This window comes from Macrobrachium rosenbergii, chromosome 55, assembly GCF_040412425.1.
Source record: "Macrobrachium rosenbergii isolate ZJJX-2024 chromosome 55, ASM4041242v1, whole genome shotgun sequence".
Taxonomy (NCBI): Eukaryota; Metazoa; Arthropoda; class Malacostraca; order Decapoda; family Palaemonidae; genus Macrobrachium; species Macrobrachium rosenbergii.
The window spans coordinates 14,500,051-14,572,139 of record NC_089795.1 but is presented as its reverse complement, the minus strand read 5'-3'; the positions used below and the strand labels follow the sequence as shown (position 1 = coordinate 14,572,139).

General features: G+C 35.8%; 1 protein-coding gene across 1 annotated transcript; it reads right to left on the bottom strand.

Annotated features, from left to right (window-relative positions):
* Positions 1 to 13,186: 13,186 nt before the first annotated feature.
* LOC136835136 (uncharacterized) lies at positions 13,187 to 52,216 on the bottom strand. The gene is made up of 2 exons (XM_067098336.1): positions 52,119 to 52,216; positions 13,187 to 14,451 (listed from the first exon to the last, which is right to left on the bottom strand). Exon 2 carries the CDS (start codon positions 14,429 to 14,431, stop codon positions 13,805 to 13,807), a length of 627 nt encoding a protein of 208 aa, XP_066954437.1. The 5' UTR covers positions 14,432 to 14,451; positions 52,119 to 52,216; the 3' UTR covers positions 13,187 to 13,804.
* Positions 52,217 to 72,089: the final 19,873 nt, after the last annotated feature.

Genomic DNA, 72,089 nt, shown 5'->3' with positions numbered 1-72,089 from the left:
TTAAAATTGCATGCAGTTCTGCTGTAAAAATAAATGCAACTTCTTTCTATATCAGGGAAGGCCACTCCAAAGCCAACGCGAGCACCTGACTTTCAGCCATCCATGAAAACTGCAATGGAGTTATCATGTTGGGAGGAATGATCTAAAAATATTGACCACATCACTTCATTGACATTTCTGCCTTGGTAAAATCAAAATATCTACAAAATTTTACCTCTGGATGGTTCTGGGGGGCAAGAGGGCCACTAAACTGAATACCTTGCAAGTAAAATCTCCATCCTTGGCATGTTTAACTGTCTGGTTATACATTTTACTACTCTAAAAACAAATGGTTGAGGTTTCTTGGGGTGAGTTTCATAAAACTGCCAATGCCTTTCAAACCTGATACTGTACAAATGCTGGTTAAAGACTTAGGGAGCCTCTGAAATCTGTATCAGCTCCAAACCAGCAGATGCTGTAGTCATCTACAAGCACGCTCTCTGTGGGAGATGATGAACTGAATTGAGCATTTTAAGGATATTAGGCTTTGCTGAAGTGTATACTTCACTCCATAAGTTAATTCTGAAAAGACCAAGGCTTTGTATAGTCTCAACATCTGTTGGTCTGCACCCCAAGAAGTGTAAGACAACTTTCAGCACTTCAATGCTTTCAAGCATTTTGTCTCAATATATTTCAGATGTGGGATCTAAGTCAGCTTGCTATCAAATATCAACCCAAAAAACATTGTTTCAGCAACACATGGAATTCTCTGCCCATGTATGAACAGATCTGGTTCAGGCTGGAATCCTTTTATGCAGCAAAAGCATATGGTTACCATTTTACTTGCTGAAAATCTTTCATCTTAGCCCACTTTACTATGTTATCCATGCAGAGCTGAAGGTGACGTTCAGCCACTGCCATCTTTGTTGCTGCAAAAGATATCGAAAGGTCGTCAACAAAAAAGAGGCAAACTGCCTCTCAGGTTACATTCATAAAGAACCCTCAGAATGCCAAATCTCCATGTTATATCACAAGCCCTCTCAAGATCAAAGAAAACAGTGATGTAATGCTACTTGTTGGCAAAAGCTTAATACACTGAAGACTCCACCATGCTCCAAGTAGTACCACATCAAATAGGTGTTAACCAACTTTTCCATAATCTTACACAGGCATAACGTCAGTGCAACAAGATGATAATTATCTGTCTTGAAAGGGCCTTTCCCTGGTTTCACAAATGGCAGTAATTTTAACATCTCCATAAGCTAATGGAAGATATATTCTCGGAAAATTCTGTTAATAAGGCTTAATATGAAAAGTCCAGTATTTTTGGGATTATGCTTAACCTTGGAATGTGTTATATCATCCAATCCAGAAGCTGATTCATTACATTTATTTAAGGGTAATTCAAATTCTCTCATAGTAAAAGGTACATTGTATTGTTCATTCCTTGATATATTAAAATCAATTTTGACTTATTACTCTTCTTTGAGCTGAATAGGGTCTGTCAACATTTTTCACTGCAACATTTGCAAAATGACTTGCAAACTCATTTGCCACTAACTGGGGATCTGTTACTTCACAACCACTGATCTTGATAACTGGAGGTTGACAAGGAGTAAATTTACCTACTATTTTTCTAACTCTACTCCAAACTAAAGTCAAAGGTGTTTTTGAATTTAGAAAAGAAATGAAAATTGTCCAAGATTCCTTTTGTGCCTTTTTAATTTCCATGCAGAAATGAGCCCTTGCTTTTCGAAATTCAGCACAGTAATACTCATATTTTTATCTACGGCATCTGGTGGAAGCTGAACTCACAGTTCTACGAGTTGCATGGCATTTACGAGTCCACCAGGTAACCGGTCGGCAGATAAATAAGCCCGAACTCCTAGGTATAGATTGAAAGCCAGCCAAAAATATAATTGTTTTCAAAAAGGCAAGAGCATCATCTACACAGGTAGTCATCAGCCGAGCCATCTATTGTGCTATGTTCCTGGAAAGTTGCCTAGTCAGCTTTACCAATACAATATTACATTTAGGTAGGCTTGAAGATGGAGGATTTGAAGCTACATTCATTACTGCTGAAAAATGGTTGCTGATAAATCTATCATTTATCACTCTCCAATTAAAATCAATAAGGCAGTCATCACTGCATATAGATAAGTCAATTGCTGATAATTTGCCTGTTTGAACAAGGAAATGGGTAGATTCTCCTGTGTTTAGGATTCCCACAGTTTCACTTTCTATGATGGAACACAGGCAATTTCCTCTTTGATTGGTAATGATGTAACCCCAAAGAGGGTTTCTATCATTCATATCTCTCAGAATAACACAGGGACGTGCATGAGGGATTTAAATTCATCAATGGGAAAGACTTCACTAGGTGGTAGATAGAGAGAGCATACTGTATATTTTCTATTTTGCAAATGGATCTGCACACACCTATCACTTACAATGTAGACTGGATACTAATAAATTTGTGGAAGCTGTAAGGCTTTCTTGGGCGATGGAAATCACTAATTTGGAAGAAGTGTCAGGTTATTCTTTCCCAGACCTGGCGTAAGAGTCGGGGAAGGGGCTGTCGGCTGAAAATGTTGAGAATACGACTGCAGCAGAAAGCTGAGCAGAGAAGCGTAATGAGAAGGAAGGCACTGGAGTCAACGGGACCTTCCTCTTACAAGAAAGAATGGTTCCAGGCAAGATCAGTCCAGAAGTTGAGGAGGAACAACTGTTGGTCCCCAGGAATACAAAGGACTTCCGGACTATCTTTCTAGCTTCTCTTCCAGCAGACTAAATTCCTGGGAAGAGGTGAGATTAAGCCAAGGAGCAGACCACTCGTCCTGTGTGGAGGGAGGAGAGGAAGAGGCACGAGGCATGAGCAGACCTTTCTGGGAGAGGGCTGGGCATCTTGACAGCTTGAAGTGACCTGGGAGGGAGGCGTCACAAATGTATCTTCTTGATCAGACCCCACTGGGTAACCAGGTGTAGGGCTACTGTTCACCACCAGGACTAAGGCCTCTTTAGGGTCGGTGCCCACTTAGAGGGGAGGAGCCTGCTCGTGGGCAAAATTTCTGACCTTTCGCCAGCGCCGGACTGTCTTCTAGCCTCAGAAGGCGAGCGGGACAGCTGCCTTTGCTCAAAAGAGTCAGAAAACGAGCAGACTCGCCTGAAAACACTGATCCACGAACAACCACATTGTTATCACCAACACTGACGCCATCACCAACGCTAACGCCGGACTATGGCGCGAACGCATGAGCTAAACTTAAGACAGACTCCATGAAAACGTTCATTTGCGCTTCCATTTGAGTTCTGAAAAGATCAAATTCTGATTTATCAGTCTCGAGGCTGGGCTTGGCCTTAGGGAAAACATACTGGGAAGCTGGTGAAGAAGAGGGGGGAATATGAGGCGGGGAAAGAGCAGCGGTAAAGGAGGGGGTAGGAGAGGAGGAAGGAACAGCCGGTAAAGGAGATGACGCTGATGCCACCCACGAAAAAGTTAGCCTAGCTTCCTTACGCTTAAAAGCTTTCCTATCCCTATCCTTAACCAGCTTTACCTGATGGGAACTGTACGTTTGCCAAAACTCCTGACTCCATTCCATACACTCACTGCATGTGTTCTCCTGGGAACACTCCTGACCCCTACATGCCGTACACAAAGAATGGCAGTCGTACTTAAGTTTAACCAGTTTGGAAGAGCACAAATTCCCTGCGCAAACTCTAGATCCAGAGAAACTGGAATCCGACATAGCTACTAATTTCACAGAGCTACGCTAGCTAGATTAACAAACAGGATACTGAGTACTTCACCAAAAAGAGACGCCAGAAAGAAGTGCAACGAGATGAAGTAAACCAAACAGTTTGAGTCAAACAGACGCGCGAGATGCGTTCACAACACGCCTGAGATTGAAAACTGGTGATGTTTACTGGGCAAGTCTCCTTCCACTCCCCCCCCACCGGCATCCGGTGGGGTTGGGTCTCCCGCCAATTATATCAGCGTTCCAAACAAAGTTTGAAAAAATATATCTCGGACGTGTCGAATTTAAGAGATAAAAGCTTTTACAGTGTTTTGGTAAGGCATTATAATGAAAATGTTGATAGTTTGGCATTTGGCAAATCCTTGCTGGATCTGGGTAGTAAGTCTAAGCTAAGGATCAAACATGAGGCATCCTTTTTTCTGAAATAAGATTAGTAGGGGGATATCAATTCTTTGTTTTTAAGTTGCAAATTCATCTTCATCATTTTCCATAATAACTTACAGATTCAAAAGGCGAGAGCCTGGGAAGCATCTCATTAGTTTTTTTACCAGAACAACAATTTTTCAGATCTTGGGTAAAGACCTATTTCACCCATCTTGTTTATAACCTTAAGCAAATATTTTTCTGCATCATGGGGGTGTTTAAGCATTTCATATAGGATGATGTCCTCAACTGGGGCTGCAGGTTTCAGCTGAGGAGAGTGCTTCCTAAAATCTCTCAAATTTGGAGTTATATGACTAAAATTTCTCCAATTCTAAGTTTAGAGTAATTTGAACATCTCTAATAGTCCAAAACTTTGAAGAATTTCAGAAGAATATTTTCACAAGTTTTGGCTGCTTTGATGGGGACTGTAATCACCAAATCACTAATTTTCAAAGTGGGCAATGGAGAATGAACAAACTTCTCACTAACTTTTTTATTTTATACTAAATTACTCTTGATTAGGAGTTGATTCCATTAATATACCAGAGCTACAAGTTTTTCTCAGCTGTTGTATAAAATTGAAATTGCTTAACAAAAGCATGTTTATAAATTATTTTTGATAGACGAAAGGCAGTACTCATGTCTGTACTATGCTTTGGTCACCTTCCTCAGAATACCTGGTCTTGCTTCACCAGGAACTGCAGGCCTACTCAGTTTGCCCTTGTCCTTGGAAGAGAAGCCCTCAATCCTCTTTACAGTTGAGTCAACAAATTATTCATATGAATCCAGGCATGAGTTGAAGGATTCAAACTCTCTAATCTGATACCCTTACTAAATCTCTCCCAGTCTGCTTCCTCTACCTTCCATTTGGGTGGATACTTGAATTTAAGACATACTCACTCCAGAGCATATGTATTTTGGCATATATATATATATATATATATATATATATATATATATATATATATATATATATATATATTTATATATATATATATATATATATATATATATATGTATATGTACTACGAGTGGCTAGGTTAAGATCAGTTGTTTAAATAATTAAGAGATCATTTAAAATCAAGATGGCTGTAAACATTTAAGACATACTCACTCCAATGCAGAAATATATATATATATATATATATATATATATATATATATATATATATATATATATATATATATATATATATATATATATATATATATATATATATATATATATATATATATATATATATATATATATATAAATTTTTTTATTTCAGTCAGTCATTGATCTGTCAAAAAAGGCTATATCATTCATGTCAAGAAGGTCTTCAATGACTTTCCTTCTGAGTCTAAAATCTCACTAACCAAAAAGGTGGAGGGCACTGAAATATCCTGGGGCAAAAAAATTAGCAAATCTTAAATGTTAAAATTAAGGCTTAGTAGAAGTAACAAAGACCAAATAGTTAACATTTGTCTAAAATGACAGATAAAGTAACCACTTGCAAAAGATTGCGTATTTTTCAGTATTGAAGAGTGCTCTAATGTTTACTAACAATTTACAGTACCTCCATAGGTGTGAGCACTGATGTGGAAATTGTTTACAATACTCACTCTCTGTGCTTTATATCCATTTTTTGAGCTTTTGACTGAAGGACTCCTTCCTTTCCTGAAATAAGAACTTGTAAGTAACTAAAGTTCAAAAAATATTTCCTGACATACAACTGTTTTACATAAACCTTTAGCCAGCAAATGTGACTGGATACACCATTCAACTCTATAACTGCAAATTACCAGTGTGATCATCAAATGATGTCGCTGAGTAGTCCATTTAGTGAAACAAATCCATCACTCACGCCCTTTCTGCTGCAGATGAATTCTATATATTTGTCCCTAAAAGTGTACACATTTATTTTCATACAAATCAGAACAGTAAAAAGTCAAATGCAGATTGAACCTCTCTTCACACTAAATTAATACAACAGATCTAATATGGACTATCACTGGACCAACAAACTTACCAAAGTAACACAACCAGAGTAAACTATTTAATTCTGAGGACATTGCAGACAAAAATAAATCACTTTCAGGCCAATTCAGATAATAAAGACATACTATGAATGCTGGCCACTTGCAGAGAGCTAAGCATTTTTCAACTGCAGAGCTACCAAAACAATCTGGTTGTGCTTAACCATCACATTACTAACTGTGAGCAGAGACCTTGGTTAAAGTATGATCAGACTCTAACAGTGATTAAATACAACCCGAAGAGAATTTCCCTCTAACTTGAATTACAGACATTTCTTTGAATATAACCCCAATTTAAAATAAAAGCAAGCCTCATCATTTTTAAAATAATCTTCAAAGTGGATACAGGACAAATGTAGTTTCTGAGTACACCAACGAAGACAATCAATTTAAGAACCACAAATAAAAGTCTTGGCAATGAAGCTGGTCACAAACATTACTACCAGCTTTATGAATTCACTTAAATCTACATCTCACTTGCTATTCAGTGACATGCAACTCATACAAGCCATAAAAACAGCATATTCACTGTATTCATTGCTTCAAAGCTCTGCAGCTCTTAGTAAGAGTCCAAAAGCAAACAGGGAAGAATGGGATGAGGAGAACTGTTGTGTGGGAGGACAGGACTTCAGAGAGTTAGCATACTGTATTTCTATTTCTGTTACCTTGGGGAGCCACTGAATTTTGAAGCAGATATATAGAAGACATTTAAAAAAGTAGCAATCTCTGGCGTGTGTGAATACACGCAGGGCAAAATACTTAATATACATATATTACGCCTGCAGTGCTTGACACTTCAAAAAATGGAAGAGATTCTGAACTGGTGTGACAATAAAGTTCTGGGTTCATGACTGCAGTGTGTTGGGAAAATCATTCTGCAAAGGAGGTTTGATTGTTTTAAAAGTAAACTGGTGTTACAACAACAAAGATGATCAACTCCAAAAAGCATGTTAGCAAAACAGCAATTTTCAAATCAAAATACTTGAAAAAATTCATATAGTTTAATGAGCTGCAACTCATTTGGCACTTGATAAACAGAAAATGAAGTAGATGGGTTGCACCTTGTTAACTGGATGGTCTTGAATTTCACTTACCCTACCTCCTCTAGGTAATGAAAGTGACTTGGTTTCCCTACCTCAGTTTTTGCACCCTGGAATGGGCACTATGAATTTTGGTAATTATATATAAATGACCAATTTTAACTTAAAAATTGGCATCATTTCTTTGAATTTTACTTAATATTCATATATATGACTATCATATTCATAAGAATGGTGGGATGATGCAGCACTAGGCAAGGGCAGTAAACCCAACCCACAGAACATGTGATTGGTTTTAGTTAAACCAAACAAGTGACTTATCTGATGTAGAAATCTGCTGGCAGCACCTTACCTCAAGTCAAGGACTGACATCAGGGATAATAGACCTTTTAGGGAATGCCGTGCTCAGAGTTACCATTACAGAGTGATTTGCTTTACTCAAGAGCAAGGAAGTGACACAGTGCCAAAGACTGGATCATACAATATCGGGACAGACCAGAACAAACTAAAAAATACCTACTAAACAGTAGGTACACTTATACCCATGTACCTTCATACTCCTGAAAACTCAACACCGAATATTTAAAAGGAGGCAGGAATGGTTTCCTCCTTGCAGTTCAAGCTAAGATGGTCCGAACAGCAACTATGGGACTGAACATAAAGAAAATTTTCATAGGTGACTTCCACATCCATTAAACGGTAGGATTAATAAAGCTGCATCTCCATTGTGCAACATAAACATCTTCTAAAGATAAAGTCTTTATAGAATCCAAAGAAACAGCCACAGCTGGTACTTCACGTGCTTTACTGACAGCTCTGAAGATGAAATTAAAAAGACATGGCACATTTAGACAAGAATACTAAGGGTCTCAACATAGCACAATAAATTATCACACCTGCCCTTAGAGGCTTTACTCTGAGTATATAAACCTCAAGGGTTCTAACTGGACATAAAGTACCTCGTCCTCATTCCCCAATAGTGAAGTCAGATTTGCAACAGTGATGGAACAAGAGAGGAATCTGGCTTTCACTTCATTTTTTTCCCCCGAAAGTGGCAAAAACAACAGGACTGCATCACAATTTATAACACCAACCCTTGCAAGAAAAGCTTACAACTCATTGACTCTTCACTAAGAGTTTTAAAAGTTAAATCCTTTAAAGAGACTTCTTCAAAAGGTTCAAAAGGTGATTACATCACAAAGAATCCTAATACCACACCTAAGTTCCAACCAAACTTTCTTGGGTAGAGATCAGGTGCTCTAACTCAAATGATCTAAGGATTTTAACCAGTAATGATAACAACAGAAAGTGTTTTGGTAATATCTGAGGAACCAAAAGAATCATATGATGTTGTCTACAGAGGTATGGGAGTAGGAAAACCCTCTGACTGACACCAATTCCAGTAAGTGTTCATTAGCTGATCCTCTTTTTGAACTTGTGCCTATCTCCTGTGCAGTCTGTTTCTTCAAAGGTTTCTCCTCCTGACCACAAGAGCATTAGTCCCTGCTCTCATTTGCCCATGTAACTACTGCCAGCGTTTTGACATGTTACCTGTAATCGTTCTCCTGTACACAACACTCCCTTTGAACGGCATGTGACTTCATAATCTGTTTTTCACAGAAATGTTTCCCATGCTTTGGGTTCTCAAGTTTTTTTGTAGGTGGTCAGCCATCTAAGTTTTTGCCTTTAGACACGTCTTCTCCAATTAAGAGGTTCTCCGCTAAGCGCTCTTCATTTCGACACCTTTTCCAATTCCCGAATTGACTGACTGATTGACTGATTTCATGTTCTCCGCATCGACAACTAAGGTCATTGACACCAATATCATTTGTTAAGAATGACAAAATCTATATAAAACCTGTGGACAATGACTGGTTTATATTATGTTAAATAATAAATTAAATCTATGTATAGTTATTGCAGGAGATCTATTTCAATACAAATTTAAAAATGCCACTGGCATCATAAAAATACTTCTTCCCTGAGGACTGGCTAGAATGTACGGGCAATTCTTGTCTCAAGCCTCAAGAGAAGGCTTCTCCTCAGGAATAGAGTGGAATATAGAATTTAGGCGAAGACCAAGAGCTGAGACCTATAGGTCATTCAGCTCTGAAAGGGAAATTTAGAGTAGAAAGGTTTGAAAGGTGTAACAGGAGGAAAACCTCGCACTTGCACTATGAAACAATTGTTAGGAAGGGTGGAAAGTAATTTGGAAGAAAGAGAATAAGAACAGAGGTACAGTAAAAGGAGCTTCTCAGGTCCCTGAGGATGTCATGCAATTGGAACTTGAAAAGTTCAAGTGAAGATGCAATGCATTCCTACCCTACTGCTATTCTCCTTGCATTTTAATACATTTTTATCCATTTAGTAATTTATTTTTTCTTTTCAATAGGCGAGATCTCTTCTCTCTGTGTTTCCCTTTACCTTCTCTTACATCCTAATAAGCACCATATTTTTTGGAAGCTTAAATTTCAAGTCAATGGCCCTTATGGGCTTGTTCCTTATGATTAAGGTTCATCTGAATAATAATAATAATAATAATAATAATAATAATAATAATAATAATAATAATGATAATAATAATAATAATATAATAATAATAACAACGCACCGCCCAGTGATGTCACGCCCCTACTCCGCTGATCAGAGAGACTGCAGCAGCGTGACCTTCAAGCCTGAAAAGTTGGCTTGAAGAAAACTTCCACCAGCCAATAGAGGACCAGCTCCCCACCCCGGCCAATTAAAATTCAACAAGAGGCCTACCCACTGCTGACCCCCGACTATACCGTATATTGAGTAGATCCATCCTTCAACATCAATCTACTCCTACCTCAGTTGTGATCATACCCAGTTGAAGTGGAAGAAACGTTGGCAAAATAATTGTACACTCTAATTAACAAATACATACATTGTAGAAAACTCTACGGATCATGTCCTCCATATTTAAATACACGGATATATGGAGTTCCTGAATTTCGACTATTTTCCTCCTGAAGATGAATAACATAGGACGTTGCTTGCCCGATGCAGTAGCATAGAAAAAGCAATAACTAGAAAAATGGAGTAGACTCTATACAAATTAAAAGCAGCTGATGCAGCAATTTCATTTAACATTACCTGTCTAAAAGAGGGTTTTCTCCTGAAATATTATTAACAATAATAATAATAACAACAACGATATCTGAAGCACCAGGGCATAATCCAAGTCTCTCTTTCAACTGACAAGGCAAACCCTTTTATGGACAGAGAGCAGAACATCACCTTACTGCGATGGAGTGTGCCTTTCATCTGGGAGTGTGCAGCAGGCTGTGAAAACCCACTCAGCCCTCCCATAACCACCAGTTAATGACCATGGTACCAATTTTATTGACTGCTCCAGCTTGCACTGAAGATGCTCCTATATAAAAGGCTATGATTTGTATTTCCACAGAAACAAATTACGATAGCCACAAAAGGGCAATAATTAGTCCTGTATTAACTTAAAACTTTTATTCTTAAAGTAAGTTAATACATTTACAACTTGCAAAATTGGTACAAACCTTAAAAACTTTAAATAAATTGTATCAATAAACTGAAGAAATATGTGAAATAGAATAACAAAATATATGAAATACAATAACAAAAGCTAACAGACCAAAATTTTATTTTACTTAGGGACTGTAATACAGTAATCATATCACAAATTATATTTTTATATCATATCATAGATCATATTCGTAAATCTTGTATTCAGTTCTATTTCAACATAAATGGGGGTAGGTAATATAACATTATTATGCAGCTTTCATGTGGCACTTGAATTATATAATTTTACTTCAACATTAGTAATTGAAATGCAGAGTAACCGGCAATTTAAAGACACATACTCTACTTAGGAAAGCATGCATGAATGATAACTGTACACTGCATCTGCTATGAGGCGGTTCTGTCAATACAATCAAAATAGCACTCTGTACTTTTACAATGGAAGAGTAAGAGTAAGTGCACCGTCTTGTTTATAAGGTTGTTTTCGCCTTGGCTTTCAAAATCCACTTCATAAGAATGATCAGACAAGTCATCCTCTCTCCCTCTCTTAGAAAGTATCTGGTCATTTCTTTCAGTTTTTGTTCATTTTCTCTCCTTTAAATTAACCCATGGAGTGCAAACTTTATAAAAAAAAAAAAATCAAAACAACTTTCCTTCCTACCATTTACTTGCTGGTTTTCTATACAGTAACCGCAACTTTATTCCACTCAAAACAGTAGAAACTGAAATTTCCTAAGTACCAATAACGCCTGTAATTTCTGCTGATAAAACACTGTGCAAATGATATGCTCATGCTCCTAACCTCCAGGTACCATCAACATCATAATAAAAAAAGTTTTACCTCAACTTTGCCCTGTGAGGTTACAGCTTATGTGAAATGAATTTTCTCAACTATCTTTGGTCCTATGCACTTCCTGCCTGAACATCTATATCTTCATCTTTTCCCTTTTTCCATGACTTCCTGGACCTTCATACTGCTACTTCCATATCTAGTGCCTTTCTGACCAACTGTTCCTCACATCTTTCACATATCAAAACCACCTCAATCTTTTACGACCACAGCCTTTGTCACAGCCTATGAACACCACATCTCCATCAATTCCTTTTTTATTATATCTCACCATCTGCCCACAAATCTTGACCTTCTAGTGTTACACCTTCTCAAAATGTCCATGTTTCTACTGTACTGATCAGTAAAGGCCCTATGTATCAATCTTAGTATTGTACTGCTTTATCTATCAACAGAACACTTTTCATTAATCAGAAGTCTCACACTCTCTCCTCATGTCATCCATGCTGTAGCTACTCTCTCAACTCCTGTTTATTCCACTGTGTTCACAAGGTAACCAAAATGTTCTACATCTTCTATATCTACCACAACTACCACCATCTACAGGAGTTTTTTTTCTGTGCATAAGTGTAATAGAGTAATTAAACTTGTAATAACATTAATAAAACTTGTAATAACATTAATATGAAATAAAAATTTATTATACTGTAATTGTTGAACTATATCCTAACTGAACAAACACACTGTGGTGAGCTTTGAAGGCCAAGGTAACACCAATTAGTGAAAATTTACACTTAAAAACCTGAATCTAAAGCCAATAAAAATATGGTAGACTGAATAAAGCAAATGTAATATTATGAATTTACAGCGTGCAAATTTAAACTGACAAATAAAAATTGAGACAAAATAAAATCTTCATACTTTTCCTTTCCAAATCTATTCAAGAAGAATGACTGATGGACAGCAAGCCATTCTTTCTCCATCTGCAAGAATGTAATAATTTTCCTTAGTTTCCAATAATTTTCTATCCTTTCACTTCAGTTTCTTGCCATTTCTACTTCACTTATGTCTTTTCTTACTTCAAGGTGATTTTATGTTTCAGTTTACTAAACTGTAAAGTAGGTTCATTTTTTCTCTCTTTCAGATAATTTTTTATTCTTTGAAGCAACTCTCTCTCTCTTTCTAACTAAATTCTTTTCATTACTTTTGACAGAAAATCCACAATATTACTTACACAGTACAATACATATTATACAATTCATAATTACTAACTTCACTGGGAGATAGGCATGCTAGAACATGTAAACAATGTATTCTCTATGTTTGTATTAAGAGGTTCTCTCTTGTCTCGCAGCTTGGGTACTAGCACTTCTAGCTCACAACTGGATGACCCATGTTTGACCATCAAATTAAATGGGACCAAGAGGGAGAGATGGGTGCATTCCCTAAAAATTCCAGTGTGCCTTTATTCACCTAAGCAGGAAATTATGTATCCCACCAGGAGTCCAGTAATTAATATGGTACCTTGAAGATATTTATACAGCATATATAACAAAGAAGAATACATGCTGACGACAAATCATTGGAAGGAATGTTTCCTAATACAGTACTGTACATTAAAAATATAAACTTGAGTAAAAGTACAATATAAATACAGAAAAATACTAATGTATGGATATATGATAAACTCACTATGAATAGTTAAAGCAATACTATTTAATGAAACAGGAACTGCTTCATTAATCTAAAAACAGTACACATGGCTCAGCAGAATTTCAGAATAGAAAACTGGATATAGAAAGTGAGCAGAGAACTTAGATTTAAGAGAGCTTTTGCACATGTTCCAGCTAGATGAATGATTTTAACTGTGACAGAAGTGTATCTTAGTAAGCCTTTGTGCTGTGTAAAAATTTGGTAAAAATCCATTAGTATGAATTCTTAAGCACATTTATTAGTCTCATACTGAGCACAAAATACCCCAACTAAAAAGGGACAATACAATTAATATACCTGAATAATATAAAAAAATTCAGCTCTGCTAACTTGTAGTTACTTACAATGAGGGTAACAAGTTAAAGGCTTTTTTACTTTTCTGTACTTAGCACCACAGCTCAAAACAACTAAGACGCCAAAACAATAAGTTAACCAACAAGAGACCATGTAGATTCTAGTTTGGTTGTAGCTTTATTTCCAACTCATATCAGTAATTACATCTCAGGTTAACTTAAGGGCCATAATTGCCTAAACATATAGATAAATGTAAAATGCAGTGCTTAGATGGTTATATTATCAACCTTGCCAAACACTGCAGCATCAAGAGAAGCACCAATTTTAAGGTCTAACTCTTTGGTTAAATGCTGAAGTAAATACTCTAATGGCTCCTTTAAACATATCCTGCTCTTAACACTAATTTCAAAAAAGCCTATGTTGAACTTCATTGGATAAGTAATACTTTTGCTTTTTACTTTTCTTTCCTTGACATCAATTTTATTAGCACAGAGCACAACCGGAATGCCTTCACAAACTCTCATAATATCTTTGTGCCAAAGTGGGACATTCTTATAGGTCACACGAGAAGTCACATCACAAAATATGATGGCAGCATCTGCACTCTCATAGTATGCATCTCGTAAAGGTCCCAGTTTTTCTTGCCCTGCTGTATCCCACAGACTAATAATGCTTTCTCCATGAGATGTATTCACAATAATTTCTGTCTTTTCGACACCCATGGTGGCTATGTATTCATGCCTGAAACCTTCACACTGCAATCGTGAGACATAGCTGGATTTTCCTGTCCCTCCATCACCTACAATAGCAATTTTATATCTTCCTGGCTTCATACAGCTGCTGGAATCTGGCAATTCACCCACATCATCTAAAAACTGTTTCTCTGTTGCCATGACAAGTCTATTTGGGTTCACTGCAACAGAAAAAAGGGGGGAGGAGGTTGGAGAATCAAAGCTGACAAATGTAATATTCTGACATTCTTATCTATAAATGTTAAGGATGACAAAGTTGAACAATCATGTACAGTATTTACGTAATACAGTATCATTCAATTTTGTGTATCCCATAAAGCACCAGTGATCTGACTTCTCTGATAAATGAACAGTTGCGTGAAGCTGCAATTCACAGAGGTATATAACCAAGTAACCTGAATATTTGGGATGTGGCAGCTTTTATTTTCCAAGAATTAGGTTTTCTTATCCAGGATTGTATCACATGAGTTGACAGTGATTGCTGGCCCAGTGTCTTCCCTCAAATTTTTCCCCAAAGAATACAGTGGCAGCTAAACTCAAATTTATATTCTCTCTCCCTGTACTGAGTACTGCTGAAGATTTAGAATTAGAATATAAAATTTGGGCCAAAGGCTAAGTGCTGGGGCCTATGAGGTCTATCAGCTCTGAAAATATTGAAAAAACTATCAAAAGGTGGAAAGTAAGATGGAAGCAGATATGAACCGAGTTATAGTAAAAAAGACTGACAGGGTTGCGATTCTTATGTTTTGTTTTTGGCGTAAGTGACTAGCTCCCCCCCACTTTCAGGAAAGGCCCACCCCACTTTCGGGAAAGGAGAGGAATAACACTGCAGAGAGGCTCCCACTCTGTCATTACTTGGTAAGTATGTATAAAACTTTATTTTATTATAAAAATGTCATTTTTATATAAGTAACTTACCAAGTAATTACTGTACATAGCTCATTCCCACATTGACAGGAGGTGGGATTCACGGACTATTCTCCTCCCAAGCATTAATAAAAATAATGAGTTGAGAATAAAAAGATATTGCTAGCATCAATATGATACTTGTTGTTTTCTTACCTGGTAAGAGAGCTGCTGCAGAAAGTTACTGCCTCTGGTGGTGCTCATCTTACCCTGTAGAGGTGTGGCAGTATAGCCAAGTGTCACCTGCTACATAAATGGGGACCTCGCAGCAAAGACTTCTCTGAACGCTAGCAAAGTAAAAGGCTGCCCCTGCCAGCAGCGCAGTACCAACACACAATGACCAGATAACAACGCTGTTACCTATAACAAAAAATTAAAAACACCACTACCCAACCATTGCAAGACCTGGTGGGCATCCCAGTACAGAGTACCCCCAGGCTCCCCAATGACTCAACACCAGTTTCCAAGGCTAAGAGTAAGAATGGAAGAAATGCTTCCTATACTTCCTTCCCCAACACCATGCCAGCCACCGATAAAGACCCAAGATATTGCAATTAGTAAAAACCGTTTCAACATCACATAAATAGTGTGACGTAAATACTGACTAACAATTCCAATAAGTGGATTGGAGAATGGAAGAAAGAGAGAGATTATACTTGAATGCTAAAGACGTCATCACGGCCCTAATCTCGTAAGCTTTCACTTTCAAAATGGGTGGAAGCTCTTCTTCTACTTGGGAATGTGCCTCATGATTGAGATCTCTTAGGAAGAGAGGGCATTCTTTGAGAGAGGTTTGCGAGGGGTTCTTCACTGACTGCTGTAAGTTATTGAAAGGACCTCTTATATTGCAAGAAGCCCTACAAAAGGACCTTCCCTTGCAAGAAGCACAGAGTGAGGAAATGTGGTTTCAGGCAACATGAACTACCCATGAGGATGGCCACAACCCTTACAATATTGTTGGGTGTTTATTATATCTATAAGGGTAAAAAACAAGAAAAAAGGCAACCAAAAACACACAAGTGAAAGACAATGAGCAAAATATTCACCCTCACTCAAAACTTTCCAATGGCAGTCGAGACAGAAGAGCACAGCACATCTTTAACTCCAACAAGGCTGAAATGAAAGTGAGTTTGATGGTTGGCGAGTGACGGATACTCCCCCACTCACACTCCATCCCCACCTGTTAACCACCTGGTTAACTACATTGTTACAAAGTTTCAAATAGCTTCCAGTTTGAGCTGAAGATGCTCCTGTATATAAGGTGATGGTTGGTATTCCCATACAACCATTCTACATTTCATAATTATTAACCACTGCCTTATTAAAGGCTTACTACTTATTATGAAAGGATGACTAAGGATATGCAAGATGATCCCGGCATACCTACCAAAACCTCCTCATTTAGTGAAAAAAAAATACCCAATAGAGGAGGGAGGCCCCTCGGTCAAAGGCTAAGGTCTGTATCAATTAAAGTTAATTTTAAAAACTAATTTGTACCTTTACTAGGTATACAAACCAGAGCCTTTTAAATAGGAGTGTCATCAGTGCAGGCTGGAGTGACTGTTGAACTTGGTATCAATGTCATTAACTAGAGGTTACGGGGGGTGAGTGGGGAATAACTCTCACTCATCTTACATCATTATTCTTTTTCTTTCAGCTACAAGGTAAAAGTAGGGTAGTTGAGGTGTGATTATGATAAAAGGCTCTGGTTTATATACCTATGAAAAATACAAAAACTTCCTTAAAAAATCAATTTGTTCCTACAGAAATGCAAACCAATGCCTTTTATATAGGAGACTTACTCCATAGGTGTGAGGTAGTATCTGACAACTAACTAGAGTTGAATCCTACCTGGAAATGCCATGCTAATGGTTGCACATACAAGCGGGGGAAGCAATGACTCCTGTAACCTCCTACTAAAGTCTGGCAAATGGGTTAACAGACCAGTATAGCCTTGGGCACGAGTGAGCTTCTGACCCACGAAGAAGACTCCAAGAAGGGAAACTGCTTGGATGAAACCTGACAGCTCTACAGTACTTACAACAGGCTTTAGGTTTCCCTAAGATGGAATAGAAGGGAGTTGGAAGAGCTTTGATGACAAGGAGGTGGTGGAAGGACAGTGCTTCCCCTCCTCACTTGAGTCTAACTTTCCTCTTCTGGAGAGGAAGTTATCTTGGGAATGAAGACCGCTACTGGAAACTCAACAGCGCTGTGCTCCTTGGGGTTGCAGCAACAGCAGGCAATTTCATAATAGTTACAGCAACAGCAGACACAGAGGGCAACATCATAAAAGTTATAGCAACAGCAGACTAAGGTGAAGGCAGACTTTGGCAGCAAAGAGGAGAGGTAGGTTAAAACTTGAAGGATACATCTTTTACCGAGCACCTCACAACATAAGTAAAATCTCCCTACATCAGTAATACTACTGAAACTAAAAGGAAGATTAGTAGTAAAATAGCAGGGCTCCACCTAATAAACAAAAGGGATAAGTTATACTTCTTCACACCTCTGAAAGACACATTTCTCAAAAACAAACACACAAGTTCAACTTACCAGAGAGGAGTTCAATAACATGTCCTCACACAATGACAGCTGAAGAAAAAACTTAGTGACAGATAGTGAATGAGGGGTATTCCCCAACTCACCATTATTACCCCAGTTAATAACCTTGTTTCCAAGTGCAAAGTTCAATAAACATCCCAGCTCACACTAAGAATACTCCTATGTAAAAGGAAATGGTTTGTGTTTCCACAGGAACAAATCAAAATCTTAAAGTAATTTCTAATTTCCTAAGTATACAAACCAGAGCCTTATAAATAGGGGTATCCTTCAGATCAAGCCAGACACAGCCATTAAACTTAGTACCAAAACGGTTAACTGGTGGTTATGGAAGGAGGGGGGGGGGTTAAGTGGGAGAATATCCTTCATTAACCTGTCTTCTCCAACCTGTTTTTTCTTCAGCCCCTAAGACAAAGCAGGGTGGTTGAGTTGGGAACTGGATAACTAGGAAAAATACATATTACACTAAAATTAAATTTGTTATTAAATACAAACCATTGACTTTTATGTAGGAAACTCACTCCTTAGGTAGGAAAGCCTGTCTGTCAACTAACTGGAAGTTGAAAGTCTACTGGGAAATACCTAATAGGTCACTTGTCAATGATGGAAAATGAAAATGAAATTAAAAGCTGTAAAAAGGCATACGCTTTCATACTGGAACACACTCACACAATAAATACATTTAAACTCATGCTTCCATACATACTCACTAAAAAGGTATATTAAAATTTAAAATAAATTAAGTAAAATCATAAAATTTACTTGTTTTAAAATTTATTATACTGATTGATTGTTTTTTTTATATTTTTCCAATTAATTTGCAGCTTCTCATGAACATTAAAATGGGTGCTATTGAGAACGTTGAAGATTCTGACAAAATTTCTTCTATCGGTCTATTTCCAAAATTTGATAATCGCTGCACGTTATATTTTGGACATTCACACAGTATATGCTTAACTGTTATCAGCACATTGCAATCTGGGCATTTGGGAACAGGGCCACATGGACTGTTCATTAAGTGTCCATGTGTCAAACGAGTATGGCCTATTCAAGACGTGTCAGAATTACTTGTGCTTGTCTCTCTCTTTGATATGACGAATTCCATTTTCCAACACTGGATTTTATCTGTTTTAATTTATTATTTTCAGGTTCTTCGTTCCATATATTTTGCCATTTTTTTTACAATGACTGTTTTTATGTATTTTGTATAGTCACTGATAGGGATGTCTACATTTGTTCTTGTCATGTGGACCATTTCTTTAGCTGCTTTATCAGCCTCTTCATTTCCCTTAATCCCTACATGGGCAGGGATCCAACATATTTCAATATTTTTTCCCTTATTATACAATTTCTGGATCGGGGTCCCGTGTCACCCGGTGAAACAGTCCATTCAGCACTTATTTCTAGGTAATTCCGTTGCTAGATACCAGAGAAAGCTAAATGAAATGCTGGAGTTACTACCCCAGAGCGAGCTCCACTAGTTGGAGTCGTGTATGGAAAAGGGTGAACTACAAAAACACGGAACCTTATCCTATAGAGATTCCCAATGTCAAAAGTCCCAACGAGAGAGGTGCCGATACAAGCCCATGCACTACTCGCGGACTGTATACAAGGCAACACTAGCCACATTCCATTTTAGCACGTTTTTTCGTTCACACGTAATTTCGTTGTGATCCTTATTTTGTGCTCTATTTTGGATTTTTATGGCATCCTCGCAAGGTTCTTCTTCAATTTCTTGAGTACCAGTGTTTTGTTGTTTTTAGGCGATTGAGGCTTCTTATTTTCCTTTAGTTTAATAATTAAAGGAATTTATAACGCCCGTCTCGATCTCCTCTCACGTCGTCTCTTGACCTCTCTTGGTCTTGGATCGGCATATTTGTTTTGTGTTTTTTATTTGTATCCCTTTTTATTTGGGATGTTTTACCATTAATGATCCCTATCTTTAGTGGGTTTGATTAATTTTTGTTTGTTCTCTACCCATTTACTACGGGAAGTGCTGTTTAGCGTTTAGGCTACGAGCTACCCCTCGGGCCCATTCGCTTTTATCATGGCTTCATTACGAAAGTGATTTTATTATGGTAGTGATGTTTAGCGTTTAGGCTACGAGCTACCCACTGGGCCCATTCGCCTTTATCATGGCTTCTTTACGGGAGTGATGTTTAGCGTTTAGGCTACGAGCTACCCCTCGGGCCCATTCGCTTTTTATCGTGGCTTCATTACGAGAAATGTTGTTGAGCGTTTAGGCTACGAGCTTCCCCCTCGAGCCCATTCGCTTATTATCATGGCCTCATTATGCTTTATTTTTGTCACTCACTTCTCTTAGCCTTTGGGGATCTTATTTTCATTGGTACTGTTACGGTTTTTACTTTGTTTTTATAATTTTGTTTATTTTGTGAATTTTGTGTTCCCTTCCTGGTCAAGTGCTGTCTTGCTGTTTAGGCTACGTGGTTCCCCCTCGGGCCTATTCGCTTCTTATTTTGGCTTTATTTTGCCTTGTTTTAGACTCACTTCTCTAAGTGTATGGGAACATGATTTTCATTGTTACATTTAATTTTTGACCTTGTGCTTGGATGCTTTTGAATTTAACTGGAGGTCGGTCATGTCCCTTCACGTCCATGTTGTGTTGGGCCTGCCTATCCTCCTAGATGTACCTTATAGACAATTTTTGTTTTATTATGATTTTTTTTTTTTTTTTTTTTTTTTTTTTTTTGAGTTATTTGTTAACCTTTACCCCTCTCCTAGGCTTCCTTCCTTTACATCACAGTTAGGTTAGCCTAGGGGTTGGCTGTAACACTTTTTCCCTTCGGGGAAAAAATTCGTTTAGAGGGGACGATCTCGATCTGTATGTATGAGTTTCATGTCGGTGATCTCGTTCTGTACATGTGTGTTTTATGTCTGGTGCTTCCCTTTGTTTGGTTTTGACTTGGATATATTGCCTACGTCCACCCTCTCTCCCTGTTTCGGCTTTTCACTTAGGCTAATGTTCCTAATAAGTTAAGCTGGAATAGCGAGGGTTTACCTGCGTAGCCTATCCTAGTTCAATCCTTCTTTGGGTTGCTTACCAATGGTGACCGGGAGTGCTCTCCCACTCCTGTTCACACTTCTTTTACCGACTATATATATGTTATTTTGTGGTTTCGAGAGTCCCCTTCTCTCCCTTTTATCCTTTGCTCTCTCTCTCCCTTGGTTTGTTTTCAAGTTTGTTAACTTTCCAAGGCTTGAGAGCAATTATCCTTATTTTATGTTGTAGCCTAAATCCCCTCCTCTGCATTGATTGATTGTCCTTCGGTGTGTCTGAGTTGACACTCCACCTGGACCTGGAGGTGACCAGGAGTGCTCTCCCACTCCTGTTCACACTCCTTTTATCTTTCATTGCTCTCCTGGCCGTCAGAGGTTTTTGCCCTTCCTCTCTTTTTCTCTCGCTCTTGTCGTGCAACACAGCTTACATAGCGAGGGGATCTATGAGAATCTCTGGGCGCCCGGGAGTGCTGTCCCACCCCTGGTCGCTGCTTTGGGTTACCAACCTCCTGGCCTATCCTTCCCCTTCCTTTTACGTCGACTATTTCCCTTCGTGGTGCTTCCTACATGTTCGCACCTCACTGTTGGGATCTCATACGAGGCCAGTTAGCGTTCTCCACCTAACTGTCTTCTGCTTTATTTACTTTCGCGTTCCCCCTCCTTTTGCTACTACCTGTTCGGTGTTTCGTTATCTTGTTGGGCGCTCTCCTTGCTTACTGCTGCGGTGGTTTTAGTGTTTAGCGGTCGGCGTTTATTCCCCACCGCTATCACTTCGTTCAGGATATCCTCCCCGGGGTTTTCCTCTCTTGGCTCGGAGTGCGCCCACTTCGAACAGTTCATAACCTTCCCACATTTTGTTCAAACATGATCGCTTCGAATGTTCCGTTGACTCTGTTTTTATGTCTATGAGTTTTGTCCTGTTAGCCCGGTTTTCTCTCCGATTTTCTCCGGGGTTTTCCTGGTCTGACTAGGCTTTGGCTGCTACGGTACTCTGCCCGCATCCGTTCCAGCATGCCTTTTTCTCATATGTTTTCGGCTGGTTTTGTCAAGTGCAGGAATGCTCCGCTATCCTGCAACAAACCAGCGGTCACGGAGTCTATAGCTCCCATTCCGGTGCGCAGTCTGTTTTGGATTTATAGTTTGGCACGGAAGGTTATGAAGTACGCTATGCTCTCCTCGAGCAGGCTTCTTGATGAACCCGTAGGTTTTATATATACCTGTCGGTTTCGTCTCCGCCAAACTCCGCCTCATGTGACTTATTCTTGACTCGGAAGGTTGTAAAGTACGCTATGCTCTCTCCGAGCAGGCTACTTGATGAATCCGTAGGTTTTATTTACACCAGTCGGTTTTATCGCCGCCAAACGCCGCCTCCTTTGGCTTATTATTAGTCGTTTGGCACCCGGCAGGTTGCGTTGTACGCTATGCTCTCCCAAGCAGGCTACCTGATGAATCCGTAGGTTTCATATATACCTGTCGGTTTTACCTCCATCAAGCTCCGCCTCATGTGGCTTATTAATAGTCGCTCTTTTGAACTCCGCCTCAATTTCACTCCGCCAAACTCCGTCTCCGGGCGGGATTCTCGTTAATTCGGTAGGTTTCATATAAACCTATCGGTTCTCCGCCTCTTGTGGCTTATTAATAGTTAATCTTTCGGTGTTTGGGCTCTCTCCGGGCGAGATTCTCGGTGGGTCGGTAGGTTTCATATACGCCTATCGATTTCCTCCGCCAAACTCCGTTTCCGGGCGAGATTCTCGGTAAATTGGTAGGTTTCATATACACCTATCGGTTTTTCCTTCGCCAAACTCCGTCTTATATAAATTATTGATAGTTGTTCCTCCGGTGTCTGGGGTTCTAATTTTTCCCCCTCCTGAGGCCGGCCGCAAGTCTCGTAACTCTTCGCCTCAAGTTAATTGGTTACGGAGAGTTTTCTGAAGACGCCGGCCTTCTGTCTCGTTCTCGGACCTGTGAACATCGTCCCGGAGCGATAAGTAGGTGCGGGAATAATTGAGGCAAACCTTTTCCGCTTAGCTCGGAATTAGGTGAGGCAAACTTTTCCTTTAGGGGATTCGTTACCTTCTCATCCCTTTTCGACGGTTCCTGGTCTACCGTCCCTAAGGTGAAGTCAAAAAAAAAAAAAAAAAAAAAAAAAAAAAAAAAAAAAGACCACCCTTTTTAAACCAAGAAGACCCGCTCCGGGGCCCCCTCAGGGACGTCTCGGATCTCTAATCCGGTGCCATCTACGAGTTTGGCTTCGTCTTCTGAAAGGGGACACGGCCCAAGCAAAGCAAGGCGGTTACCCCTCCTTCCTTTGTTGAAAACTCTTTTACGGGTCTCCTTATAAGGAGCTCGTTATGAGGGTCATTGTCAACCTATTAAACTAACTATCTACATCATGGTCCATGCCTTCCCTTTCCCAGGAGCTTAAATCCCAAGAGATTAATCTCAAGACTCATTGTCAATGGATCACCTGTTAAGTCCTGCTCCGTTCCGGAATTCTATCGTTCCGGACATCTCCACCTCTTTTCCCCTCCAGTCTGGGGAATCTTGGTGCCTTCCCTTTATGCTTCCCAGCATGAAGGCACCCTCCTGTCGGGGTGTGGGCACGGAGGTTGGTGGAAGGGCATTTCTTCCCTTCTGGTCTGGTATCCTCTTATCCGGGTTTTACCAGACTGTCAGAACGAGCATGGCATCTGTCTGGCAGGATCCATAAGTGAGCCCTCAGCTAGGGCTGGACACATCGTCTCCTGAGGACTCTAACGGAGTGGCAGGTGGAGAATTCCAAGTTCACGCCAGCTGTGGGGTCTTACCGTGCTCTCTTTGAGAGCCCTGTTTCTTACCCCTTGTGCTCCGGATGTGGCCCCTCTTATCAACAGGCTTGTTTTGAAAATGTATCGCTGAGGCATTTCCGGGAGACAGATATCACAGATACATTCACAGTGAATCTTCTAACCCCCTGGACTACGCTTCTAATTTATTCAGCGTACAGCTCCTAAGCTTCCGAGTCAATTTTCGGAAGCTGAAACAGGGTGTAAGTCAGGCTTGCCCGTTCCGCCTTGAGCTGAAAAATCTTATGAACAGTTTCACCTGGAGAATTAATCTTTTCCCAGGTGGGCGTTGTTACGCCCATCTGGGGCTACTATTGTTACCCAGAGCCTCCGTTCTCATGGGTGTCTACCCAACGAGCAGAAACGGTCTGATCTTGCTGGGACCTGCCCCAAGTCCGGCAAGAAGTTCATGTAGTTCAAGAGCCCCCTGCTCAGGCGGTGGTGCAGGCTCTTCAGGTCTCTGCCCCTAGACAGCCGTCAGCTCTCACTCCCAGCCTCCACCTCGCTGTGTGCGGGTTCAGCCAACACATCAGCCCCTTGTAACACCCCGTGTGTCTCTGCCTCCCCACGGGAAAGAGATAGCAATGCCCGCCGGGTTTTCTTTGCTTCATACGAAAACCTAAGGAAAAATTTTCACTAGACATTTGGCAAGAGGCTCTGACCCTCGGGGTTATCATAGGAGCAGGGATGCATCCTACTCCTCTCCGAGAAATTGGGAAGGCTTTCGCTTCACGGGAGGCAATCAAGCCTCCTCCCTGTAGTATTTCTCATATGGGTGGGAGGCTGTACCATTTTCGGGGCCACTGGAACTTCAGTTCCTGGGCCCAGAGTATAGTTATCAGGGCCCGGGTGGAGCTGGACTGTTGTTCCCCCCCAATCAGGTTCAATCAGCCTCCGGCCAGAGTTCTGGGGGTCTTTGCGAATGGCCTGTCAGGCTTTTTCAGTCTGCCAAGGAAGTTCCCTTCCACTGGAAAATTTTTCCGGCGTGTCCCGTTTGTTTTCCTTATTCATGCGGCAAGTCTCGGTTGCTTACAGTCTTGTGGGTTCGGATCCTACTGCGCCGTGGGAGCCGTAACCACCTCTATAGACCTTTCCGACGCTTCCTTTCACATCTTGGTTGCAGAAAGGTCCTATCCCTTCTTGGGATTCAGACTCGGGAGCAGGCGTGCCCCTTCAGGTTCATGCCCTCCTCAATGCGGCTCCAGAGTCTTTGCCAGTTTGAACAATACCGTAGTTCAACAGCTCCGGTATTAGGAGGCTATGCTAGCTGCATATCTAGTTGCCTGGCTCATTTGGGCACCCAGCGTCCGGGAATTGCCTGAGGGCGCCAGTCATTATAATCGGTTTCTAGTCTTTGGGCTTCTAAGTAACCAGGAAGGAATCCCACCTGATTCAGGAGGGTAGCCTTCCGTAGTCATGAATCCAGTGGAAGTGGAAAGAGATAGCAAGGACATCTTATCATTTCATCATCTCAAGCATACCTCTCCCGTGCCCAAGAAAAGGTCCTGGTTTTCTCCAGTTTGCTTCAGTGACGGTTCTCCTTCTGAAGTCAAAGCTGGAGTTTATGACCGGGGTATGGTGGAGTCAGGGACGTGTCTCCTGATTCCTCCTGCTTGAATAGTGGCCTCCGGCCTTGCACAACTGTCAAGTGCTTACCGAAGTCAGTTCCTCTCCAGCTTTCCCCTCCGGCCTCAGTATTCCACACCGTCACCTCTCTGGCGGGTGAGGTGGTTATTTTTGGCCCAATGGAGTACATGGTACTTAGTCGGTCACGCGTTCCGACAGTTCCATATCAACGCTTTGGAGGGCGGTGACAGTCTTCCTGTCCTTGGGAACTCCCCCCAAGAGGTTTCCTTTTAGGCTGGTTCTGAACAAAACAGCAATAGTGCGCTGCATGTAAACAGGTGGTTTTGGACTCGAATTGCTCTGTTCAGGTTATGGTTCATTCTTCTCCATAACCAACAGACGCAGGTGCCTCTGTCTACCACCCTTCTCGTAGGGGTCCAAAAGGTCACTGCTTTTTCCCTATCCAGGGCCTCCCCCCTGGTGTCGGAATAGTCCTTAGGCGGAGCATCATTCAGGTAGTCTTGTGACCTTTTCCTGGGCCTGGAAGTAGGTCTGTTTGCAACCCAATTCAGCCACAAACTATCAAGCTGTCCCGTCTGGTATAAACTCAGCCTGCGTCAGCCCCAAACTCTGATGTCCTGGCTTTTGTGGTCTTTGTGAATCTTACAGTTGAGGAGGAAACTGATATTGGTCCTGTTATTACTGTTTTCCTGAAATCAGTTAAGGGATCCTACTCTACCGCAGTATGGTTCTGCAGTTAAGTAACTAGCACTCTTCACATAGTTTTCGAAGCTATAGTACTGATGCGGCCGCATTGGCCTCAAGGAAAGTGTTTTGTTGGAACCAGACTCACAGGCCCTTAACTTTCATCCCTAAGGTCTGTGTTCGTCTAAGAACAGTACTCAGTCCACATTCGGTTTCCTGGTCTTTGAGTAATGTATCGGAGTTAGCTTCGGTAACCAACAATCATCTTGTTCTTATCTTTCCTTGTTAAGGAAGTCCCAAAAATTTTTAATCAGCTTAGCTTCTAGCGTTAGTTTTCCTGTACTGTCTGCCCTGTCTGGCGGAACCAATCAGTTTGGTTTGTCAGAACCAATCAGTTTGGTTTCCCTCATCAGGGGTAGTGTTGTGAATTCCTCACCCTAACTTTCTATCTACAATTGAAGGTCCTCATTTTCGGTGGTCACCTTGGAAAGTACTCCCCTTTACAAGGTCTGTTTCTGTGTCCAGTTTTCTCCTTGCAGGCTTTTTAGACAGGACCTCGCAATTTTGTCAGGTCCTCTCCTTTAAAAAAAGGGGGCACTGTCATTGGGTCTGCTATTAGGCAGGAAGTATTTTCTTAATACAAGCCTATTCAGGTGCTTTTCTAAGCTCATGATCTTAGACGGTGACCACTTACATTATTTTCATTACATGAACTTAGAGGACCTTACTAATGTTCAGGGTAGAATTCTCCTAGTTTTCAACGTTTCTATTTAAGTCTTTAATAGCATAAGAATGATGTTTATTTCTCTGTTACTATTTCACCGGGTGACACGGGACCCGATCCAGAAAAAGGATTTTGACAAAGGAAAATCTATTTCTGGAGAGGGGCCCGTGTCACCCGGTGACCCACCCCTGTTTTTCTTTCTCTCCCTCCCTGATAAACTTCATTCTAGTGAGGTGGGTGCTAACATGGAATGCGGCTAGTTTTGCCTTGTATACAGTCCATGAGTAGTGCATGGGCTTGTATCGGCACCTCTCTCGTTGGGACTTTTGACATTGGGAATCTCTATAGGATAAGGTTCCGTGTTTTTGTAGTTCACCCTTTTCCATACACGACTCCATCTAGTGGAGCTCGCTCTGGGGTAGTAACTCCAGCATTTCATTTAGCTTTCTCTGGTATCTAGCAACGGAATTACCTAGAAATAAGTGCTGAATGGACTGTTTCACCGGACATATAAAATAATTTTCCTTGTCAAAATCCTTTTTGTGGAGTGAGAACTTTATATGTTGTACAATTTATTTTGGGATTATAGCTTTGAATAGCTTCTATAGCACTTCTGGAATCACTGAAAATTACAAAATTATTGAATGAGACTTCTTTAATTATTTTTATAGCTGATGCTATTGCACATAACTCAGCTGTAAATACAGAGGCTTTGTCTGGGAAGAGAGAACTGATAAATTTTGTTTTGGGATACTGCAGCATATCCCACTCCGTGTTCTGATTTAGATCCATCTGTATATATTGCGTAATGTGGACCTTTTCGGTTTATATGCTCTACTGCATGTTGTCTTTGGTATTCTGTTGTATATGAATGGTTTTTTGATAAATATTTCAAGTGTGTACAAATTCTCATTTTATTCATTGTCCAAGGAGGAGGTGATTTTAACATTACAGGCAATTGTATATTTATATTTAGTGACTCAAACAATCTTCTAGCCCTAATTGGGAAAAGAAGGTGGATGATTGTTTATAAATACATCTCTTAATTCAAATAATTTTTTTGGTTGGAGAATCATTTGTCTGAATTCTCAGAGCACTTTTCATTGTTACTAGCTCTCTATGGAGAGACAGAGGTAGTTCACCACATTCAACTTGTAAAGATGATTTTGGTGATGATCTAAAGGCTCCTGAACATATTCTAAGACCTTCATTATGAATTGGGTCTAACATTTTCAGCGTTGCATCCTGATGCCGAGCCATATATTTCACTTCCATAATCAATGATGGACAGAACTGTTGCTTTATAAAGTAAAGTAAGGGTATGCCTATCGGCTCCCAAAGTAGTGTTCGATAGTTTTTAATTAGATTTAATGCTCTTTTACATTTTGATTTTACATGTGTTATGTGGGCTTTCCAGTTCATGTGAGTATCAAATACTAATCCCAAAAATTTTGCTGTTCGGCCAATTGGTATACTATAGCTTATGATTTTTAAGTCTATTTCTTCCCCCTTTTTCCACTCTTTATTTTTAAAAAACATGACTGCTTGAGTTTTATCTATGGAAAATTTAAAGCCTACAGATGAGGCCCATTCATCTATTTTTACTATGCTTTTATTAATGATTCGTTCTGCATGTTTTATTCGAGATGCTGAATAATATATGGCAAAATCATCCATATACAGGTTACTTTTAATACCAATAGGTAGATTATTACTGATATCATTAATTGCTAAAGTAAACAGTGTTCCACTAAGGACGCTTCCTGTGGAACACCATTTTCAAGAGGAAATGTTCTAGACAGAACATCATCAATTCTCACCTGAAAACTGCGATTTGTCAAAAAGTTTTGTATAAACCTAGGTAAATGTCCACGGATGTTGTTGTTTTGTAAAGTTTTTAATATAGCATACCTCCATGTAGTATCATATGCCTTTTCAATGTCAAAAAGACAGCTACAGTAATTTGTTTTCGTTCAAAACCTCTTCGTATATGGTCTTCTAAGTTACAGAGAGAATCTAATGTAGATCTGTTACACTGTGACCCAAACTGAGTGGGAGTTAAAATTTTATTTTCTCGAATGTGCCATGTTAGTTGAGCATTTACCATTTTCTCTAGTAATTTGCACAAACAACTTGTTAAAGAAATTGGTCTGTAATTGATTACATTACTGGGATCCTTTCCAGGTTTGGGGATTGGAATAATTATAGCTTTACGCCATTCATCAGGAAATAAATTTCTAAGCCATAAATGATTATAAAACTCTAATAAGTATGACTTTGCCAAAAGGTGCTAAATGGCATATCATTTCAAAACAAATATTGTCACCTCCAGGGGCAGATTTATTGCTGTTCAAGAGAGCAAATTCCATCTCTTCCATACTAAATTTTCTATTATAATATATATCTTCTATTGTTTCAAAATTTATTGTTATTAATTCTATATTATTTTTTTTTTTGTGTAAATGTGTCATCTAAATTTTTGTCACTACTTACTTTTGCTAAATTTTCTCCTATTACATTACTTTTTCTTTTGGATCAAGTATTCTTTTCCCATCTTTTATTATGGCATGTCTAGGTGGTTTAACATGGGTACCATTTATTTTCCTGAATTTTTCCCATATTTTTTGTATGGGAGTATTATTAGAGAGATCTGATACATATTTTTTCCATGAAATGATTCTTCCTTGAATTACTTCTTTTTAAATTTTGCAGATATTTTGTTATATAGAGGTTTTAATGTATCAATTTCTAATAATAATATAGTCAGTTTTTTAAATTTTCCTTCTAATATTGGTAATTTTTTTATTTAATTTACTGAACTTTCTATTCAAATTATCTAATCATCTTCCAATTTGGTGTTTTATTTTTATTAATTCTGTTAGTTTTTCAGACCACCATGGAACTTTGTGTTTTGTTGGATGAGATTTTGATTTTGGTATTGCTTTATCAGCAGCATTTTTAATGAAATCAACAAGAAATTTATTAGTTTCATTATGGTCTTTTAAATATTCAAATGGTGGGATATTCCTAGTGTGGAATTCATATTGTTCCCAATCTGCTTTATAAATGTTTATACTGAGGGATATGTTTGGTGGGGTTATTTTGTAATAAAGAAATTAATATTGGGAAATGATCACTTGTATGCAAGTCACCTAACTGTATTCCAGTCCAATCTGTCTACTATGTCTGCTGTACATAGAGTTAGGTCAATTGAGGAATATGTTCCATGTGTTTTTGAAAAATATGTGCTGATTTCGTTATCATTTATACAGCACATGTCATATGAATCTATGAATTCTTCTATTTTAATTCCTGTTCTATTTGAGTTTGTAAAATTACAGTCCCATATTGGGTTGTTGGCATTAAAATCACCTACTATTAATGTAGGTTCCTTAGTATTGTTAAGTAATTCTTTGATTTTATCAATGTCATAATTTTTATTAGGTTGGTTGTATAAATTATAAATTACATAATTATCATTTTTTATTCGTATTTTAATACTTGATATTTGCAGATCAGTAAATTTTACAGGTACTTTGTCATAACATACTTTGTTATGTACATATATAGCAGTACCTAAATTTCCTTCTTCCTCTCTTGATGCAGATGCTAAGGTATATTTACCTATTGTTGATATTGTTTTGTTGACATGTTGTAAACATAATATCATTGGTTCATATTCTTTTAGTAACCGTTGTATTTCTCCTAGGTGTAATCTGGTCTGTAGACCATTTACGTTCCATCGTGATAATATAACTATTGAAAATATTTTTTTATAGCGTTCGGGTTTTACTTTCTTTTTTGTATTATCAATTTGAATTTTTCTAATAATTTACTTACAATATTCATTTGTTTTTCTTTATAATATACTAAGTGCTCAATGCACATGCAACCCTTTTTTGGTTACTCAAATCTAGTAGTTTCTTTTTTCTATATTTCATAAAATTTCTTATAATGTTTGTTAAACCATCTTTTGTTATGCTTTTGTTGTTATTGCATAATTCAATGAAACAACATTACATCCACAAGTGTTATTCATGTGTATTTCTCTTTTATTTGCTCTTGCACCAATTATTGGAGATGGAGTAATCTCTTCTCCCATGACATAATCATTATCATCTACGGTTTGTTCTCTTTCACTTCTTCAGTGTTCTGGACATCTGCCTTCATGGGTTTTATTATTATTTTAGGAGATAAAGGTATATTCTTAGCTTATTTTTGTTTTTGTTCCTTTCTTCTCCATTATCTTTGGTTTTAACTGATGTTTCTCTATTAATAGTTGGTTTCTTCATTTTGGGTGGTGTTCTCTCCAAAGGTCTGTTTTTTCTTTAATTTCTGTCTATCATAACTTTCTTTTTGTTACTTTAGTAGCAGCATCCTCCTGTGTTTCTATTTGATTTATTTCAAATGAATTTGATAAAATATTATCCATAAAGATTTGTATCTGTTTCTTTATTCTTTATCATTTTAGCTTTTTATTTCAAATTATTAATTTTTTCTTGAGGTTTATCTTTTTGTGTTCTGTTATTTCTATCTGTTTCCGTTTTTGTTTCATTTTTGGTCTTGTTATTGAGAATATGAATGTTTCTTAGATGGATCTTGCATTCCTCTCACTTTTAATTCCAATTTAGCCTCTTTTATAGGCATCCCTGTTCTTTCTTGCAAGATTTTCAACTCAGTATTGTATATGTAGTAAACATGCATTCCTTTGACCTTGCATGATGATCCTGTCCACAGTTCACACATTTTGGTTCACTACATTTCCACTGTGTGGCATGTTTGTCAGATCCACAATAAGCACATACAGGTTCATTATGACAGTTTTTCTTTGTCTGTCCATACTTACTACAATTTTGACATTGTAGTGGTTTTGGAACATAAGGTCTCAGTTCTCTATTTTGACCTGAAATTTTATTTTTGAGGTAACTCTTGACCCTCAAATTTTATTTTTGCAATTTTTAATGCTTTATTATTTTGTTTACTTGATATTATATATACCTCACAGTCTTGGATTTTGGGATATCTCATTTTAAGAAAGTCCAACAGTATATTTTTGTCAACTTTTCTATTCGTCATAATTTTCAGGAAGTACAATAGTGCCCTGAATGCTGTTCATAGTGTCATGCTTTTTACTTTTACATTTACATTGTCAATACTTTTTATTGACAGATAGTCCTCAGATTGGTTTTTGTTGTGGCTTCTATAAGCCACATCTTTCATTTTTATTTGTCTGAATGACATTTCTGTTGTTGAGTGTCTTTTCAATAAGAAATTTTTCTAACTTTAGGGCTGAGATTTTGTTCTGTTTCCATGGTTAGAAACTTGACCAACTTCCACTCCCAAAGAGGGAGTCGAAGTGAGTCAAGGTTGGGTCAAGATGATATTTACTTTTTTTGATTTGTTTTGTACTGGAGCATAGGGTTCCAGTGTAATTATATTTGGATTTTTTATTGTTTTTCCAAAGAAAGGTTGTCAGAAGAGGTTCCATCGGTCATCAACTGTGCTGAGTCACTACCATCAAAGGGCCCAGGGTACTCAAATCTTTATTTTCACTTTGCATAAAGATTTGAGGGAGGAGAAAAAAATAAAAAATAAATAAAAAAATAACCTGAAAACCTTAAAAAGATATCATCAGCCTTTCATGGAGTTTATTCCTCCACCAATGGCACAAGTGAGAACCGACTCCCAAATGTCCGCATCCCTACCCTACCCCAAAGGGGATGGCACAACATGATTAGAGTGGCTCAAGTGTAAGCCAAACCAGCTTGATAGGACTGAGAGCATTACAAGAATACAATCATCCCCACCCTAATCACATTATGGGCAAACCGGATAGAATGCCAAGAGTCCTATCCCAGAACCAGACCCCCTGGAATCCGTGGTCCAGCCCTAAAGAATAGTTCCGCCTGAAAACTCATATCACCCAGTCCGAACATTATCGGGCAGTTGATGGTCCTACCACAGTTCTCACTATTTAGCTTCGGATATAAACCCAATCCCAGCTATGATATCTTTTCCTATTTATCAGGTCCAAGAAATTTGATCAAAAGTGAAAATATCCACAAATTTAAATCCAAAAAATTTGTATGATGGCATATGAGACTCTTGGACTTCAAAAGAACCCAGAAACAAATTCCAGGGGTTCACCCTCACCACGTGAAGGGTCCTCATATTGGAGAACCATGTACTACTAAACAGGTTGTACAAAATCAGAAGGCAGCTTTATCTTGGGATGGAAAATAGCCCTGCTGCCACAAATCCCCCTTGCTAAACGGAGAATGTAGGAGTCACAACTTAGTCCCCTTAGCTCTAACAATGGTTGCTCAGATTGAGTTCACATTTTATCTCAAAAAGGTCGACCACATGCTAGAGCACTGTCTGCAGTACTCCAAACAATTGCAAAAGAAGGTGTGAATGGAAGAATGGGTCATATAAAAAGCAAGAAAGATGACTGTATGCCCATCCAAGTACAACTTGGAAAGCTGCTTTCTGTTACAAAAAAAAACTATACCTTACTTTTGCCAAACCACTAGCTGAAACAGCTCTCCTAGGGCTGGCCAGGTGAAAATTATTTTTACAGTGACTAAGAACCAACTGTTTTCTGTACAAATAGGAGCTAAGTGCTTACACCTGCAAACAGCCACTGCAGGTCCCAAAGGTATGCACAGTCTAGAAACTTGTGGGAAAAGTTCTTTACTAGGTAAGATTAATTAACAGGTGGTCTGATTGTTGCAACACCTACCCTCATCACTTGTGTACCAAAAAATTTACTCTGAAATGCAAAACAGATCAATGCCCAACAAGCTCATCTGATAATCATAAAGCCAGAAAGATAAAATTACTTCTTGTGTTTGCCAGGACTAACATTGGTGCAAGTCTTTTCATGCAAGAGTTAATGAAATGTTACTTTTCCATGCAGCATTTAGCTTTACTATCCAAATTCACCTTATAGTACTGGTCATTATCTATTGCAACCAGACCATCAGGGACTTGCAGATATTCTCCATGCATGCACACATGCTTTTCACACTCTAGGTCTGTGCCCCTAATGGAAAACCCCAAGGAGGTGGAGGGGACAGGTGAAGATCCCTCTCACCTGTAACCTGCCTGCCAGAGGCTAAAATCCTGATGCACCTTTTTTTCCAGAGCGGTCATCAACCAGTGGTGACAAACAGTTGGGCTGGGATGGTCAATGTCCTTCCTAACACACAACCTTTGGGGGCTTTCCCAGAGTCTTGATACTAACCTTCTTAATGCAGTCTCTCATCATAAAGAAGAATGGATGGGGACCTCATGCCTCTGCCCAGGTGAGTGGGCTGGATTCCTCCAATGAAAAACATCACCGTTCAAGGACCCTTGCAGCCTCCTCTTTGGTCCACCAGGAAGGGGGTGAGTAAGTCTTGCCAAGTCTTCTGGGAATTTTTCTAGTGTGAGCTGTACTGTTAGCTGGGTCTGGGTAAATAATGGACTTGGGACCCTTAATTTCCTGCCTGGGAAGGTGGTTTCTGGGACTGGTAACTGAGTGCAGTGAGAATGGATGGAAAACCCCAGGCAAATAATGAAAGCTCCCATGCCGTCAAATAACGTTGCTACAGTACTGGGAGTAAACTAGTGAGAGAATGATAGCCTTCTCCTTGAAAAATGGCTATCAGAAGCCCTATGGAACTTCTTATAAATGATTGGCAACCTTTCTTCCTCTGATTGCCAGTTTTGGAAGTAGGAGAGAAAAACCACAGTAATTCAAAGAATAAGAGAACAAAAAATTGAAGGCTAACTGCATCTCCTTACCGGTCCGAGGCCAGCCATTTAGACAGCTGTTGTGGAGGAGGATGTCACCATGAGGTTGAAGTACAGGATACCACCTTGGAGAGTCAAACACCCATGATAGCAGTAGTAGTTACTGGAAGGCCTTTGGAGGCCTTTCAAATGGGAGATCAGTCACTAACACTCTAACATCATTTAAGGCCAAATAATAGATTATAACTCCTTAAGTCCCTTGGGATCCACAATGAACCTGCAAGACAAGTCCTTTTAAGAGACACACTTTCCCAAGGCACTGATGAGGAGTGTCCTCTGAGGACAAACTCTCCCTGAGAGCAAAAGGAGACTGCCGGAGAATAGACAAACCGGTCATCCTCACCTTCCAATGATGAAGCAGTAGGAGGCAGCAAAGGAGAACCGCTCCTTAAAAGTGGCAACAGCAGGTACAATGTGGAAATCTTGGCCTGGGGCAAGAAGGAACCAGAGAGAATCTTGAGCACCTGCAGAGTATTGCCTCATGACACTGGAGAAACTTTCTTCTCTTAAAACTTTCTGAGCAAACTTCACCCACTGTTCAGAAGGCCAGACTCAATACTCACCAAAAATTAGGCCTTATTGCAAAATCTTGCTATATGAGGTGACAGAAAACATGAATCTATTTCAAGGAGAGAAAACCCACAGCAAGGCTTGCCCTTACCTGGACAATGCCTAAAATTAAAGGTTTCACTCCAAAAAAGGCTGTTGCCATTTGTAAACTATTAGCAAATAATTTGCACACAAACATATACAGCACAGAAAAAATAAAAATAAAAAGTAAAAAGACTGTTAATGCAGAAAAGCTCAGAGATGGCTTCTTCAAAAAAACAGAAACAGCCAAAAGCAAAGTGGAGTGCAAACTGATGAGTGGGTGGGGGTTTCCCTTTGATAATCTTAGCTAAAAACCTTGTTTGAAAGTTAACGGTCTGTTGGAGCTACAAAAGCAAGCAATCTATTGTAAAGATCTACAGGTTTTTATTTCTGTAACTTTAATTTAAACCTTTGGTCTTTACAGAGACTTAACCATTGGAGGGTGGAGTCTCTTTTCCAATCTCTGAACTGACTGGTCTGGAAGAGCTGAGGAAAGAATCTGCACTCTAGCTTGACATAAATCAGGATGTTGCATCATGCAGACAAAAACTGGAGTTATAGTAATGACTTGCATCATTACAAAAATGCTTTGAAAAAAACACTTAATTCTTTCTGAAACCATTTGTGTCGGAGACAATAAAACTTGCCAAGACCAACTGCAACCCACTTGGGAGCCTGAGTTACCTGGATGGGAAAGACTGTTTGACAACTTTTCTGAATACAGTAATACAGAAACTTGAGTGATTATGAAGTTGTGAATTCACCGACTTCCAAACTTTTCATTGCAACCAACAATTGTCATAAATTTTTCACAAACATGCAAACATTTGTTTTTACTGAGAAAATATATTCAAAGTGTTTGTTTAATTTCTTGATGTAATTTATAAGTTTTCAACTTTTATGTGTAAATTAAATAACATTAAATAATCAAAAGTAATAATTTCTCTCTCTCTTTTTCTGAGATGAGAAAATTTTTATGTTGTCATGTATATGTTTATTTGTTTTGTATGATAAATGAATTTTTACCTAATAATAAACACTAATTTTCAAATAATAATAATAATAATAAAACTGTAATTTCAAAATTCCTGTCTCAGATACAGGCCAGTCCCCAGTTATCAGCAGGGTTTACTGTTCTTCTAATTACATGACAACCTTCCATCGGGCTTTAACAGTGCCTACATCCACTGCGAGTTATCATGCGCTGATAAAATGGAGAGAGGTTCATTGCAATAACCGGAATCAGTGTCAAAAACCGGTTATAAAACAACATTTTCTAGTAATACTCCTTTTGCTACTGCTACTTAACCATGGACTTTTAATGTACATATTTTAAACAAACAAATATCTTTCCCTCATCTTTTGAGAAAAATTTGGGGATAAGCCAAGGCAGGACAGAGGGCATATCAAGGTGGACATGACAAGAAGGGGAAATTTGCTGATTAGCATGTCAAAGGTTTCTTACGTTCTTCTCTCTCTAATTTATCCGTAATAATTCAAAAAATTTCACTTTTAAGTAAGGACAACTGTTAACTCTTTCTCTCTCTCTCTCTTTATATTTAAACGCAACCTGACAACGACATTACTGTTTCTCTGTATGTCTTTAACTGTACAGTAGATAATTTTAAATTGATCTAATTTACCTGTACTGTCCTACAAACTGTAAATGCACTGTTCTAAAACATAGACATAGAGTATTTCAGAACAAAGAAAAGTCTCTGGAATAAAGAAGTTTTTTGTCAAATGTTTGGAGAAGACTTCTAAAACAGACTGAAATGGGGGAGAGAGGGTAGTATACTAATCCTACACTCTCCAAATTCTACGTCAACCATTTATTTCTTTTTTGCCAGGGTTAATGTATCATTTAAATGGAAATTACAGACTCTTTAATTTAATTTAAAAGTTAGTTTAATACTGAATTATCCATCTTTTGATATCTAACGAAGAATAACTCTCTCCTTTCTCTAACCTCTATTTATTCTCTCAATGTCTCCCAGTAATAATTCAGGGGTGGTAAGAATTTAAACCCTTAAACACCGAGCCTCTATTTACAAAAACGTCTCCGTATGCCGGCAGGGTTTGAGAGTTAGCACCGAAGCTGAAAAATTTTTTTTCAAAAATCACAGCACGCTTAGTTTTTAAGATTAAGAGTTCATTTTTGGCTCCTTTTTTTGTCATTGCCTGAAGTTTAGTATGCAACCATCAGAAATGAAAAAATATCATTATCATATATAAATATTGGAATATATGACAACGCAAAAAAAAAAACATATATAATTGTATACAAATCGCGCTGTAAGCAAAACGGTTAAAGCTAATGAGTTAATTTTTTTAGTTGTATTGTACACTAAATTGCGATGATTTTGGTATATAACAAATTGTAAAATGATCAAAGCAACACAGAGAAAATATTATCACAAAATGATGCATGAATTCTTAACGTGCAGACGTAAAAATAGTTTTTTTCAAAAATCACCATAAATCAAAATATTGTGCTAGAGACTTCCCGTTTGTTGAAAAATGAAGGTAAATGGTTGAATATTACTAGAATGTAAGAGTTTTAGCTTACAATTGCAGTTTTCGACCATTTCGGTCGAGTTAAAGTTGACTGAAGGTCAAATTTTTTCTATTTATTGTGATTTATATGAAAATATTTCAAAACTGATGAAAGCTACAACCATGAGTTATTTTGTGTTGTATTCTACATGAAATTGCACACATTTTCATATATAAAACTTTATGTAACGACTAATATAAAACGGTGCAAAAATTATGACAAAGTGACTAAAGAAATTCTGAGATTTTCAGCAGTTACGCACGCGGACAGAAGGAAAAAATGTTTTTTTTAAAAATTCACCATAAATCGAAATATTGTGCTAGACTTCTCAATTTATTGCAAAATGAAGGTAAATGATTGAATATTACTAGAATGTAAGAGTTTTAGCTTACAATTGCAGTTTTTACCATTTTGGTCGAGTCAAAGTTGACTGAAGGTTGAAATTTTGGCACTTATCAGTGATTTATATGAAAATATTTCAAAACTGATAAAACCTACAACCATGAGTTATTTTTGTTGTATTTTACATGAAATTGCACACGTTTTCATATCTAAAACTTTATGTAACAGCTAATGTAAAATGGTGCAAAAATTACGACAAAGTGACTAAAGGAATTTCTGAGATTTTCAGCAGAGTTAGCGCATGCGGACGGAAGGAAAAAGTTTTTTTCAAAATTCACCATAAATCGAAATATAGTGCTAGAGACTTCTCGTTTGTTGCAAAATGAAGGTAAATGATTGAATATTACTAGAATGTAAGAGTTTTAGCTTATAATTGCATTTTTCGACCATTTCGGTCGAGTCAAAATTGACCGGAGGTTGAAATTTTGGCACTTATTGTGATTTATATGAAAATATGTCAAAATTGATAAAAGCTATAACCATGAGTTATTTTTTTGTTGTATTCTACATGAAATTGCACACATTTTCATACATAAAACTTTATGTAATGGCTAATATAAAACGGTGCAAAATTACGACAAAGTGACTAAAAGAATTTGTGAGATTTTCAGCAGAGTTAGCTGATGCTTTCTTTTCACCATAAGAAAGAATTGTACTAGAGACTGGGTCACGCTTGTAAACAAAACAACAAATGATTGAACTCCCAGCATCCATCAAGAATGTATGATTTTTAAATTTTTTCAAACGAGGCCTATAAGTATTTTTCCGCGAATATTTAAAAAAACCTTTTGTAGTCGACATATTTTACATCCACTTAGCACCGGACAGACAACTTTTGTCGACGTAAAATACGTCCAGTCGGCGTTAAAGGGTTAACTTGATATTTCAAGTAAGGACAATCTCTCTCTTTCTCTCGTGTGTTATTCTCTGTCTCTGTAATGATAAATAATTTCACTCTCTTAAGTAAGGACAACCCTTTCAAGTGAGGACAATCTCTCTCTCTCTCTCTCTCTCTCGTGTGTTATTCTCTGTCTCTGTAATGATAAATAATTTCACTCTCTTAAGTAAGGACAACCCTTATCTCTCTCTTTCACAGCAATGAAGGTACACATTTTTACAACTTATTATTTATTATCCTCTGTAGTCTTTACCTGCAATTGCATAGTTTAAATTGATCTCATTTTACCTGATGCCGTCTATGAAGTGTTTTGTAAAACGCGCTACTGAGGGCAATACATTCTAAAACATAGAGACATAATAACTAAGAGTTGTATTAGTCAAAATAAAAAGCACTGTTTGTTCATGAAAAAGCATTTCAGAACAAAGAGAAAGAGATGCAGAATAACGAAGTTATTAAAAAGAGGTTGAGAAGACTTCTAAAAACAGATCAATCGGAAGGGGAGAGAGACAGAAATTCTCTTTCAACTCTATTTTTATGTCAACCATTTATTTCTTTTTTTTTAAGGGTAATGTATTAAGCTAACTTTTAAATAAAATTACAGTAACTTTAATTTCATTTAAAAGTTGGCTTAATAATTTGGGAGCATGATTATGGTCATATTTAGTGTTTAAACTATACAAATAAGCATCTATTAGCATTTTTAGAGACCGTGCCAAACTTACGCGAAAATTCGCCTTGTGCGAGGGGTTCTGGAATCTAGCCTTGCCTAAGTTCAGGGTATGACTGTAGTATAAAAATCGCTCATGGGAACACAAAACATCTATTTCCTTCAACTGAAGGACTTGGCCAGGGGGAGCTCTACCACCCTTATTGGCCAAGATAAAGAAAAAGCTTCTCATGGCGAAGAAGGGTGAAGTCCTCTACCTGCTGAACTGAATCTCTGATTGGAGAGATACCCCATCGACTACACAACTTCTGAAGATGGTTCATTTCCCCTGCTACAAAGCTGCTGAATGTTCCCCAAGTATCCAGGCATCTCCTTATTATTCATGAGACACAATCCTCTCACTCACAGGAGATACTGGAAGTCTCCAGGGGTGAAGTGTGGCCGGTACAGTTGGCTGAGCCATGGAGGAATCTCTTGTAAAAAAAATAGCTCCTCCAGGTCCACCCCCACCACTCAGCGGTGAATGGCCACTGGGACCACCAGTTAAAATGAAATTTAGGGGTGATCAGAGGCCTGATGATCACCTAATGAATCAGACAAAAATGGAGAGGAAGGCATAAGCCTTAAAAATTCCCCCTGGATGCTGGAAAAACTTCATCACAACCCATGGTCCAGCACAAAAGAACCATACTAAGGTAACTTCTGTTGTAACAAGAGAAATCATGGCTGGGACTCCTCATAACTTGAAAAGTCTCCCCTCAATGTCTTGGTGTAGAACTCCTATCACCAAAAAACAACTTGTCCATTACCCCATTCGAGACCCTCAATGTGCCTGGCTGACAGCTCCACTGAGTTTGTGCTATTGCCAACTGCTGTGCCTCAGCGCCGGTAACCTGTCAATGGAAGAACACCAGTCCCCTTCAGGCTGATGGAAGTCTCTACTGTAGTGTTGTCACTTGTCAACATCACGGAAGTGCCCACAACTTTTGGTCCTGAATCTCTAAAAACTAAAAAAAGCCGTCTTGAGTTTCTGGACACTGATGTGGAAAGGTGTCTGTCGTTCTGGTCTCACATCTGGAACAAATATAATCCAAGCTAGCTCTCTCCTCACTTCCTCTGGCAAAGGAGGATGAGAGAGAGACAGACATCTCGTCAAAGACTCACCCACTTTCATCCTCCGCTAAAGGCGTGGAAACTTGAAATCACCTCCTACCAAACCAATCTACAAGGACGACAGGTGACCCAGAGTGACATGCCACTGCCAAGAGGGCTGTTCCTACTGACCAAAACTTGTGCCCAGCCTCTCCGATTCTGACTTAGCCTCTGGACCATCACTATACCCATGTTGTGACAAAAACTTGAGAAAGCTCACATCTCTGTCCTCAATGATTGCAGCAGCGAAAAGCTCACAATGACCAAATGACAATTCATTATGCTTTAGGATCAATAACCAGCTGCTGGGTAATCTTTCTGAGATAAAAAGTGAACACTCATGAACCCTTTACAAGTCCGAAAATAGCATCTTGAACTTGAACACCATCCCCTCAAGGGTAAAGAGGAGATACTTGCATGAGCATGAATATACACATCACTCAAATACCCAAAAAGAAAAATCACTTTCTATGGAACAAGAACAGATCATTGAACATTCCATTTACCATGACCAGTTCTTGTGAATGAACCATTCTGCAGGAAGGGGGCAGAAGACTCTACAGAGCCTTCTGGGAGCACTGCATTCACCTCTTCCCATGAGGTGGGGTCCTTCCATGAGCCGCAAATGAACATTTGGAACCGCACTGGGAAGAGGGTGAGGGATGACAAAGACTATAAGGGTAGCCAAACTTTACCTGACATGATCCACTACTCATGCCTCCACTCCATATCGCTGCCATGCTTGCCCAGTGGTCTGACAGGCAGCCACCCCCATCAGCAGCAATTGGGGAGAACCACCTCAGCCTCAATACCATACCTCAAAAACTTCTACTGTGGTAGAAGTAGTCTGCATACCTCTATGAGGGTCAAAAGTCTGGGACTTTCTCTGACCAAAGAGGAAGGACTGGAGCTTGACCCACATCGAGCTGCATTGCCACACAAAGACCTGAAGGTCTTAGCCCAAGCCTGGTGAATGAAAAAAAATGTCCACCGGGCCTTCCCCTCCCTCTGGAAAGAGGGGTCATCCCAGAACCAGTCCATTCCCAAGGTCAAAGCTGACTCAGGACCAACAAACCTAGAAGTTTGAAACAGCAGTGTCTCATCCCCAACAGGTCTGCTGTCTGAGTGGAGGAGGTAGATAATATCATTTACCTCCCAGAGTAACAGTCTCTTGAAGACTGCATTCTCCTGTGCTTATGATCAACAAGAAACAAAAATAAGCAAATGGCAGTCAGGGCAGAAAAATGCAGAAACATCTTCACAAAACAGCAGCTGAAAGCAAAGTGGAGTGCAGACCAACAGTGATGCAGGGCTTCTTCCCACCGTTCTTTGTTAACAACCTTGTCTCAACTTGGCCATTCCAGCTTGTGTCCATAAGCCAAATCCAATCTAAAGACTTTGTATTTGTGTATGAACAAATACATGTAGCCTACCAAAACTAACCAATTCTTGAATTATCTTATAATAAAAATGGATATATGATACTGGTTAATGAAAAGTATATTAAGAGCGAATGATCAAAACCATAGCCAGTCTCACTTCCTAAATTTGTTGTAGTACAATAGACTGGCAGAGCAAATGTCAAAAAATGAACATAAACTGACATATATATATAAAACCATATATATATATATATATATATATATATATATATATATATATATATATATATATTATATATATATATATATATATATAATCAATAGACTGGACAGAGCAAATGTCAAAAAGAACATAAACTGACATGTATATATATATATATATATATATATATATATATATATATATATATATATATATATATATATATATATATATATATAATATATATATATATATATATATACATCCATATTTTTAGCTACTTGCACTGTCTAGATTAGTGAAAAAAAAAAAAAAACAATGATAATAGTGGATTTAAACCCCCCGACCATTGGTATCTGGCTGTCAGTCTACAAATTTATCAACCTAGGTGAGGAAAACTTTCTTGGGAGGTGGCAGCAAAACCAGTCAAAGAAGCCCAGCAGCTTCCCCAGCAGAGTATAACCTCCCAGCCATGCCAGCAAACATCTTTTGTCCTTCCCGTTTTCCAAACTTTCCCCATTGAGGACAAGACCAATCAGCACATTTCTCACAAGGGGAAAAATGAAAACTTTGTGTTCCCCGGCAAATCAGAACATTGCTTATGTGGGTAGCCTATACTAAGGTGAGAGACATGAGACAAACATATGGCTGTCTATGTCCTTCTCACCAGTGTTGATTAGGTTTCTTTTTCATTTGAGAAAAATATGGACATCTAGATGCCACACAAAACAAAGAACTACAGCAAAGCATGCCATTCTGAAAATAAAAACAAGAACAGGAGCAGGCTATTCATCTAAATCCAACAGTCACATGAAAGAGAAGATTGATGAATCTACTCTTGACAGCAGCTGACAGATAAGTGACTGGATAGTCTGGGTAGAATGGGGACTTCTGCCCCAATCACCACCTTTAGTTTCCACTATGTATAGTGTAGGCTACCCTTGTTTCCAAGGCCAATGGCTGTTCCACATACGTGCTCTGAAAACACTCCACAAAAAGATGATGGTTTCCATGCCTGCAGGAGTAAGTAAATGTTGCCATCAACTTAGAACTCTCCATAGGATGTTTCAAAACAACTTGCATAGCTTAAACTTGGCCTAGTCTCAATGCTTTTAAAGGCCTTTAAAAGGTGTTGGGGCTATTCATTTAGGTCAATGAAGATTTCAAGTTGTTACTTTGCCAGAACCTGTCTTAGGCTATATTTACCAAGATATAAAGCATAAAATAGTAGCTCAGGCTGGTAACCCAAAAGAACTCTGAAAGCATCAAATAGGCTATTTGACTTGGTTCTTTTCCTTGTTAACCTCCCCCCACCTTCATAAACCTCACCCTGTGTCAGGAGCTGCAAAGGTAACTTAGCCTACAATGTCAATCAGGAGAGTTGGCCCAACATAGACCAAGCTACTGATCAAAACTTGTCATTGGAGTCGATGGAATATGGAATTTTCAGATATCACAATTTTTAAAGTAAATTGTATTTTTCCTAACTATACAAACTTGAGGTCCTTTACATTAGGAATTACTTTTAGTGTAGGCTGGAAACGGCCGTTAAACTCTTGAGTAAGGTGGTTAAGCAGAACTACTGCCAAGTAGGCGGGAATACCTGCCTGCCCGGATGTAAACATTCCAGTTTGCCTTTCAGTCCAGGTTCAGACTGAGGGTTGGCATGAGGCGGGCATAATATGTAATGTAAAGGACCTCAGGTTTGTATAGTTCAAAAATACAATTTACTTTAAAAATTGAGATTTGTTCCGACATGATATACAAACCATCGGTCCTTTACATTAGGAAGACTCACTGGTTGGGGGAGGAATCTGAGTGAGTCTCTGAACTGACTGGAGTTCTGCACACCCCGTGCCTCTGACATACTGATCGGTGAGTGTAGGGACTGCAAGATCAAATGTCACATACTCAACCTTTTCACATGAGTGAAGAAACGTAACTCCTACGAAATAGGCTGGGAAGGATCTAGAGTCGGAGGCAGTAAGGAAAAGCCGAGATAGGGTTCCCTTATTGCCAGTCTCTCCTTCCTCCCCCTTGCTAGAGGAAGGAACAGGAATTGCTTCTATGATTCTAGAAGAAAAATAGAACAGGTGCTCGATGTGGTCTTATTGCATCGGCACCAGATCCAGCAACTATTGGTTCGAGTCCTGTTCTCATCCCGAAGGAGGAGAAGTAGGAGGATGGGGGAAGGAGGAGGATGAGACCAGTCACTCTCGGTATCCTCCTCACTTCCAGAACCAACACCTTAGGCGAGATGCTACTAGTCCTCTAGAAGGAACTGGGTAAGACAACACAACTTGTTGAGCAGCCACCACAGGGCCTTGGAAAAAAGTTCCAAGGGCCTGTGGGCAAGACACAGAGTGTGGTCTCCGAGACCACGTCTTGCTTCCAGACTGACAGAAACTTCCGGAATGCAAGGGATGGACCAAGCCATTGACTTCGTGAGCTCTCAGGTGGAAAGTATCGGTATCATCGTTGCCAGCTGCCGAGTACCTCCTTTGATTGCTACACGAAGCCAGGTGAAAGATGTGTCCTTAGACACTTCTTCCTTGGGAATGCCAAGCCTTTTCGGAAAGTACCACAGCTCCCTAATAGGACAAAGTAACGAATGATCTGGATAATCGACACAAAGTCCAAGGAGGAGGGGAACAAGAAAGACTCGAACCCGACAATAGATGCCGATGGATTCAGAGTCCACTTACGACATCCGAGAAGGAGTCGAGGTATTGATCCCCATCCCTGTTCTTCCATCTCCTACGCCAAGGCCGGAGCAAGATGAGATATGGTCCTAAGAGGGCACATCTCTATCCGATGATTCTCGTAAGGGCGCGTGCAGAGCATGGGACAGGAACCCTAAATGAGTCACATGCCATCAGGGAACAGTTCCCTGGGACAGCATGACCAAGAAGCTTCTCGTCCCTAGCTAAGTCTCGACTGAGGAGAAGGCGGCTACTTCAGATAGAAAACTAGGTTGCAAGGGCCTACGTTCTTCACATATGAAAGGGAAAGAAGCAACCCTCAGCGGTGAAGACGAGGAAGTCCAGACTTGAAGAGCGACTCTGACCCAAGAAGAAGTTCCGTCAATGACACCCACCAGCAAAGACGGATCGAGTCCCTGAGACAGTGTTGCAGAGGACTTCAAGAGGTATCCAGCTATATCCATTGCTGCTCGGCGAGAAAGCCTGTGCTTGTAAGGAAGGCTGGAAGGTCTCTCAGTCCTGAACACACAGGGATGTACTGCCTGAAGAACTGCTTCTTGTGTAGCTGCTACAGGAGGTTGGGTCAAGCAGAACTCTTCTTGGTGCCTCGGAAGTTATTCAGGTCAGGCGAAAGGCAAGTCTTCCATTTTGTCTGTAACTCCAGGTGAGCAATGCTTGTGAACCCCTAGTGAAACAGAACAAATACAGAGGGAAAAACATAGATATCGATTTTTCCTAAAAAGACAGCATGCCTCACAGTAGTGGGCCTGGGTCTGGTACAGAGGAGCGAGAAAAACTAACGATTTGTTGTGCAGGGAGGCCACAGAAAGATGGTAGGAGTTTCTCAGTAGAGCAGTCTCTTCGTGAAGAAAAGAGTGACCAGCATGTTCCGTCCCGATCACTTAAACCCGAGGCCAAGCTCACCTACCAATACATCCCCACCGGGAATGCATCTGGCTAATTGAGCTGTCGAGTGCGCTACAGAACCCTCGAGTGCCTGCAAATGTCGACAGATGAAACAGGAGGAAACTACGATTCCCTCTTGTTTGTCGACAAATGCCACTACAGTGGTTTTGTTGTTCAATGAAACCACCGAGTGTCACAAAACTCATTCTTAATTCTCGGAAGGCCAAAAGACTGCCTTGAGCGCAGGATGGTGATGAGAAGGTACTAATCATCTCGGCCACACACCTTCAAGACATGGTCTTACCGGTGTGCACCTATTCCTCAATCGGTAGTCCGTAAGTAGACACACGATGTGAGGGGAATATGCAAGCCTATTCAAAGGTTCCTTCAATCAAGCATTAGCCTAACTCTTTCCTCATACTTCTAAGAGGAAAGAAGAACGGAGGAATGGAAGCAGACCTCCATTCTTCAGCAAGGGGGAACTTCTGCAAGATGACAATTAGCTCTATCCGGGTTGGCATTTCCCGAATCGGGAGCACAGGAGAGGAAGCGGGATGGAATTTTGATGAAAAGAATTGCCGAGACCTAAGGGAAATAGATACTTCTGAAGGTATCATTTCCCAGGTCTCGGCAATGTCGCTGCCAGCTCCAGAGACTCAATAAGTATCATTTCATCCAGGCATCAGCAGTAGGAGAACTTCTTCCCGGTCGATAATTCTTTCTCTCTTCCCCTCTTCCCTCCTCCCTTATGGAAAAGAGGGCGGAAAGAGATGCAGTTATGTGCACTTTCCTAGAAGGGAAGAAGAGGGCTATGTGTTCCGCAATCTTCTTCCAAATTCTGGGACTTCTTAGGAGCTGAGGGGGCTGGCTTGAACTCAAGGTCGAGTCGAGATGACTAAGACCCAAAGGTCTTGGCCATTGTCCAAAGGACAAGGCAGTGCCCTGGTACGAACCTTGATTACCGAGGTATCTGGCAAATCTCTGAAAGAGAAAGACAGAACCAAGTAAAGGTTCATTCCTAAGGGTCGAACTAGCTCGGGACTCACGAAACCAGATCTCCGAATTGGGAGAAAGTCCTCCTTCTTAGCACCAGAATTGCCCACAGAACTGCAGCTGGCAAGACCCTCTGAGGCAAGAAAAATTCGTATTCTGTAGAGGCAGGGGAGAAGTTTGGTGTCTCATCCTGAATGAACTCCTGAGATTGCTCTCGGAAGCCAGGACTGTGGCGGTCCCCGACAGTCTTGGCCCCTCGGGAACTGCAAGTGATGAAGATTATTCATTGGAGGAGACACGGTCTCATCCCAGGGATCCTCGCGCCGACGAATCGGCGAGATCTCCAAAAAAACCAGGGTGATCGGAACTTGAAGAGGAAGACCCTCACTGTTTCCGAAGCGTGAAACTCCTGTATTTCTCCCCTTGGAGGGAGACCTCGACAGATCCCATGAAACCTTCCTCGGCTACCTGGTTGTACTACGAGAGAATCGGGGGACCGACACCAAAAGCACACCAGGCACCCGAACTCCGAAGATAAGTTTGTCAGAGCTCTCTCCGTCTGTCTCGTGCCTCTCAGAAGAACCAAGAGGAAAGAGAACAGGTGAGGAGAAAGAGTACCCTCACCTGTCCTGCCAGTAAGACCAGCAGGAGAGGTGGACCATGAGCGATAATCAACCGAAGGAGATTACTGCCATACGGGGGAAGAAGAGTGCTTGTGTCGTGGCAGAGCGCTTTCCTGGGAAAAGCAGAAAGTTCACTTGAACAGAGCCGAGAACCCGATTCTGAAAAACTGAGTGGGGCCGAGCAAACCGAGCCGATCACACGAACACAATCCGACTGGGTGGTATGCAGTGGACTGGGAGGCAGGCGGGCGAGCCATGCCAAGCCACTCTCACAAGCACAACCAGGGGCTGGGCAGGGTAGGCAAGCCCAGCCAATCGCACGAACACAATCGGCACTGGCCAGGGGCGGAACTAGTCTGCCGTGAACTAGCGCTAGTTTTCCGAACTCTAAACTCCGAGGCCGTGGCCCTTGAGAAGAAGGTTCATCAAAGGGAATTCTGTCTCTGCTATCCTGCATGTTCGAACCCTAAGGTTCAAGACACAAGGATGAAACCCAGCCAAGCAACCAAAGCAGCTGGCGGGCAGTATCGAGACACCTGGTGTCGGCACCCAGACACCTGCGTGTCTCAGCATTTTCTCCTGTCCTGTGCCTCGTCAGGAGAGCGCTCGTGATTCATGGAATTCGAGCGACCCACGACTCCCAAAATTCAGGAGTGGCTGCTTTGGTTTCCTAAGAAATCAAAAAGAGCCAGGCACAGAACCAGTCTTAGAAGCAGACTTCCAAGACTGTAAATGAGGGAGCAGCCTCTTGAGGCCGCGCTCTCCGGCCCCGAAACGCCAGACCCCACAGGAGAATGCGATCCGAATCAGATCCGCCGGGGCGGGAAGAGCCAACGAAAGAAACTTGTCTCCTGGAAGAGTCAGTCCCTTAGAAGTCCTGCAGGACTCCCGAAGGGAATCTCTTCCCTGCTTCTTCTGGTGTTTGAACCGATAGGATCAAGACACCAGGCTGGGGACTCGACCGAGCACTGGTAAGCACTCAGGAGCGCTTGTGGTGCTGGCAGGAAGAGCTGAGACACCTGGGTGCCTCGGCCCTTTCTCTTGCACTGCTCCCGAACTGGGCTGTGGAGAGTACTCTCCAGACCAGATTGGGATACTCGATATTCCATAGAATCTCAAGTACTCAGAGCAGCTCGCGAACAAGCACCCGAAGCAGCCCCTGTCTTAGAGGCGGAACCTTTAGGACTGGGAACAGGATCACAGACCGAGGTCTGTGCATCCATGTGGCTCCCAAACAAAAACCAGGGTATGCAAATTGGTTTCCTAACCCGAAGGTTGGGAAGAGCCAATGAGAGACCCACTGCCTCCTCAGAAGGAGGCAGTCTCTAGATGTCCAACGGCATCAAGGGTAAAGAAGCAGTCTTCCTCTCCTTCAGCCGATGGAGGTCTGTCCAGATTCTGGGACCTCCTTGGGCCTCAGGATAGGAAGGAAGAGGCAGCAGAAGACGAAATCGAAGAAGACGGCGGCGGCGACTTCCTTCACCTTCACTCCAACGTATTCTACAGGCTGGTAGACACGAAACATTGTAACCTCCAGGGGAGCTAGGCAGGAACACAATGGAAGTGGCCCAGGACACGACCACCAGGAGAAGCAGCAGGCACGATCAGGATAGCCGATGCAGGAGCTACGCTGACAGCGGTTTGGAGGGCAGGAGCTACAGCAATGGCCAGGAACGCCGCTTCCAGGATGGTGGACTTCCTTCACCTTCACTCCGACAACTTCTACAGGATGGCGGACATTGTGACCTCCAGAGTAGCTGGCAGGAACACAAGAGAAGTGGCCCGGGCATGACCACCATGAGAAGCAACAGGCACGATCAGGACAGCCGATGCAGGAGCTACGGAAGCAGTTTGGAAGGCAGGAGCTACAGCAACGGCCAGGAACGTCACATGAAAGTCACCAGCAGCGACAAGAATGATCAGGGCAGCTGCGGCAGGAGACCAGGAAGAGCTGCTCAGAGACTGTTGTTGAGTTAACAGAAGCATAACACAGGAAACAGCAGAAGCAGATGGACCAAAGATACGCCAGAGGCAGTGCCACTCATACATGAAGGCCAGCAATGGCAGCAATCGATCCACATCGGCGGGAACAGTGTCGGAACGATCCCGACATGGAACTGTCATTCCAACCAGGTGCTGTGGTCGGTCCCAAAGCGACAATGAATGAACGTCGGGACTCCATCATGCAAGATATCCAGCCAACTACTGCTACGTCTGTGATGCTCACTGTCAACCTGAAAGAAAAAGCAAAGATGATTAGTAGAGGGAGACTCCTTTTTGTTACGAGGATCTGCCCTACACAGCGAGGCCCCTAGAAGAGGTCGCTCGCCTGCCTGCACTCCCCCTCCTCCTCACGGTCTTTGCCCGATGAGCGAAAGAGGGGCGAAGGAGAGAGATCTCTACCAAAGGAGAGATAAGGAAGAATCTACAGGGAGAGAGAAGGACGGAGGGGAGGCCACCAAGGGCACCGTGGAAGCAGAGCTTACCAACGACGCCCGCAACCTTCCCCCAACTGCAACTCTAGGCACAGGCGGCGAAAACAATACTCATCACAAGTAGGAAGGAAGTAGTCATGCCCCTTGTACATGAAGGGTGGGAGCCCAGGATGGGAAGCGAATACTTACGTCCCGATCAATGTAGGGAAGCGAAGATATTACATCCCAGTCTAATATCTCCTAACGTACAGGCGAACACCCTCAGTATCTAAATAAAGGGCTACTGGAAGAGAAGCAATACCCCTCGGTTACACTTCTCTAAATACGCCCTTGGCCGTCAAACCCGAGACACAGCGGCTTATGCAAGGTTATCACAAATCGGTGGGTTTGTAATAATAAATATCAAACACATAATACAGTATATACAAAAATACAGAGATCCCACCGGGATAATAAGAGCTTAACGACAGTCAGGCAAAGATATCCGAAACCACGTCTGCAACGCATGACGGCCGAAAGCAAACTGGAATGTTTACATACGGGCAGGTGGGTATTCCCGCCTACCCGGCGGCAGTTACTACCTAACCACCTTGCTCAAGAGTTTAACGGCCATTTCCAGCCTACGCTGATAGTAATTCCTAATGTAAAGGACTGACGGTTTGTATGTCGTGTCGGAACAAATAGAGTTTAGGCCACAGGCCAAGTGCTGGCACCTATGAGGTCATTCAGCACTGGAAAAGAAATTGAGAGTAGGTAGGTTTGAAAGGTGTAACAGGAGGAAAACCTGCAGTTGCACTATGAATCAATTGTTAGGAGGGTAGGATTACAGAACAGCTCCATATGGGGTATTAATTTGGAAACTGATTTTTTCTACAGTACTTTGGTTGCTCATCAAGAATTTACCGTTATTTTTGTCGGTCGACTGTAATTAACCTCATAACTGATATGTTACTGCATATGGGCATCCTGGAATACTATCACACCGCAGTATTATAAAGGAACTTCTGGTAAAAAGTGGTTTCATTCACAATGGGTTCCCCTGCCGGGCTGAGTAACACGGCCTGCTAGGTAGGTTAGGTTAGGTTAGGGTAGGGTAGGGTAGGTTGGGTTAGTATAGTTCCTTTTATAATAGGTTTCCTCATTCAGTTCCTTCTTGAACATATGGCTCCCTAGCCGGTAATTCTAAGCCGGCTGTCCGCGGTGAGCTAGACTGTGGCAATTGGCGTTTTTCTATGTTATTTTACTTGCTTTACAAGAATCTAAAGTAATATTTTGTCCCCAGTTGTAACTAAGCTGTCATTGACCTATGAAGACTCTGTGACTTGAATTGGCTAATGAGGTAGGTCTAAGCCAGCATTCCACGGCAAGACCCCACCCTCCATAGCTAATTACAAAATTGTAACCAGTAAACACTACTAAAAATACCAACATAACGCACCTAGAGGTGTTTACTGGTTACAATTTTGCCGTATTAGCTATGGAGGAAAGGCGGGCTTGCCGCGGAATGCCAGCTTAGACCTACCCTGCGTTAGGTAATTCAAGTCGTGTAAGTTCAAAGGTCAATCACAGACTAGTTACAACCGGCGACAAAATATTACTTTAGATTCTTGTAAATCAAGTAAAATAACATAGAAAAACGCCAATTGCCAGTCTAGCTCACCGCGGACAGCCGGCTTAGAATTACCTTGACCAACAATAAGCAACCCCCTCCTTCATCAGAACACTATAAGTGTGGGAAATCTCAATTCCCAAGGTAACAGTTCGTGTGGAGCCATTCTGTAGCCTAGTTTCACCAATATGGAAGAAAGATAAAATGAATGGAGGTACAGTAAAAGGAATGAAAGGGGTTGCAGTTAGGGGCCGAAGGGACACTGCAAAGAACCTTTAGTAGTGCCCACAGTGCACCCCGTAAGGTGCACCGATGGCAATAGGCCTACCTCTTAAAGGGGAAGATGAATGAGCCGAGGCAAGTTTCACAACAAAATTTACTACCAGGTCCAACAGCCTACGTAACCTAATTTACACTCAAAGAACACTAACAAGAAAATGTGCTGCAGGTACTATTTCCGAGGCCTATATGCAAGTAGCCCAGCCCACCAAGAGTTCAGGTCGCCTCGGCAGCCCTGTACGAATTCCATGCAGGGTACCTAGGCTGGCCTGGGCCTAATCTACGTCATGGATTAAAGTTTTGGTTGCTTGCTCAACTCACACTTACCGCTGACAGTGAGCTGAGTTGTGTTGGCTTCTACCGCAGTTCGTCTTGGCTCTGTTCAGACTTGATTGAAGTTGACCGAAACGAGACACTCGGAGGAGGCCACGCGTTTTGATTTGTTTTGGCGCCGTTGTTGTGTCTCTGTGGACCTGAGTCTGAAGTTTCTTATTTTGAGAGGCACAGGGAGAACTCCGTTTTCTCTTGGCCACGAAATTCGAAAGGTTAACTATAGCATAGTTGTACAGCTAATCCTACAGTTTAGGGGTCCAAATTCACTGGACCCTGGTTCACTTTTGTTTGGTTTTATGAATTGTACAGCCCTCCACAGGGATAATTCCTTCTCTGGCGGGCACTTGTACGTTTTCAAAATAAGGTGCTTCTTATATTTTATAATTGTCTTTCCGTGTTTTCTCGTCAGAATCAGACTAACTCCAGTGGAATAGATCTTTAGTTCTTTTTATATTTGGTTTGTTCTTGTATACTAGTTTTATTTCATATGTACTGTATGTTTATTACATTGCATAGATCATTAATCAAAGCCATGATCCGTATTATTTTTAACCTTTGATACATTCTTTATATACTGTGCACTTATTGCCATCATATGTTTTAGGTTTAGTATCACTATGGGCTCTCTTTACACAATTTTTATGCTTGAAGATGATGCTGGCACATTCATTTGATTTTAGATTTTCACCACATCTAGGGCAAACTTGGTCATTTCTACAGTTGGCTACGATATGACCAAATTCCTGACATTTATAGCATTCATAGGGCATGCAATTGTCGTGTACTTTGCAATGGCTATACAGTGTAGGCTACACAATTTGTCACCTCTATCATAGATAGCCTTTCCTGTTTGTGGTGTGCATCTGATGATGTAATGTTTATATTTGTCATCTTTGGCTATCATTTCCTTTCAAAATTTCAGGTCGTCATTTTCAGAAATGATGTTACCTGTCCATGGATTTTTCTTTACAATGTTATCGACAATGCAATGTCATCTTCATTCTTCGGCTCATAGACTACTTTTATTTTCGGGGTAAAGTTTATCCTTCTCATTTACTGATATATTGCTGATTTCCTGAATCTCTATTTTTGCCTTTTCTACGTTTTCCTGTCTGGAAGTCTTACAAATAAGTGTCCATCTCTTGTTGCTTTAACTTGTTCAACTGGCGTCGTTATTTTACTCATAATTTGTCCCTTTTCATTTGCTGCTGTGCTCTCTTCGTTTGTAGATTTGTTCAGAAGCACTTTTTGTCTTTAGTGATTCAGCACAAGTTTTGTCCGTGTTTGTCATGGTCTTTACATCTTTATCAACAATGTCAATTTTGTTTTGGATTCCATCTATGTTGATCATTAAGTCACTAGTTTTCTGAGCCGAATCCTGAATCAGCTTTGTTAATATCTGTGTTTTCTTTTGTTTCTTCAAGTTCATCTTCAAAGAGTTTTTTGTGTGTTCTTTGTTCAGGCTTCTTGCAATTATTACTCATGTTGTGTACAATATGTTGTCACTCCAAAGTATGGGTGTGTATCTGACTTCGATACCTGAACATTCATAGTGGAACCATGCATCACACATTTCACAGTAAGCTCCTTCATCATCAACTTCCTCTGAACAATGCCTGCAGGTTACTGACTCTCGATTTGGGTTGACTCATCCTTCTCCAGTATTTTTTTAGTGTTCCATCCTATGTGCTGTTTCCATAATTATGAGATAATGTTTGTATGATAGTTTGATCTTTCCTATACTTGATTTAATTTCTATAGTATTTATTTTCTATTTTCCTTCATCTTCTTCGTATTCACTTTGAACATCGCGCAAGTCAGGCACTTTTACACAGAGCACTTCACAGACACGTCCTACGAGCATGAAAGCTAGTCACAAAGAGTGTTTGTTTAAGTTTTCTTTCCTGTTTTCAGCTTATTCTTTCGACAAATCTGGAAACAGAAGTATATTTACTAAAAATGGCAGTTTATCTGCTTACAGAAGCAGAGATTGTAAAACAAAAAACAAAGGGTTGTAAAGCTCTGCACCTCATGCGAATAGTGTAATGCGCAAGCAACTGTGTTTGTGGAGTCAGCGCTTAGGAACCAGAAACCACAGGTAGGAACTTGATTTTGGCTCTTGCTCTTCTGTAGTCATTTTTGATCAATCTGAAAAAAAACTTCAAGCAGTTTATCTGCACACAGAAGCAGTGGTTTACGATTTTCTCAAATTCTGTGGGTCCGTATCCCCTATGGCATGTTACTGTTTACTTACATCCCTCTTTATTCCCTTTGTTATTTAAAATCTCTGCTTCTGTAAGCAGACAGACTGAGCGCTGGCGAGGGATTTTGCTCTAGAGCAGCATTCCGTGAAATAACAGATCTGTTGTGCACAGGACTTGCTGCATATTGTGCCCGCAATTGTGCTCATTGGGTGAGCACTCATGAAGAAGGACCAACAAACCACTGTTTTCGTGTAATTGACAAGGAAACAGAACTGGAATTGCTAGTTACCTTCCCCACCTCTCACGTTTCCGAGTAAAGTAAAAAAAAAAAAAGCAAATGAATGGCTTAAATACAGTATTAAAATTTCTTTTTAGTTAAAAACGTAAAACACATGACTGCACACTTATTGTTAAGCCCGTTACACTAAATAAAAGCAAAAGGTTAGGCAGGATACTAGTGGTGTGGAAATAATGACGCTGGGAGAACTGATGGCAAGTGCAGATAAGCTAGCAATTTTGATCACATATAAGGCAAATAACCTACACCAGTTTTGCAGCGGGTCAGACATTTTCCTCTCAATTAGCCCATAGAAATCAAACTAATTACTAATAAAACAATATATTCTAAACAAATAATTTAGGATAATAATATCTATAGAGATGATAAAAAACTCCTACACCATAGAGCATCATGTAATTTCAGTTTCATTGCAGAACAATTTCAGCTATGAACTTTAAACCAGGAAACTTCAGCTATACCATACGAAAGGTTACATGCAGGACAAAAAAAAAAAATATGATCAAACGGCAGAAGAGACGATATTCATATTAATTTATGCTAAAAAGTCATTTAGGTATTATAATTAGCAAGAACTCGCTAGCAAAATTGCTCCCCCTTTTTTCGTTTACTGTCTGCCGATCGATTGATAGACATATCTGTCTATCGACATGCGTGCCTACCTATCTATCAGCCTGAGCTGGACCAGGGGTTAGCACGGTCAGAATACTAGGGATTAGAACCGATTGTAGGCCACTCCTTTAAGTAGATAATTCCTTATTCGAGGCAAAAGCGAATCTGTCTGGCCGATTCTTTCCAGGCAACCCCAGCCCCAGCTGCGGACATCAGCTGAAAATGACTCACCTCCCTATGTGCCTGGACATTGCCCCCTGCCCATAGGAGAGGGCATAAAAGCGACAAACAGACCAGGGCTCGGCCTCAGACGCGCGCTGGACGACATGGGTTAAAGAACAGACGGACACACTCACCACCACGCCCTTGGCTGGACGATGCCCTTAGCCCACGACTTCTCCATCTAACCACGTGGCCTTTCACAGTATACTTTTACCTTCGTGCACTTCAACCACCAACCACGTGTTCCTTTCGCTGCTGGCCCGATCGATAACCCACTCCATTTACCTGGCGCTTTGTGTAGTTCCCCACGTGTTGCCCTCTCCGTCGGAGCCCTGCATCCTACCACGTGGAAGGTTGCATTCTTCCCTCGGAAATCGGAAGTCATCCACGGACCGCCTTCTGCGCTGGAACCAAATCTCCTTCGGTAAAGTGCTCTGAAAAGACGCCCATTCAGTCACACTTTTTCTCATAAAATTACTTAATTTGAGTGCCAGTAATCACCGAATCTCTTGTTAACTTTCACTGGTGCTACTCGAGTGTCGGCAGTGCTAAGCCATTATTAACTCATCGAAGCCCATTGGCACTCTCAGTGCATCTTTGAATTCATTATCCTTTTGTCTGTTTCGTTACTGGCGTATAATTTGTGTATCTCTCATTTCAGAGGGACCTATATTGTGGAATCTTCTCGGACTGTGTGGAATCCCCCAGTTTCATTCATCCCGTTAGGGAATCCCCTTCAAGATCAATAATTTAATTGCATTTCTCATTTTCCGTACTAATTTTCTTTATGTAAATATATTCCTGTAAGTTGACCCACGTGTTTAAGTAATATTTCCCTTCAGTAGTAAGAGCCTTACACTCATATGAAATACCCCCTTTTCTCTTGTTTATGTTTCCCTGGACCCAGTAAGTCAGAATCACAAGGCTAAAGTATCTGTAGCTGTCGCTACCTATCTCTGAAAATATCTCAAACCAGATTATCCAGGAAAAACATAAAAGTATGAAACCAGTTTTAAAAGGATTTTCCACCCATTTCCCTATTCTTGACTTGAGCCACTCAAAAGGATTTGTACTGTGCGGATACATAAACACACATAATATATGAAACAATGAACACCATTTCACTTTAAGAATCACTGTGTTTTGATAAACACATGGAAGTATTATATAGGCACCAATAGTTACGAAGATAGATTAAAAGTAAGATAATAATAGTAAAAAAACTATAAAAATCACAAGATTTAAAAATTTAAAGATTAAAACATTTTAACGTTTTTAAAGGCAAATAAAAAGCATTTTCCAAAACCCAACACCCGCCCACCTGGCTGGTTAAAAGAGTAACTAAAACGGAAAACCGTTAAGAGGAGACAAAGGAATAAAAGACTAAGTGTAAAATGCCATTTATGAACATACAGTTATATAAGTAGAGGCATTTTGCTAGCTTAACAATGGAGCTAGGTTTTTGATCATCATGGATTCTGGAATATGCAGTCCATTTTCATTTTGTGCTTGTCCAATAATCTGAAAATTTTTGCTATCTATGTGAGTTTTACAAATCTTCAAACGTCGCGTATATTAGATGTTCCGAATTGGACAGCCTACTCCCCATTCTGTAATGTAGTCCTCTATGACAATCCATACGCACTCCTATCAGTCTTTTTGTACAAACCACATAGGTCCCACGGCTACATCTTGGGTAATTATATTTATACGCAACGTTGAATAAACAATAGACTGAGCTTATCTTTGTATCCGAAATAAGAGCCAATTGCGACCGGGGTCTCCGGAATAAGTTTTAGGTTTAAGGCTGGTAATTCTTTGTGTATCACGTCAATTAATTTTTTTTAAAATTATCGTCATGTACATTTTTAGTTTGGGTACAGTGCTGATGGAGATAGGAGGTATCATTTTCCGATAGAGCATTTCCTTCAAGTACCTGAAAAAAAAGTTTACTAGAAATCCATTGTTTTAAAATAATTTCCAAATTCAACACTTTATTCACGGAAACTTACCCACGTAGATGTATGTGTGAACGCCGTCTGGAGGAGGGTGGCAATCGAGTTTAACTTAAAACTAAAGTAGCATGAACTGCGAAAATTCATCCTTTACAGAAAATGTCTGTACTAAAGCCCCGGTCATTCTTGGAAACCAACACATCCAAGAATAGAAACTTATTTTCCGACTCTTTTTCCAGGCTAAATCTCATATTACGGTAGTGCTGGGAATTGATGGACTCCAGAAAAGAGTCAATATTAAAATCATGTTAAAAAAGTAGAAACATGTCATCCACGTATCTCCAGTATAAAAGTGGGCCGAAGGATAAAGGGCAGTTGTCTAGATTGCTCACTTCTAATGATTTCATGAATATGTCCACGAACGTGGGTCCGAGTGGACCTCATCACCAAATTTTCCACTTGTTAGTACACCACTCCATTTGGTTCTTGCTCCATTAAAAATAAAGGTTACTTATTTATTCTGTTGAATTTGTGTATTTATTTCCCTTTATTTCTATTCATATATTTTACTTATATTTGTTAATTTTCTTTTAAATTTCATTTATTTGTAACTTTTTATTTTCATTTATTTGTTTTTATTCGTTTATTTACATTTTCTTATTTACTTACTTATATTTACTTATTTATTTTGAATATTTTTCTATTTTTTATTTTCATTGATTTGTTTATCTTTATTCATTTATTTACTTCCGATTATTTATTTTTTATTTTTTAAATTTCTATATATTTATTTATTCTAATTCATTTCTTATCTATTGATTTATTTCTCTTTATCTTCATCTTCTTTATTATTTATATATATTATTTTTTTTAATTTTTAAAATTTATTCCTATAAATTTTTTAGTGTTTAGAATTTAGTTCTACTTATTTATTTACAAGTGTTTATTTATTTTTCGACCTTTTCTCATTTATTTTACTTTCTAGTCTTTATTTATTTTCAAAATTTTGTATTCATCTATTTATTTTTATTTATTTATATATATTTATCTATTTATCTCTATTTTCAATTAATTACATATATTTATTTGTTTTATTCTATTTTAAATGATTTACTTATATTTATTTGCTTATTTTTATATATTTATTTTTCTGTTTTTATTTTTTTATTATTATTTTTCTTTTCATTTCTAGCTATTTACCTATTTTCATTTATTTTTAGATTTTTATTTTTTCGTTTTTGTTCATTTACTTAGCAATTTATTTTCATTTATTTATGTATTTTTAGTAATTTATTCATTTATTTGATTATTTTTATTTATTTTTATTTTCAATTTTATTTGCTATCATTTTTCAACGTTTATTTTTTATCTTTAAATTATTGTTTTATTTTTTCTTTTAATTATTTAATTTATTTTATTTATTTATTGATTATCTTTAATTATTTCTTCAATTTTTTATTTTATTACATATTTTTTCTTTATTTTCCTTTGTTAAGATGTTTTATTGTTATTTATTTATTTTTATTCACATGTTTTAATTTATTTTTATTTTTTTACTACTTTTTATATTCCAGTTTTATTTATTTTATACATTTTGCTTTGTTATATAGTTTTTTATACTTTTATTTTTCCCTCATTTCATTTTTAATTATTTTTTAAATTTTTTACTTTGATTTATGTATTCATTGAATTATTTATTTTAATTTATTTAATTTTCACTTATTTATTTATATTGCTTTATTTATTTATATTTATTTTTTTTATCCATATATCTATCTTTTTGTTTTTTTTTTTTTATATTTTTTATATTTAAATATTTATTTTTTATTTACTTTTAATATTTATATATATATATTTATTTATATATATATATATATATATATATATATATATATATTTATATATATATATATATATATATATATATATATTTATACATATGCTTTCTGACTTTTCATTCTATTTATTAAATTTATTGGTTAATTATTGATTTATTTTATATATTTATTTTTATGTTTTGTTTGTTGTTATTTATTTTTTATTTTTCACTTTATATTTATATTTGTTTGGTTTTGGTCATTTATTTAGTTATATATTTTCAGTTATTTATGTGTTTTTATTCCTTTATTTATTTATTTGACTATTTTTTTATTATTTTTTATTATTTTAAATTTTGATTTTATTGTGTATCAATTTTTATATACTTAGCTTTTAAGGTTTATCTCTTATTTTTAATTATTGTTTTTTCTTTTAATTAATTAATTTATCTATTAGTTTATTTATTTATTTTTATCTGCTAATTACGTTTAATTAGCTTTTTAATTTTATTTTTTAATTACACATTTTATTTCTTTATTTTCATTTTTGTTGTTTTTATTATTTATCTACTTATGTTTATTTATTTAAATTTTATTTACATATGATTATATTTATTTTTATATCTTGCCTATTTTTTATATTCCTTTTTTATTTCATAAATTTTTTATTTTTTTATATAGTTTTTACAAATTTTCTTGATTTTACATTTTTTATACTTTCATTTTTCATTTATTTTTATTTTTATTTGTTTAGATTTTTAATTTGGTTGATTTATTTTTATTTATTTATTCTTTTATTTTATTTACTTTTACAGATAATTAATTCTTCTTTATTTATTTATCTTTATTAATTTGTTTTTTAGTTTATTAAAATCTTTATTTACTTTTATCTATTTATTTATTTTTTTGTTTATTTATTTAATTTTTTCTTATTTACTTATATCGATTTATTTAGTTTTATTTTATTTTATCTATATATTAATCTGTTTTGTTTTCCGTTTTTATTTTTTTATAATTTTTTATATTTATTTATTTTCTTTTTTAATTTTAATAATTATATATATTTTATTTATTTTATATTATTCATTAAATTTTGTTTTTTTTTAATTATTTATTTATTTTTAAACATTATTTTATGTGTTTTTATTTATTATTAATTATTTTTTATATTTTCCGCTCTATCTATTCATTTACTTTTAGATTTTTATTTTTTTGGTTTTGCTCATTTATTTAGTTATTTATTTTTAGTTTATGTATTTTTATTCCTTTTTTATTTATTTGATTATTTTTAATTATTTTAAATTTTGATTTTATTGTGTATCTCTTTTTATTTAATTAGATTTTAGGTTTACCTTTTATTTTTCATTATCATTTCATTGTTTCTTTTAATTAATTAATTTATTTTATTTACTTATTTGTATTTATTTACTAATTATTTTTATTAATTTTTAAATTTTTGTATTCAATTATATATTTTAATTTCTTTATTTTCATTTATTAAGTTTTTTTATTGTTATCGATTTATTTATATTTTTTTATTTTTTGTCCACATATGTTGATATTTATTTTTATTTTTTACTTATTTCTTATATTCCTTTTAATTTATTTTATACATTTTTCATTTTTTCCATAATTTTTACAAATTTTCTGGATTTTACATTTTTTATACTTTTATATTTTATTTTTTTACTTTTATTTATTTTCATTTTTTTTATTAATTTATTTTATTTGTTTTTTGATATTTCTTCTTTATTTATTTATATTTATTTATTTGAGTATATTAAATTCTCAAGTTATTTTTATCAATTTAGTAATTTTTTGTTTATTTATTAACTTTTTAGTTATCTAATTACATATTTATATTTATTTATTTATTTTGATTGATTTTTATTTGTATATATTTAGCTTTTTTGTTTTTCGTTTTTTATTTTTTCCATATTTATATATTTATTTTCTCAATTTATTATTAGTAAATAAATTTATTAAAAAAAACGGAAAAACAAAAAAAGATAAATATATAGATATAAAAATCAATCAAAATATATAAATAAATATAAAGATGTAATTAGATAACTAAAAAGTAATTAAATAAACAAAAAGATGAATAAATTGCTAAAAATAACTAGTGAATTAGATGAACTCAAATAAATAAATATATAAATAATAAAGAAGAATTATTTAAAAAATAAATGAAATAAATGAATAAATAAATAAAAATAAATAAATCAAAGAAAAATATAAAAAAAATAAATGTATAAAAATGTAAAATCCAGAAAATTTGTAAAAATTGTATAAAAAAGGAAGAATGTATAAAAAAATAAAAATGAATATAAGAAATAAAGTAAAAGATAAAAATAAATGTCAACATATATGCAAAAAATTATATAAATAAATCGATAACAAAAAACTTAACAAATGAAAATAAAGGAATTAAAATATATAATGAATTACAAAAATTTTAAAATTAATGAAAATAATTAGTAAATACATATAAATAAGTAAATAAAATAAATTAATTAATTACTTTATTTTATTTTATTTATTAAGTTTCATTTGTTTAACTTTTTATTCATTTATTTTCTTATTTATTTTTTATATTTGCCTTTGTATTTGTTGTATTTATTTGTTTATTTATTTTTATTTCTATTTATTTACTTTTTTATTTGTTTATATATTTATTTTGTTAATTTACTTATTTTTATTTATTTATTTTTAATTCATTTATTTATTTTTATTTTTATTTTCTTTGAATTATTTGATTAACTTTCATTTATCTATATTTTAATATTTCAATTTATTTATTAATTTATATTTATTTAATTACTTTTATTTATTTCCTTTATTTACTTAAATTATTTTTTATGACTTTTAATATTTATATATTCATTTTTTCATTTATTTTCAATAAATCTATATATATTTTATTTATTTTATTCTATTTATTATGTTTTATTTGTTTAATTATTCATTTATTTTCATATATTTATTTTTATGTGGTATTATTTTTTACCTTATTATTTCTATTTTTTTTATTTATCTTCATTTATTTTCGGATTTTTTTTGGTTTTGCTCATTTATTTAGTTATTCATTTTCAGTTGTTTATGTAATTTTATTCCTTTATTTATTTATTTTATTATTTTTAATTATTGTTTTTTCTTTTAATTAATTAATTCATTTAGTTTATATACTTATTTATTTTTATTTACTAGTTATTTTTACTAATTTTTAAATTTTTGTATTTCGTTATACATTTTTATTTCTTTATTTTCATTTGTTAAGTTGTTTTTATTGTTATTGACTTATTTATGTTTATTTATTTTTTATTCACGTATGTTGATCATTATTTTTAATTTTTATTTAATTCTTAAATTCCTTTTTATATGTTTTATACTAATTTGCTGTTTTATATAGTTTTTACAATTTTTATTGGTTTTACATTTTATATACTTTTATTTGTATTCATCTTTAGTTTTATTTTATTTTCAACTTTTTACTTTGATTTAATTGTTTTTATTTATATATTCATTTATTTTATTTATTTTTATTTAATAATGAGTTATTCTTAATTTACTATTTATTTTAATTTATTTAATTCTCTGTTTATATTTACCTATTTATTTATTTTTTGGTTTATTATTTAATTTTTACTTGTCTATTTATATTGATTTTTTTTATTTTGATAAATTTTTTATCTTTATATTTTCTTTTTTATCAGTTTTTTATTATTTTGATATTTATATAATTATTTTCTTTATTTTTAATAAATATGTAGCCAATTTCTTTATTTCTCATTTGTGAAGTTTTTTATTGCATACCTGTTACTTACAAAGTCGAGACGTCCCATCTATTGATAGTCTTGGTAGGCCATGCAAAACTGCTGATATCACCTCAGTACCAGCTCACTCTGCATTTTTATTTCTTTCTCTCTCTTTCTTTATCTCTCTCTCTCTCTCTTTTCTTTCAGGTCTACAGCGAAACAAGCTTTACCCAAAATGATATATTTTACAAAATCTAACATAACTAGATTACAGGAAATAAGAAATGGATTAAAACGTTTGACAAAATCTAACATAACTAGATTGCAAGATATAAGAAATGGATTAAAATGTTATATTAAAGTTCCCCAAAGACCATTTACAATATAGCTTTAGTCTGTAACTTACAAAGGTCAAAATAAGTCAAAGTCAGTACATTTCCAATGAGTACATCTTCGTCCTCTTGCTTAGCGAAACATCTGAAGAAGTCAAATTTATTCCACATTAAACCCCAAATCATAAAAATGCAGATATATTTTATTCCTCCTACGTTACTCATAAAACAGGTATCAACCATAAATGCTTGGACAAAACAAATATTAAATTATAAATTGAGAAAATCCACAGTTCGGGAAACTGAATGGTTTTACCTCCAACAGCAATGTTTATTTCTTGAATGACAAAAACACGATTCACAAGTCTTATTTACTGAGACTTTTAGTAATGTTCAATGTTGGTTTTCCAAAGATTCCTTTTTCCCATACCTAATCCCTTCACACCTTGGGACATAGCCAAAAAGACACGCACAAATGCATGTTCCCCACCGGAACCTGGACACTTCCGGCGAACGCACATACAGTCACATCACCTGATTCCTAACAAGGAAATATGTCAGATGATAGCCAAACATTCTCTTCAAGATTTTGGGAGAGTTTTTCCTCCCACTTGTTAATTCAACATTCAACTGTGTATTGTAATTCATAACATACTTGTGGCCTATAAGAGCTTTTCAAATATATTTTCTATTTTGTTTTAATTCATTTATTAAGTTTTATTTGTTAACACATTTATTTATTTTTTTATTTATAATTTTATATTTGCCTACTTGTATTTCTATTTAAGTATTTATCTTATTTTTATTTATTTATTTGCTTTTTATTTGTTTATTTATTTATTTTATTAATTTACTTATTTTTACTTATTTTTAATTCACTTATTTATTTTTGTCTTTTATTTTAATTGATTTATTTTATTAACTTTCATTTATCTGTTTTTAATTGTTTATTTGTTTATTCATTTGTATTTATTTCATTATTTTTATTTTTCCTTTATTTATTTAATTATTTATTTTTTAGTATTTAGAATTTATTTTTACTTATTTATACGTGTTTATTGATTTATTTACCTATTTTCATTTATTTTACTCACTAGATTTTATTTATTTTAAAAATTTTTATTTATCTATTTATTTTTTTATTTCTTTGTTTATATTTATTTACTTGTATTTATTTTTAATTAGTTACTTATATTTACTTGTTTATTTCTATTTTCAATAATTTACTTATATTTATTTGTTATTTTTATATATTTCTTTTCCTGTTTTTATTTTTTCTTCATTTTTTCTTTTCATTTTTGGCTATTGATCTATTTTCATTTACTTTTAGATTTTAATTTTCTTAGCTTTTAATTTATTTAGCTTTTTTCATTTTTTTATTTATTTTTGGTAATTTATTCATTTATTTGATTATTTTTTTTTATTGTAATTTTTAATCCTATTTGTTATTAGTTTTAAACGGTTATTTCTTAATTTTCAATTATTCTTTAATTTTCTTTTAATTAATTAATTTGTTTTACATACACATCTATTTATTTTATTTACTAATTTTTTAAAATTATTTGTTCATTTTTGTATCTTCTTATACGTATTTTATTTCTTTATTTTCATTTGTTAGGTTGTTTTTAGTTTCATTTATCTTTTTATTTATTTTTTATTCACATATGCTTTTATTTCTTTTATTTTTACTTACTTTTATATTCCTTTTTATTTATTTTATACATTTTTGCTTTGTTATATAGTTTTTACAAATTTTCTTAATTTAAAATTTTTTATACTTTTATTTTTCATCCATTTTATTTATATTTATTGTTTATTTTTTAATTTGATTTATTTATTTTCATTTATTCATTTATTTTCAGTTATTTATGTATTTTTATTCCTTTATTTATTTATTTGATTATTTTTAATTATTTTAATTTTTAATTTTATTGTGTATCTCATTTTGTTTACTTAGTTTTTAGGTTTATCTTTTATTTTTGATTATCGTTTTATTTTCTTTTAATTAACTAATTAATTTTATTTATTAATAAATTTACCTATTTTTATCAACTAATTACTTTTAATTAATTTTAAATTTTCGTTTTTAATTACACTTTATATTTCTTTATTTTCATTTTTATGTTGCTTTTATTATTATTTATTTATTTATGTTTATTTATTTAAATTTTCTTTTACATATGATTATATTTATTTTTGTTTTTACCTATTTTTTATATTTTCTTTTTTATTTCATACATTTTGCTTTTTTATATAGTTTTTACAAATATTCTTGATTTTACATTTTTATAATTTCATTTTTATTTTATTTTTATTAATTTTTATTTTTTTACTTTGATATATCTATTTTGATTTATATATTAAATTATTTTATTTATTTTTATTTAATAATTAATTTTTCTTTATTTATTTATCTTTATTAATTTATTTATTGTAGTTTATTTAAATCTTTATTTACTTTTATCTATTTATTTATATTTTTGTTTATTTATTTACTTTTTCTTATTTATTTATACTGATTCATTTAGTTTAATTTTTTTTATCCATGTATTTATCTTTTTTGTTTTCCGTGTGTATTTTTTCATAATTTTTTATATTATTTTCTTTATTTAATTTTAATAATCCTGTATATTTTAATTATTTTATATTATCCATTAAATTTTATTTGCTCAATTATTTATTTATTTTTATATATTATTTTATGTTTTTAATTGTTAATATTTATTTTTTATCTTTTCCTTTCTATCTGTTTATCTATTTTCATTTATTTTTAGATTTTTATTTTAGTGGTTTTGCTCATTAATTTAGCTATTTATTTTTAGTTCTTTGTGTATTTTTATTCTTTTTTTTTATTTATTTGATTATTTTTAATTATTTTAAATTTCGATTTTATTGTCTCTATTTTCAGTTTTCTTAGATGTTTAGGTTTACCTTTTATTTTTCATTATTATTTTTTCTTTAATTAATTAATTTATTTTATTTACTTATTTTTTTTAGTAACTAATTATTTTTATTAATTTTTAGATTTTTATTTAATTATACATTTTTATTTCTTTATTTTTTTCATTTGTCAAGTTTTTTATTGTTACTGATTCATTTATATTTTTTATTTTTCCTTCACATATGTTGATATTTATTTGTATTTTTTACTTATTTTTTATATTCCTTTTAATAATTTTATACTTTGTTCCTTTTTTATATAATTTTTACGAATTTTCTGGATTTTACATTTTTTATACTTTTATTTTTTATTTTTTACTTTGATTTCTTTATTTTTATTCATGTGTTCATTTATTTTATTTATTTCTTAAAAACTGACTCTTCTTTATTTATCTATCTTTATTTATTCATTTGAGTTTATTTCAGTCTCTATTCATTTTTATCAATTTGTGAGGACAATTGTTTGCCGATTGTTCCCTTGGTGGGTTGTTGCCTCCTTTCCTGTAAGTTGTTTTCTTTATGGAAGGAGTTGATGTTTGTCTTGGTAACTTTGACAGCATCAGTCAGGCCCAGGGCAGCAGCAAGTCAGGTTCTTTGGATCAGAGTATTGGTTTCTCGGCAGCAGAGCAGCAGGGAGTCCTTTGGATGGGTGACAGGCATTGCCTACCTGTTGTCTTCGGCGGGAGGTGGAGGACCTCTTCGTCTGTTAGTATGACGTCTTCCCTGATGGCAGCATGAGGAAGTTTCGATGGCTCAACCATTGTTGGTCATCTGTGTGAGGATTTGTTCCTTCGGCAGCAAATGGCTGTCTCAATGACTCGATCTGGGTTATCTGCTTTGTGGATGTGTTCCTGTTCCTCAGCCAGCGGCTGTCTTGATGCCTCGACCGTGTTCATCTGTTTGTCTGCATCCTTGTTGACGGTGGTGACAGTCTCGACTACTCTTGGAGTTTGTCTGTTTTTGTGGTGTGCTGCTTGAGTGGTATTTATTTTACTACTCTTGTTGTATTTATTATGCGACTTGATTTTGCGTTTATGCTGTAATATTTATTTTACTGCTCATGTATTATTTATTATGCTGACTGTTTTTTGTATTTTATGCTGCTAGTGTATTATTTATGGTATTATGCTGTCTGTGAATTATTTATTGATTATTGAAGATTTGATTATATGAGTTTTATGTTGTTGCCTGTTATTTATAATGTTTATTTAATTGGTCATTTTAAGTGTTTCCTCTCTTGGACCTGACTCACTTGTATATAATGTAAATTAGTATGCATAATAAATTAATCTTAAGGCTGTATTTTGTGGTTTTGATCTGCTCCTTCTTTGCTTGTCACCTTTTGTCAGTCATTCCAGCCCAATTGCTTTTTTTTTTTGTTTTGAACCTGTTGGTCTCTGAAAGATAAGACCATTATATGGGCGACCTTGCCAGGATTGGTTCTGTTTTGGCTGGTGGGGGTGTGGCAGCATCTGGGGGAGTATTTTATGTGTAAAAAAAAATTTTGCAAAATTTTGTTTTTTCTGTTAGGTAAGGAGGTGTGAGGACAATCATTTGCCAATTGTTCCCTTGGTGGGTTGTTGCCTCCTTTCTTGTAAGTTGGTTTTCTTTGTAGAAGGAGTTGACGTTTGTCTCGGTGACTTTGACAGTGTCAGTCAGGTCCAGGGCAGCAGTAAGTCAGGTTCTTTGGAGCAGAGAATCGGTTTCTCGGCAGCAGAGCAGCAGGGAGTCCCTTGGCTGGGCGACAGGTATTGCCTTCCTGTTGTCTTTGGCGGGAGGTGGAGGACCTCTTCGTCTGTTAGTGTGATGTCTTCCCTGATGGCAGCATGAGGGTGTTTCGATGGCTCAACTGTTGTTGGTCATCTGTGTGAGGATTTGTTTTTTGTGGCGTGCTGTCAGCAGCAAATGGCTGTCTTGATGCCTCGATGGTGTTTGTCTGTTTGTCTGCATCTTTGTTGACGGTGGTGACCGCTAGACTTACTTCTTGGAGTTTGTCTGTTTTTGTGGTGTGCTGCTTGGGGATTTGGCATGTGGTATTTGTTTTACTGCTCTTGAAAAATGGAAAAGCATTGTATTTATTATGCTGCTTGATTTTGTATTTATGCTGTAATATTTATTTTACTGCTCATGTATTATTTATTATGCTGACTGTTTTTTTTTATTTCATGCTGCTAGTGTATTATTTATGGTATTATGCTGTCTGTGAATTGTTTATTGATTATTGAAGATTCAATTATTGTATGATTTTTATGTTGCTCCCTCTTATTTGTAATGTTTATTTAATTGGCCATTTTAAGTGTTTCCTGTTTTGTTTTGACTGGACCTGACTTATATGGGCTTGTATATAATGCAAATTAGAATGTACAATAAATTAATCTTATGGCTGTATTTTTGTGGTTTTGATTGCTTTTTAGGAGTTGACGTTTGTCTTTGCTTGTCGCCTCAGTTTCTCGGCAGAGCAGCAGGGAGTCCCTCATTCCTTCGAGCTGGGACGGCTTTCCTGTTGTCTTTGAGGAGGAGGACCCTTCATCTGTTAGTGTTCCAGCCCAATTGTGCTTTTTGTTTTTTTGAACCTATTGGTCTCTGAAAGACGAGACCATTATACAATTTATTCATCTTTTGTCAATTTATTTACTTTTTAGGTATCTAATTACATATTTATATTGATTTATTTATTTTGATTGGCTTTTATATTCTACATATTTATCTTTTTTGTTTTTCCGTTTTTTATTATTTTCTATGTTTATATATTTTTTCATTTATTTTTCAATAAATGTATTTTTTATTTTAATTTACTTCATTTATTAAGTTTTGTTTAATTATTTATTTATTCTATTATTTATTTTCATATTTGCCATTGTATTTATTTATTTATTTATTTATTTATTTATTTATTTATTTATTTTATTTATTATTTATTACTCATTTACTTTATTTGTTTATTTATTTATTTTGTTCATTTATTACTTTACTTATTTGTTTATTTATTTATTTTTTTTTTATAAATTTTTTTATTTTATTTTTTTTATTTTCTTTGAATTTATTTTATTAACTTTCATTTATTTATCTTTTAATTTTTTAATTAATTATTCATTTGTATTTATTTAATTATTTTTATTTATTTCCTTTATTTACTTAGTTATTTATTTATTTTTTAGTATTTAGACTTTATTTCTAGTTATTTATTTGTATGTATTTATTTACTTTTCTACTTATTTTTATTTACCTTACTAGTTTTCATCGATTTTCAAAACATTTTACTCATTTATTTATTTTTTAGTTGTATATATTTATTTACTCCTATTTATTTTCAATGATTTGCTACTTATATTTATTTGTTTATTTTTATATATTTTTATATATTTTTCACTTGTCACTTTTTATCTAATTTCATTTATTTTCAGCTTTTTATTACTTTGCTTTTATTGATTTATTTAGTTATTTATTTTTATTTATGTATTTATTTTTAGTAATTTATTAATTTATTTGATTATTTTGATTTATTTTCATTTTTAATTTTACTTTTTATTAGTTTTTAACGTTTATTTTTTAATGTTTAATTATTATTTTATTTTTCTTTTAATTATTTAATTTTATTTATTTATTTATTTTATTTATTGATTAATTATAATTATTTTTAAATTTTTGTGTTTCATTATACATTTTTATTTCTTTATTTTCGTTTGTTAAGTTGTTTTTATTGTTATTTACTGATTCATGTTTGTTTATATTTTATTCACATATGTTTTTATTAATGTTTATGTTTTACTTATTTTTATATTCATGTTTATTTATTTTATATATTTTGCTTTTTTATACGGATTTTACAAATTTTCTTAATTTTACATTTTATTATACTTTTACCACCCTTTCATTTTTATTTTTATTTATTCTTTTATTGTCTTCGTTTGATTTATTTTTTAAATTTATTATTCGTTTATTTTATTAATTTTTTTATAATTAATTATCCTTTATTTTTTTTTACTTTACTTATTTATTTATTTTATTTAATTTTTCTTTATTTTTATCTATTTGTTTATCCTTTTGTTTATTTATTAACTTTAATTCATTATCTATTTATTTATTTATATTTAGTTTTTATTTTCTTTTTAATATTTTCATTTATTTATTCATTTATTTTTTAATTTTTTTAATAATGTTTCTTTATTTGTTTATCTTTTTTATTTATTTACTTTTTTCTTATTTATTTGTATTGATTTATTTATTTACATTTATATTATTTTATCTGTATATTTATATTTTTGTTTTTCCTTTTTATTTTTCTACGACTTTTAATATTTATATTTATTTTCTTTATTTACTTTTAATATATATATATATATATATATATATATATATATATATATATATATATATATATATATATATATATATTTATATATATATGTATATATATTTAATTCTATTTATTAAGTTCTAATTGTTTAATTATTTATTTATTTTCATATATTTATTTTTATGTGGTATTATTTTTTATTTTTTATCTTTTTGTTTCTATTTTTTTTATTTGTTTTAATTTCTTTTTAGAATTTGTTTTTTGGTTTTGCTCATTTATTTAGTTATTCATTTTCAGTTGTTTATGTAATTTTATTTATTTATTTATTTATTTGATTATTTTTAGTTATTGGTTTATTTTTTCTTTTAATTAATTTACTTTATATACTTATTCTTATTTACTAGTTATTTTTTATTAATTTTTAAATTTTTGTATTTAGTTATACACTTTTATTTCTTTATTTTCATTTGTTAAGTTTTTATTGTTTGTGACTTATTTATGTTTATTTATTTTTATTCACATATGTTTATATTTATTTTTATTTATTCTTTATATTCCTTTTTATTTATTTTATACTTGTTTGCTTTTATATAAATTTTTTTACAAAATTTATTGGTTTTACATTTTTTATACTTTTACTTTTCATTTATTTTTATTTTATTTTCTAATTTTTACTTTGATTTTTTTATCTTTATTTACTTATTAATTTATTTTATTTATTTTTATTTGATAATGAGTTATTGTTAATTTATCTTTATTTATTATTTATTTAGTTTATTATTTCTCTATTTATTTTTATCTATTCATTCATCTTTTTGTTTATTTATTTACTTTTTACTTATCTATATATATTGATTTATTTATTTTGATAAATTTTCCTATCTATATATTCTTCTTTTTCTCGTTTTTTTTATTATTTTGATATTTATATAATTTTTTCTTTATTTTTAATAAATATATTTTTTATTTTGTTTTAATTCATTTATTAAGTTTTATTGGTTAACACATTTATCTATTTTATTTTTTATATTTACATACTTTTTTATTTATATATTTATTATTTTTATTTTAATTTATTCATTTGCTTTTTATTTGTTTATTTATTTATTTTGTTCATTTACTTATTTTTACTTATTTATTTTTATTTTCGTTGATTTATTTTATCAACTTTTATTTATCTGTTTTTAATTGTTTACTTTTTTATTCATGTGCGTTTATTAATTATTTTTACTTATTTCCGTTATTGACTTATTTATTTTTTAGTATTTAGAATTTATTTTTACTTATTTATACGTGTTTATTGAGTTATCTACCTATTTTCATTTATTTTACTCAATAGTTTTTATTTATTTTCAAAAGTTTTTTTCATCTACAGTATTTGTTTTTTATTAATTGTATGTATTTATTTATTTGTATTTATTTTCAATTAATTACTTATATTTACTTGTTTATTTCTATTTTCATTGATTTACTTATAGTTATTTGTTTATTTTTATATATTTATTTTTGTTTTTATTTTTTATTTTTTTA

What these genes read in the sequence shown, in the direction of transcription:
- LOC136835136 (XM_067098336.1), bottom strand. Translation starts at nt 14,431, where the DNA reads ATGGCAACAGAGAAACAGTTTTTAGATGATGTGGGTGAATTGCCAGAT.